Source organism: Sorex fumeus, unplaced genomic scaffold (assembly GCF_029834395.1).
Source record: "Sorex fumeus unplaced genomic scaffold, SorFum_2.1 ptg000044l, whole genome shotgun sequence".
NCBI classification, from domain to species: domain Eukaryota; kingdom Metazoa; phylum Chordata; class Mammalia; order Eulipotyphla; family Soricidae; genus Sorex; species Sorex fumeus.
Window position 1 is genome coordinate 14,233,206 of NW_026606101.1, and position 71,232 is coordinate 14,304,437.

At 48.1% G+C, this 71,232-nt stretch overlaps 1 protein-coding gene and 1 pseudogene across 1 annotated transcript; one reads left to right on the top strand and one right to left on the bottom strand.

Moving 5' to 3' along the window:
• The first annotated feature begins 10,907 nt into the window (after window positions 1–10,907).
• LOC130030306 (glyceraldehyde-3-phosphate dehydrogenase-like) lies at window positions 10,908–13,876 on the top strand (annotated as a pseudogene).
• Window positions 13,877–21,520: 7,644 nt separating this feature from the next.
• Window positions 21,521–32,380, bottom strand: LOC130030599 (GTP-binding protein REM 1). Its single transcript, XM_056121931.1, has 4 exons — window positions 32,041–32,380; window positions 31,017–31,099; window positions 24,053–24,254; window positions 21,521–21,792 (listed from the first exon to the last, which is right to left on the bottom strand). Exons 1-4 carry the CDS (start codon window positions 32,378–32,380, stop codon window positions 21,521–21,523), a joined length of 897 nt encoding a protein of 298 aa, XP_055977906.1.
• Between the last annotated feature and the right edge of the window lie 38,852 nt (window positions 32,381–71,232).

Sequence of the window (71,232 nt, forward strand, 5' to 3'; positions counted from 1 at the left end):
GGATGCTGGGAATTGAACCTGGGTCAGCCGTGTGCAAGGCCAATGCCCTACCTGTTGTGCTATCACTCCAGCCCCTAAAAATCCATTTTTATCTCCCCCTTCCCTTCCCTTTGTTGCACTGAGGTTGTGATGACCAAGGCTCTCTCTCTCTCTCTCTCTCTCTCTCTCTCTCTCTCACACACACACACACACACACACACTTGGTTGGGGTGCTTGGGGAGGGCTATGTCACACACTTTAGTTGTGGTAATGGATGTGTGCTCACCAGGCCCACACTACTCACTACAGTGCTCTATGACAACCTTTATTTATTTATATTTGGGCTATATCTGGTGGCACACTCAGGGTTCACTCTTTTTTTTTTTTTAATTTTTATTAGTGAAACACCATGAGGTACAGTTGTAGACTTACAAATTTTTGTGCTTGGGTTTCAGTTATACAATGATCGAGTGCCCATCCCTCCACCAGTGCCCATTCTCCACCACCACTAATCCCAGTATCCCTCCCACTCCCCATCCCCCCATCCTACCCTGCCTCTGTGGCAGGGCATTCTCAGGGTTCACTCTTGGCAGGCTTGGAGGACCATACAGGATGCTGAGGATGGAATCTGGGATGGCCGCATGCAAGGCAAATGCCCTACCACTGTGCTATCACTACTACCTCTAAAGAGTGATAGGTCTCTCTTTAGAGGTTTCTCTCTCTGTTAGAAGGGGATAGAGAGGAGATGAATATTAGGGATCATTCCTGGAGGGCTCAGGAAACCATAAGGGACACAGAGAATGGAACCCAAGTCAAATACATGCAAGGCAAGTGCCCTACCCACTGTACTATCTCTCTGACCCCCTGTAGCACATCTCTAATTGCTTACCTAAGACTCTGATTCAAGGCCAGGGAGCCAGCACAGGGTTAGGATGCATATGCATGGCCCAGGGTGACTCTCTGGTACCACACGGCCTCTTGAGCATCACATTGTGTGGCCCTGGAAGCCCTTGGACATTACTGGGATGAGCCTGGCAATCTCAGTCACTGTCAGGCCCAGGCAGGACTACATCTGGAGGCCCTGGCAATGAGCTATGGTTGGCCGACAATCTCTAGGAGTGGCCCCTGACGCCCTGAGGATCTGCTTGGGAGCACCCCCCAAACAGAATTTACTGAGGTATTTATTTATTTTGGGGGGTGCACACTTCTACTGGTGCTCAGGGTCTATTCCTGGTTCTGTGCTTAGGAATACTGGGGGACCCTATTTGGTGCTGGGGGATTTGAACCAGGGTGGGGGGGATGCAAGTGCCTTACCCTCTGTACTATCTCTCAGGCCCCTAACTCAGTAGTTAGAGGCTGTCATTTCAAAGCTTTTCTGGGGTCTTGGGTAGCTGAAGGTGACAGTCATTGAGAGGAATATTGCTCAATTAGCAAAGTTCAAAGTAAGCAGTGAGGAGCCGGAGTGATGGTGCAGTGGGTAGGATGCTTGCCTTGCACGTGGCTGACCTGGGTTCAATTCCCAGCATCCCATATGATCTCTCAAGCACTGCAAGGAGTAATTCCCAAGGAGTACAGAGCCAGGGGTAAACCCTGAGCATTTCTAAGTATGGCCCAAAATGCAAAGAAGCCAATTATTTAGGTTTGGGCTCTACACCCAGCAGTGCTCAGGGGCTATTCCCATTGAGGAGTTCAGGCATCACTCCTGCATACAAAGCGTCCCCTCCAGCCCTTTGAGGTATCATCCCCGCCCAAGAACTACCTTCTTTCCCGGAATTCCAGCAACCTTTTTCCCAAGACCATGTCAATGGCGAAAAGACCGGCAATTTCTAACAGAGTGAGGGAACTGGGTATGTATTGTGGTTCTGAATATATAAATAAAAATCAGTCATTTGGGAGGGCAATTTAGGAGTGTCTATCAAAATCGAATACGTACATGTTCTTTTTTCTCCCATGATGCTAAGCGTAGGGCTGGAATCTTCCACGTAGAAGGCAGGCGCACTACCACCAAGTTATAGCCCCATCCCAGGGCATTTTTTGACCTAGTAAACTTAAATCTGGTACTTTATATTCTATGTGCAAGAATGTCTACTGTCACCGGTTTGGTAAAGGACAACGATTATATCCTTCAGAACATCCCTTCAGGGGCAGGAGCGATAATACAGTGGGTAGGGTGTTTGCCTTGCACGTGGCCGAACTGGATTTGGTCCCTGGCTTCCTTTGTGGTCCCCGGAGCCCCACCAGGAGTGATGCCTGGGCACAGAGCCAGGAGTAGGCCCTTGAACACCATTGGTTGTGGCCAAAAAACAACCCAAAAGGTCTTTTCCTGGATAAAACATGTGTACCTGTATGATGGACTATTTTGCAGTTGTGTAGCAATGCAGTAATGGAAACTTGGACAGGACCCAGGGAGAGCTCAGTAGCAGAGAATCTGCCTCTGGGCATAAGGCTGGGAGTTCCACCCTGGGCACCGTGCCCAGGTCAAGTGCAATCCTGATGGCCTTGCCAGTGGGATTCTTGGAACCACAACCAAGTGTTCAATCTCCAGTTCAACCTAGCCAAGCACGTGCTACCCCCAGTCATAGAAACAACAACCAAGGGAGGGGAAACGGATAAAGAAAGAAATGCCATGGATTAAAATAAAGAAAAGGAAAACAGACAGACTCAAAGGAGCAATAAACACTTTAGAAGTAGGACCAGAGGGACCTGAGAGAGAGAGTATAACATGGAGGATACTTGCCTGTATGTAGCAAACCCAAGTTTTAACCCTGGGACCTCATATGGTTCCCCGAGCTCTGCCAGGCACGAACTCTGAGTGCAGAGCCAGGAGTAAGCCCTGAATACCACTAGGTACGATCCCCAATTTTCTTTTAAAAAAGAAATTTAAAGATGTCAATACTGGGGGTATGGTGCCACCAGCAGGTCACTCTACCTGTGAGGCGAGTGCATCAGCAGCCTGATGGCACCGTCAGGCCTTCAGATACCCCAAAATTGCTGCTGTGCCTTTGGCCAGACCCAAAAACTTGGGGCAAATTTTACCAAGAAAGTAAATGGCCAAAAGTTAGGTATGTGGGAAACACACCCACAAACAACCTCCGGCTCAGCTAATTGGAGGCATGGCCTCTCTGGTTCCTGATGGAACCGCTTAACAGCCATGATCTCAGAGTCTCAGAAACGAATCTTGGAACCCAAAAGCTTTTGGCAGAAATGCATCCTGTTCCTGCAGTTGGTTACTGGGGCTGGGCCACTCCACGTGGGAATAGGTTTTGTGCCATGGCCTGTTCCCCTTGGTGGCCTGGTGACCCTCATCCTCCAGAGACCACAAGACAGTCAGGTTTGGGCCTGCAGTGATGAGACACGAGGGGCCTCACCAGATGAGAGTGGAACCGGCCCTTTCCTCACCATCCCAGCGAGACCTCGAGTCGCTGCCTATAAACGGCCTCTCTGGCTCCTGATCAAGCTGATTAATGGCCACGATCCCAGAGAATCAGAAAAAAAATCTCGAAACCCAGCGGCTTTTGGCAGAAATGCATCTGGACCGCATACACAACCATGGCTCCAGAGGCAAAAGGACTTAATCCAGAGCCTGACAGCTTGCGGCAGAAAAGTGAATGGACCATGCATTAAATTACAGCACCATGCTTCCCCAGGAAGGAAAGGGTGTTGCTCCCTTCCGCCTTTCTCCCTCCGGCAGCAAGGTGTCCGCCACGTCAGAGCTTATTGGAAAGCCAGGTATGAGCCGGCGGTGACGGGGCAACTGTAGTCTCATGGGAAGGGGGCAGTACCGGCTCATCCTTCAAGCCCTACTGAGGTCCTGAGTTGCCCCCCACAAGCGGCTCTCCAGCACAGCCATAACACCAGACACACAGAAACCAATCTCTAAATTATCTTTGCAGAAATCCAAAATTGCGTGACCGCAATAGCTATTGAAAACAAAACACAGCTATAGAAAACACAAAGTATTTCACAATGCCTTTTCAGCAATTCTGATTGTTGGGTGGGGGGATTCTAAACAATAATGGCACATCTTTTGTCCAAATGATGAATGTAATCAACGTAGAGAAGAGTTAAGTAGAAATCATCTGCCTCACAGGCATTGGATGGGGTTGGAGGTGGGTATATTGGGGTTAATAAATAAAACTATGGGAAAAAAAAGTAAGGTGGAGTTCATGCCCAATTCAATCAGCTAACCAGTGGCTGAATAAATAGCAGTATATATAAAAAAAGATGTCAATACTCCATTCCCAGCAAGAGGGACATAAAATGCTAAATATTTGAAAGAGTTGAACTACATTTAACTTAAATGACATTCTTGGGACCTGAAACCCAATACTGGCAGAAGGCATATTATCTTCAAGCATACAAGTAACACGAATCATCATAGATTATCGGTTGAAGTATAAAAGGGTACCAAAATTTCTATTATATAAAATTAGAAACAAAAGACTTACTGGAATCCCTCTAAATATTTGAAAATTAAAGAATATACTCCCAGCTGATTTTCTAGTTACTGTCACTGTCACTGTCCTCTTGTTGTTCATCGATTTGCTCAAGCAAGCACCAGTAACATCTCACAACAAATTGTGAGACTTATTGTTACTGTGTTTGGCATATCGAATACATCACGGGTAGCTTGCCAGGCTTTGCCGTGTGGTGAGATACTCTTGGTAGCTTGCCGGGCTCTCCGTGAGGGGCAAAGGAATTGAACCTGGTTCGGCCGGGTCGGCCGCATGCAAGACAAATGCCTACCCACTGTGCTATCTATCGCTTCAGCTTAATTTTTTAAAAAGGTGGAAAAAAAAGTACTTTTATTGAAGTGATACTGGTTTATAACTTCACGTAAGTTTTAGGCATACATTTATTCTTCGGCATACTTAAAGGGCAACGTTTTGATCACCTCCAAAAATCCAGTTTCCACACATCATCTTGTGATTTATTCCCTCTACCTTTTGTGCTATCTCTCTATCTCTCTTCCCGCTCTGTTCTCATCATGTACGTTTGCTATGTTTTTTTCTTGGGGCAAGGGGTTGTTTTACAGCCACATCTGGCAATACTCAGGGATTACTCCTGGCTCTGGACCCAGGAATCACTTCTGGCTGTGCTTAGGAGACTTGAGGAGTTCTGGGGATTGAACCCGAGTTAACCGGGTACAAGGCAAATGCCTTACTCGCTCTACTAACCCTTCGGCCCCTAAGTTTGTTATGTTTTGCTGTCTTTGTTTGCTTAGTTTTATTATCCTTCACATCTGAGTGAAATTACAGTTGTCTTTCTTTTATTTTTCTTAGTATATTATCCTTCAGGTCCATTTATTTGTTGGAAATGTGAAGATTTCATCTTTTAATAACTGGGTAATATTTTATTATCATTCTATACATAGATAACATACTTTTTTTCTTTAACTTTTGGGTCACACCCGGCTGTGCACAGGGCTCACTTCTGGCTCTGTGCTCAGGGACCGCTTTTGGCAGTACTTGAATCCAACCTGGGTTGGCTGCATGCAAGGCACATGGATTATATCTCGGTTCCAGATCACAGACTTTTAATCCATTAATGTGTCAGTGAACACTTAGGTTGTTTAAAAGAACATATTTCTGAATCTCCTGTGGGAAAAAGAACGTGTGGGGAAATGAGATTTTAAATTGAATGGTAGTGAAAGCACAGCATAATAAATGTTACAGAATGCATCCAGAGCAGCATTTAGAGGAAAATGTGTAGCTTAATATATATAAAGTTATCGTTGTTCTAATATAGCTCTAAATGCTTATATTAGAAAAGAAGAAAGATCTCAGAAAAATCATGTAAAAAAATTGTGGATGGGTTGGATTGGCCTTTATCTGTCAGGGCTCAGGGGATGCTCCTGGTTCTGTGCTCAGGACTGAGCCCTGGAGGTGCTTAGGGGACCAAATTAGAGTCAGTTGCCTACAAAGTAAACACCTTTTTCTCTGTAGTATGCCGCTGGCACCCCGAATTATGTAATTTTTTATCTTTCGAAACTAATAAAATGACAAAGTAAATCTCAAAATAATAAGGTAAAGTTACATGTACTGGTGTGGTTAAAAAACCAGGATAAGTAGAATGAAAAAAAAAAAGCAAATTACACAAATGATATCAAACGTGTAGAGTATGAGATTTTTCATTCTCTCCTTTCTTAATTAAGCATAGTATACTTGATTTTGAGCTGGTAAATGGCTATTCAGAATAAAGCATATCTCCTAGTTTCCTTTGCAATGAAGTACAGCGATATGACTAAGAGCTGGCCAATGAGATAGAAGCAGAGAGGCATATATCTTTGAAAGATCATGCATTATTACTTCCCCCTACAACTTCCTGTTGACTGTAACGAAGTGGCTGCAGTTTGAACTTCAGACTGAACTTCAGTATGAAGATGGTGGGACCACAGAGCCAAGTCCCTGCTCTATAAAATGCCACACCAGCCTTGGCCTTTTGCACTTCTTTTACTGGACAGAAAAATATGCTACACTCTTGTTGCCATCACTGCTATTGTGTGTTTTATTTCTTGAAATTGCACTCAGTTCCAACACATACAGCTATAATTCCGTGTGTGTGTGTGTGTGTGTGTGTGTGTGTGTGTGTGTGTGGTGGGTGGGGAGAAGCAAGCAAACCTAAAGGTGTGTATCTGAAGAATGATCTTGACATTGGTAAGGAAATTCCCCACTGAAGACACATCAACTTATGTAACAGAAAGTCTAGAGATGGGGCAGCCCAGGCTTATTTGCTTCAGTGTCTCGACTTCATCTTTAAGGTCTTGGGTACGCCCCATCTTTCCACTTTCCATCTGTTGGCAAGAGCTCATATCAGAACAGCAAGATGGTGATGCTAGTTCCCAGGCATCATGGTCACATGCCTTGGTGACTAGAAGAAGATAAGGAACTGTCCGTTCCTGCTTCAGTTCTTTCTGTGTGTTTGTTTTTCATCTTTTCTCAGAGCAAAACATTTTTCTAGAATGCCCCAGCCAACTTTCCCTCATTCCTCATGGTCAGAGCTGGTTGCAGTTCCATCTTTATTTACTTTTCTTTGCTGGGGAGGGGGGAGCGGTGTGGACCACATGCAGCCGTGCTCAGAGACTACTCTGGGTTCTGGGCTCCAGGTTACCTCCTAGAGGTGAGTGCTTGGGAGACCATGTGGTGCCAGGGTTGGAATCGGGATTAGAGGCGTTCAAACCAGGTGTCTTACCTTCTGTACTATCTCTCCAGGCCCTGGAGTTCATCTTTAAGCTAATATCTGTTTTGAAGAAACCACAATTTCTTCTTCCATTTTCTTTTTCTGGTAATACTCAGCAATGTTAAAGGACTATTTCTGCCTCAGTACTTGGGGTGCTCAAGGGACTGTGTGGTGTTGCAGATTGAATCTGAGGCTCAAACCCAAGATTTCTGCATGCAGAGCATGTGTTTTAGACTGTTGAGTTATCTTTCTAGCCTAGGGTTTATTTTTTGGGGGGAGGTGAGGAGCCACATGGCTGTGCTCAGGTCAACACCTGCCTCTGTGCTCAGAGATCACTCCTGTTGGACTCGGGAAACCATGTGGGGTGCCAGGATCAATCCTAGGTCGATTGAGTGCAAGGCAAGCAACCTACCTGCTGTACTATCTCTCCAGTCCTGTGAATTATTCTTTATCAGATGGTAAAAAGAGTCACAGGCAAAAGATTCTCACAGTGTGGAAGAAAAGAAAAATGGCCAAATGTGTACCTAAGTGGGCTGAAGGATGGGGAAGGGAGGGGAGGAGGAAGAGCAAGAGCAAAGGGAATGTTACAATAGCGTTAAAGTTGCCTCTTCAAAGACCTTTACCCAACCCTTGACTGATAAATCATTTTGTTAGATACAAAGGAATAAATCATGATTGGTCCCAGCCAGGCATGGTGACTTTATTCTTTATTTTTCCAGCTATTTTTTTTTCAACTTCCCTTGTAGTCAGAGGTGGCTGTGAGAGTCACTTTAGCCAGTGAAAGAAAATTGTTGAGAGAACAGTTTTCTTCTGATAAAAAGAAACGCCTTCTGAGCTTTACTCTGCCAGTCTTGCGTGGGGCAGTGTTGTGAGGATGTGATGCCTGGTGCTTTTGCAGCCCCTTTGCAACCATGAAAACCCATGCCTGGAGACTTGTGGAGATGCAGATCCAGTGTCCTGGCACTTTACGGTGGAAGAATCAGTCTTCAAGTTGCCTGCTTCAGGACATCTTATTAGAAAATATTCTTTTTTTTTCTTTTTGGGTCACACCTGGCAATGCACAGGGATTACTCCTGGCTCTGTACTCAGGAATTACCCCTGGCGGTGCTCAGGGGAACATATGGGATGCTGAGAATCAAACCCAGGTCGGCTGCATGCAAGGCAAATGCCCTACCCACTGTGCTATTGCTCCAGCCCTAGAAAATATTCTTATAAGACTTTTTTATAAATCACATTAAGCTGGGGACAACTTAAGAGACAAATACATTTTTACTTTTTAACCACCCATTTTCTGTTGTTTGGTTAATTTTCATTTAAGTTTTTGGTTTTGGGGCCACATCTAGCTATGCTTAGGGGTTACTCCTGGCTCTGTGCTTGGGGATCATTCCTGGTGGGACTTGGGGGACCATATGTGGTGCCATGGATAAGACCCAAGTTGGGTGCATGCAAGGTAAACATGTACAACTGTACAACCTCTTTGACCGTACTTGATTTTGTTCGCTTGTTTGTTTGGTTTTTGGGACACACCCAGTGGTGCTCAGGGTTTACTCCTGGCTCTGCATTTAGCATCACTCCTGGTGGGCTCTGGGATGTTGGAGATCAAACTTGGGTCAGGTGCATGCAAGGCAGCCTTACCCTTATGCTGTCTTTCCTGATCCCCACTTGATTTCTTATAATTAAACTATTATTATTATTATTATTATTATTTGCTTTTTGGGTCACACCCAGCGATGCACAGGAGTTACTCCTGGTTCATGTACTCAGAAATTATTTCTGGCGGTGCTCAGGGGGACCATATGGGATGCTGGGAATCGAACCTAGGTCGGCTGCGTGCAAGGCAAACGCCTGACCCACTGTGCTATTGCTCCAGCCCTAAACTATTATTTTTGTAATTCAGAGTTTTTTCTTTTGGTTTTTTGGGTCACTCCCAGCAATACTCAGAGGTTACTCCTGGCTCTACACTCAGGAATTACTCCTGAAGGTGCTTGGGGGATCATATGGGATGCTGGAGATCGAACCCGAGTCAGCCACATGCAAGGCAAATGCCCTACCCACTGTACTATAACTCCGGCCCTTTCACAGTCAAATTTAAAGAATATATATCACTTGGCACTGGGTACTCTTGGAGTCCCTCCCACCAGGTCTGAAGAGGCAGTTTGATGAGCTGAGCTCTGGCGCCCCCTTTAGGTGGGGTATAGAATGTTGAGACTTCAAGTCTCTCATTCCCTCCCTGCCCCCCTCAATCCCAGTTTTGAGCCACAGTACTTAGGGCTTGCTCCTGACTGAGCTCAGGCATCACACCTGACGAGCGTGGAGGACCATATGGGATGCCAAGGATCGATCCTGGGATGGCTGTGTGCAAGACAAATGCCCTACCTTTGTAATATCACTCTGGCCTCTGAAGAGGAACTCTTGTGAAGGGGATAGAGAGGAGATGATTTAAAGGAACAAGATGTTCTTTATGATTTAGCACTAACTCCATGGTATGAGGGGTGACCTTGTAGACAGCGCACAGCTGAGAATATATTTATCTGTCACTATTTGGGTTTAGACCAGAGGTTACAAACTGTAAGCCTTTGGTCATAATTTGGCTGGAGGACTTGTTTTGCTTCTCTTGTCCTGAGTTTTTAACAAAATGAGCTCAGTGAAAACTGCAATGGTTAGATACCACAGGGAAAGGGAGGGCTGAGACCAGTTGAAAAATGAGTAGAGCAGTTGTTTTTAAAAATGATCTTATTTTATATTTCTTTGGGTTGGGACCACACCCAGCAATGCTCAGGGATTTCTCCCGGCTCAGGAATCACTCCTGGTGGGACTTGGGGAACCATATGGGAAGTCAGGCATTGAACTTGCATTGAAAGGTACCCTACTCACTATACTATCTCTCTACTCCCCACGAGGGGTAATTTTTTGTGGGGTGGGCCACATCCAGCAGTGCTCAGGGGTTTCTACCTGGATCTGTACTCTGGTAGTGCTGAGGGGACCATATGTGATGTTGGGGATAGAACTGGGCTCAGCTGCTTGTAAGGCAAGCGTCTTAACCCCTGTGCTATCTCTCCAGCCCCCAAGAGGATCTTTTAAGGTATGAAATGCTACTGGAACATTGGTGATGATTACAACGAACCCTAAAACTGTTGAGATATAAAGCTTTACCTCATATTCTACCGCACTATAAAAGCGAAGTGCTGTAGTATTGTAAACCAATGACAAATCAATAGGAACAGAAGAATTAATGGCTCTCTGCTCCTTGCCAGCTCTCTGTCTCACGCAGTGCCCAGTGCATTCCTGAGACAGGGCAGTGAAGATCAAAGTAAATGAATTTGACCTCACAGGGCACCTGGTCACCAGAGCTGCTTTCAGCTTTGGTGAACAGGATATTGCTGCCAAGAATGATTCTTACTTGACCTCAACTACTTGGTCTACGTGTTCCATTATGTTCCCCACCCACTCCCCATGTCAAGTTCAATGGCACCACCAAGGTGAAGAATAGGAAGCTTGTCTTCAGTGAAAAATACATCTTTTTTTTCTTTTTGGGTCATACCCGGCGATGCACAGGGGTTACTCCTGGCTCTGCACTGAGGAATTACCCCTGGCAATGCTCAGGGGACCATATGGGATGCTGGGAATCAAACCTGGGTTGGCTGCATGCAAGGTAAATGCCCTACCCGCTATGCTATCACTCCAGTCCCTGAAAAATACATCTTTCAGGTGTCCTGTCAACATCAAATGGGGTGATGCTGGTCCTCAATATGTTGTGTGATAGGGTCTTCAGTGTCTGGGGGAAGACTGGTGCTCATTTGGGAGAGCGGGCCCTTCAAGGTCATTATCTCTGTCTCTTCTGCTGCTGTTGCCCCATCTCTGTGATGGGTGTGATCCATAAGAAATATGGAAACTCCCTCAAGATTCTCAGCAATGTTTCCTGCACCACCAATGGCTTGACCCCTGGCCAAAGTTATCCATGATAATTTGTGATCACAGAGGGGCTCAGGACCATAGCTTTACCATCACTGCTCCCCAGAAGACAATGGATGGTCTCTTTGGGAATCTGTGATTTGGTGGCCTAGAGGTTGTCCAGGACATCATCCTCACCTCTATTGGCTCTGCCTAGATGGTGGGGGCAGTGTTATTGCTGAGCTGAATGGGAAGCTCACTGGCAAGGCCCTCCGAGTCCTCCCAAGTCCTCCGAATCCAACAAGTCAGTTGTGGATTGGACCTTCTGTTTGGCTAAAGCTTCCAAACACGGTGACTTCAAGAAGGTGGTGACTCAGACATCACAGGCTCTCCTCAAGGGCATCATGAGCTACACTGAGGACCTTAGTGTATCCTACAACTGTAATAATATTTTGGTGGGGGTACAGTTGACAGTGCTCAGGGGCTAACTCCTCGCTCTATGTATGGGGGTCATTCCTGGCGGGCTCAAGGGACTATGCAGAGCCTGGGACCTAACCTGGGGCTCCAGCAAGCAGAGCATGTGCTCAGCCCTCAAGCTATCTCTCTGGCTCAGCTTCCTGAAAGCCTAACTGTGACATTCGCTTCTCCATCCTTGATGCTGGCACGGGCATCGTCCTCAACCACTACTCCCTCAAGCTCATTTCCTTGTATCACAGTGAATTTGGATGCAGCAGCCGGATAGTTGACCTAGTGTTCCTCATGGCCTTCGAGAGGTAAGCACTCCCAGCATCACCAACATCAGTGAGATCATGAGGAGAACAGAGTTCCTCCATGACGGGGGCGGGGGTCTTCTCCCACTCTCCAAGACACCAAGAATCTCCTGACCTTGACTTAGTTTCCATCCTAGACTCCGAAAAGAAGGGAAGAGTTTAGGGATCATGTTGTGTCATTAATCAAGTACACTCTATTAGCAAAGGAAAAAAAAAGGATTAGCAATCCTCATTAAAGAGTTGGGGGACTTCATAAAAATACCTTTTACCCCCTGGTTTTCTGAGAAAATTTAAAATTTATGTCAATATAATTTTTGTTTTGTTTTCTTTTGGGGCCATCCCTGGTGGCGTACAGGGGTTACTCCTGGCTCTGCTTTCAGGAATTAGTCCTGGAAGTGCTTGGGGGAGCATATGGGATGTTGGGTTTTTTACCCAGATTGGCCACATGCAAGGCAAATGCCCAACTCTCTGTACCATCACTCCAGCCTCCAAATTTCTGCCAATAGTTATGGCAGCAATAGGCCCCTTAGTTCTGTGATTTCCTGTGGGTGTTTCTAGTTTGCCACATACCTTGATAGTCCATAATGTCTTTTACTCAGTTGACTTTGCTGCTTCCTATGCTCTATCTGATGCTGAGAATTAGTGTTAGTGACCTTAGCTGATTTTAGAATTTATCTAAAATCTGTGTGTATGCACGTGGAAGGGTCAACAATCACTTTCTAAAAAACTGAACATGTGAAAAGGCAGTGGGCAGAGCTGGAAGGGCTCAGATCCTCTCAGTAGCCCAGAGTGTCCAGGGCCTTAGAGTGTCAGTCCAGCTGTAAGGCAGAAAATAAATTTCTGAAGATGCGCTACTGGGGAAGAGAGTGGTATAAATACAATGAACCTCTTGTGGATCGTGTGGAGGGTTTTTTAAAATGAAAGTTAGATGGGGTTTTAACCCGGGGACGGTTTGAAGAATCTTACACTCCTGGCAAGAATGGACATGAGAAAGGGAGCCAAGGTCAGATTCTGGGGGTGACATCCAGGTAGGAGAGAAAGTTCTTGAATTTTGGGCCTTCTCTAGTTATCATTAGAACAAGACTTTGTCTCTCTCTTTCTATCTCTCTCTCACTCACTTGCTCTCTCTCTCTTTCTCTGTATGGTGATGACCTAGCCACTGCCTCCCACATTCTTCCCTCTTATCCTGTGATTGTAGGCAGAATAAGAGAACCTCAGTATCTACATCCAGATCCTGAGAACTTTTGACTATGTTATGTTTCATGGCAAAGGGGGATTACAGTTGAAGATGGAATTAAATTGGCTAGTCTGCTGACTCTAAAATAGGGAGGTTATCCTGGATTGTACTGGTGGGGTCATTGTGATCGTGAGGATGGAAGAGGCAGGCAGAAGAGGGAGAAGCAGAGAGATGGCAGCGTGAGATGGAGTTGGTCCAAAGTCATTGCCTCTGAATTTGGTCATTAGTCAGAGAAGGTCGTGGGTCTGGCCTCTAGAAACTGGGAAAGGCAAGATTGTAAACTCTCAGAAATAAATGGCAGCCCTGATGACACCTTGATTTGAGGCCAATAAGATCAATGTTTGATTTTTACTAAATTGTAATACAGTACATTCATGATACCCCCTCCCCCCAAATGAGGGCCATACATGACAATGCTTGCATTTGGCGCACAGTGCTGGGGATCAAATTTATGACCTGGTATATGCTAGGCATGTGCTCTACCACTTAAGCTATCTCCTGGTCCCCACTTATGCTGCCTTAAGACCTGAAGTGTGATCATTTGGTACAGCAGCAAGAGGTCCACATATAGGTGATGTCCCAGGCAGTGTCTACCTCTGGGCAATTAACCAACAACACCTCCCAATGATGAAGTCACTCTGATCTCTGAGTTTCACAGCCAACTCAACAGGGTGCTGTACCAACTTTGCCTAAATTCTCGACCCGTGAGCCCTCGGAGCGTACAATACTCCCATGTGCTCTGATCTACAGCCGTCACAGGAACAGCAGCTGTCCTCGCCCTGAACTGGAAGCAGATGGAGCCGAGGAAAACGTGCCATGAAGCAGCACCCAGAGCTCTTATCCCATCCTTCATCTTATTTTTAACTGAACCCTGAACCCAGCAGAGGGAAACACTGCTGACATTGAAACTAAGCTTGTATATTTTTTCAGGTTGTTGAACTAGAAGATTCCAGTACTCTTGAGGCAGAGACAGACGCTCTGGAGACTTCTGTACTAACCTCTTCACTTTGTGTATTTGGATTTGCTGAAGGCCACATGGTCCTGATAGAGCTGAGGGAGCCCATCTTTCAAAAGCTGCCCCTGTTATGGGTGGATTCAGATTTTTCCCTTTAAATTTTCTCCTCTCCCCCTTTAAATTTTCTTAATTCTCTTCACTCTTACTAAATTTACATTTGTAGGATTTACCTATTTTCCATAAACTTTAAAATGTATTAACACAGAATTATCCATAATATTAATTTTGTTTTTTGGGGGGGGGTCACACCCAGCGATGCTCAGGGGTTTCTCCTGGCTCTGCACTCAGGAATCACTCCTGGCAGTGCTGGGGGACCATATGAGATGTCGGGGATAGAACCTGGGTGGGCTGTATGCAAGGCAAACGCCCTACCCACTGTACTATTGCTCCGGCCCAATATTAATTCTTTTTTTTTAACCTTCATTTGCTACATACTATTTATTTATTTTTTAATTTTTATTAGTGAAACACCATGAGATACAGTAGTAGACTTACAAATTTTTGTGCTTAGGTTTCAGTTATACAATGATCGAGTACCCATCCTTCCACCAGTGCCCATTCTCCATCACCAATGATCCCAGTATCCCTCCCACCCCCTCTATCCCCCCATCCCACCCTGCCTCTGTGGCAGGGCACTCCCTTTTGTTCTCTCTCTCCTTTTGGGTGCTGTGGTTTGCAAAAGAGGCATTGAGTGGCAATCATGTTCGGTCTATAGTCTACTTTCAGCATGCATCTCCCATCCTGGGTGGATCTTTCCAACACCGTTTATTTGGTGCTCCCTTCTCTATCTGAGCTGCCTTTACCCCTAGAGTGTGCAGCTGGCTTCCAAGCCATGGAGTAAACCTCCTGGTACTTATCTCAGCTATTCTTGGGTGTTAGTCTCCTATTTTGTTACTTTATGTTCCCCAGATGAATGCAATCTTTCTATGTCTGTCCCTCTCTTTCTGACTCATTTCGCTTAGCATGATACTTTCCATGTAGTACCACTTGTATGCAAATTTCATGACTTCATCCTTTCTAACAGCTACATAGTACTCCATTGTGTGTGTAGATGTACCAAAGTTTCTTTAACCACTCATCTGTTCTCGGGCACTCAGGTTTTTTCCATATTCTAGCTCCAATATTAATTCTTTAGATTCACAAACCTCTTTTTAAAAAGGGAAAAATTTAGTTTTTGATAAAATACTTTATCAGGGCCAGAATGATAGTACAGCAGGTAGGGTGCTTGCCTTGCATGCAGCCCACCCAGGTTCGATCCCCATACCCTATAGGGTCCCTCGGTGTGGCCCAAAAACCTGTCACTGTCACTGTCCTCCCGTTGTTCATCAATTTGCTCGAGTGGGCCCAGTAACATCTCCATTGGAGACTTTGTTGTTGCTGTGTTTGGCATATCGAATACATCATGGGTCGCTTGCCAGGCTCCGCTATGTGGGCGAGATACTCTCGGTAGCTTGCCGGGATCTCCAAGAGGGGCGGAGGAATCGAACTCGGGTTGGCCATGTTGGCTGCGTGCAAGGCAAATGCCCTACCGCTGTACTATAGCTCCAGCCCGGCCCCAAAACCAAAAAAAAAAAAAATTTACTTTATCAAGCTATCATTGACAATTTGTGGAATTCCAGGAGATTCATTTATATATTATATGTGTAGGTGTTATCACACATACACACATACACACACACACACACACACACACATGCACAAAGAAAGAGAGTGGAGTGGAAAGGAAACACAGAACGAAACAACACATGGTTAAAGTCATCAGAACTAAAGATTTTGTCTACAGAACTGAGTTTATATGGGGGAGTCACATTGGGTGGAGGGCGCCCTTGGGACATGGGTGGAACGAAGCGGACTCCAGAGATGGGTGTGGTGTTGGCATGATGTACGCATGAAAAGTATGATTAACGTTATTGGAAATCCTGCTACCTCCATAAAAAAATGTTTTTATTAAAAAAAATGCTGCCAGAGACCAAGTTTCCACAATTCCTACCTCTCAGGGACCTTTCCCCTCCCTGCTCAGCCAGGGCTGAGAGCCCTCCTGCGCCTGCCTGCCGTGCTGCTCTCTGCCCTGCTCACCCGCCTCACAGCAAATATCCGGGTCAGCAGCGTTGGTTGGGCCAAGGAGGCGGGATTGAGTCGGGTCCTGGGAGATGGGAATTTCCCACCATCCAAGCACAGGGAATTCCAGCCTGACCCTGATTCCTTGGGGGCTCCTGGGGGCAAGCTGCATGACACTGAAGGGAAACTGGAACTTTCCATCAAGGCCAACAGCATTCAAGAAGCATTCAAGTATTCAAGCAGGCCAGCTAGGGCCAGCCGGGGTGTGTCGGGTTCCAGGTGGCCTTCATCTCATCAGGACCACAGTCTGCGGCCTGCCCCAACAGCCGGCGCTGAGGAAACTTAGGGCCCCCAGTGAGACATTCATCTTTCCAGCACTTTATCATTTTTTCCATAACAGCACCCTCCCTTCAAGGTGGAGGGGACCAGCTGGTGGCTGAGGAGTCTCAGTTTCTCCTCTCGGCCCTGCCCCCAGCTCAGGCAGTTCATGCTGGCTTCAACATCTTCCTTCTTTTTCCTGCAGTGCTGGGATCAAGTTCAGAGTCTTACACACTTGAGGCAAAGACATGTGCTCTACCACGGAGCCACATCCCTGGCTTCAAACACCTTTTTTCGGCTTGTTTGCTTTTTTTTTTTCCCCCAGCCATACTGGGTGGTGTTCAGGGCTTCCTCCTGGTTCTGCACTCAGGGATCATTCCTGGCAGAGCTCAGGAGACCATATTATATTGGGTCCCAGGGGTTGAATCCTGGTGGGTTGTGTGCAAAGTAAAGGACCTACATGCTGTGCTATTGCTTCAGCCTCTATTTGTTTTTTTGTTTTAGATTTTTGGGCCACACCTGGTGCTGCTGGGTACTACTCTTGAATTCGCTCATGAATCACTTCCTTGATGATCAAAGCAGGGAATCACACAGTTCTGGGAATCGAACCTGGGTTATCAGCAGGCAAACAAATGCCATAACCCCTGTTTTATCTCTCTGCAACAACCTTCCCCAGACATCTCTTTCGCACCTGCTCCAGACTTTCTGGACAAGCTGTGGGGCAACAGAGAACAGTCTCAGAATCTTGATATTAGACTTTCTTGGTGTGAATCCCCAGCAGGGCACTGCACCTCTCTGTGCTACCATTACCTCCAGGGATAACGGCACAGTGATAGCTGAACCAGTTTTGAGGATTTAATGCATTAAAAGCACTTTGCAAAGCACCCGGCATGTGGTAAGAGTAATGTAATGGTTTGTTGTTGAGCGATAGCACAGCGGTAGGGTGTTTGCCTTGTGTGCAGCCAGCCCATCCGAGCCGGGTTTGATTCCTCCGCCCCTCTCAGAGAGCCCAGCAAGCTACCGAGAGTATTTTGCCCGCAGAGCAAAGCCTGACAAGCTACCTGTGACATATTCAATATGCCAAACACAGTCACAAGTCTCACGATGGAGACATTACTGGGCCCGCTTGAGCAAATCGATGAATAACAGGAGGACCGTGATCGTGATCGTGATTATTATCATTATATAATATGGAGCGATAGCACATCGGTAGGGCGTTTGCCTTGCACGCAGCCAACATGGCCAACCCGAGTTCGATTCCTCTGCCCCTCTCAGAGAGCCCGGCAAGCTATCGAGAGTATCTCGCCCGCACGGCAGAGCCTGGCAAGCTCCCCGTGACGTATTTGATATGCCAGACACAGTAACAACAAAGTCTCCAATGGAGACGTTACTGGGCCCGCTCGAGCAAATCGATGAACAACGGGAGGGCCTTCACTTTTACCTTACCTTATATTATCTGGTATTCGGGCCACACCTGGCAGTGCTTAGGGTTTACTTCTGAATCTGTACTCAGAAATTACTTCTGGCAGTGCTTGGGATTCAACCTGGGTCTGCCAAGTGCAAGGCCAGCACCCTATCGGCTGTACTGTCTCTCCAGCCACCCCTTCCTCATTTACTATTATTACATTTGAGCAGCTTCTCTTCCTGCTTGTGGGAACCTGGACTTATTTCTTGGGTTCTCTTAGCCTGGAGCAATAGCACAATGGTTAGGGCGTTTGCCTTGCATGCGGCTGACCTGGGTTTGATTCCTCCGCCCCCCTCAGAGAGCCGGGTAAGCTACTGAGAGTATCCCGCCCACACAGCAAAGCCTGGCAAGCTACCTTTGACATATTCCATATGCCAAAAACAGTAACAACAAGTCTCACAACGGAGACGTTACTGATGCCTGCTCCAGCAAATCAATGAACAATGGAAGGACAGTGCGACAGTGCTACAGTGCCCTTAGCTTCAATGTTACTGCAAAACCATTACAGAGATAGCTTTAGGGATGCTACAAAAACAAAGTGTAGAATCTACCACAAAAGAAGAGCTAAGCAGAGGTGGCTTTATTTTTTTTTCCCCTTTGGTTTATTTTTTTGATGAGGGACTGGAGAGAGTACAGGGGCCAAGACACTTGCGTTGCGTGCCGCAGATACAGCTTCAAATTCCTGGCACCACATACGGTCCCCTGAATATCGCCCGGGGTCACTCCTGAGCAGAGAGCCAGGAGAGCCCCTGAGCAACACTGGGCGTAGGAAAAAAAAAAGATCCAAATCCAAAACAAACAGAAAAACAATTTATGGGTCAAAAAAAAAAAGTCTAAATCTTTCTAAATTTTAATGAGCTGTGTCCCTTGGAGGGGTGTTAGATTTCACACATGCTTTCCCAGTCATGCCTTCTTCACAGAACTTCCAGATTCAGAGAGGTTAGGACTGGAGGGCAGCTTACTTAATGAATGCACCCCAGGATCCACTGATCCGGTTATAGCCCGGCACTGTGGCAGTGCGGGAAGGGGGGACGAAGGGGTCAGGGGGGTGCTGGGGGGGGGCAGGAGCACTGTTGAGGGATCTGCCCTCCTGGTGCTTCTGCCTGTGGGAAAGGCAGACAGTGAACAGGGACTTAGACCATGAGGCTGTGAGACATATTCAGATTCGATCCCTTTATGCAATAGATTGGGAGGGAAAGTGAGGCCCAAGAAGGGAAGAGATTTCCTGAGCTGCTGCAGGCATAGTCCTGCCTGTTATACTGGATTCCCAGGCAGATCTCACCAGCTCAGGATATCTTACCTTGAGCAAAGCCTGGTTGGCTTCCGCAGCATCTTCAGCTATGATAGTAGGGACCAGTGTTTACTCACCCTTGTCAGACACAGGAGCTGTTCTAAAGTTTTTGACACATCTTAAGTGATTTCATCCCTCCATCAATCCTGGCGGAGGCAAACATCAGAGATCCTACTCTATTGGGAAGACTCACAGAGAGATGGAGGGGGCAGGATTTGACATCAAGATGACCCCCGCGCCCTTCATCTCTGCACCCTCCCAGTCCAGACTCAGGCTTTGTATACCGTGCTCTCCAACACTGCAGACCACTCATTCTCTTGCACTTCAGGTCTGTGCTCTTTCTGTCTCTTTTTCCCTCCCTCACACCCAGCCTTGGTCTCAGTGATGCTGAGACCATGCTCAGGGTAGCTTGCAGTAAGCCTTTTCACCCCCTTGGCCCTAGCCTTCCCTTTGGTTTATTTATTTATTTTTTTGTGAATCTGGATGGGGTTGGATCATCAATTGGGCCCTCCAGGTCTGCTCTGCTTTTCAACCCCCTACCTGCTCACAGTCAGTTTTATTCACAGGCTGTTTTTCTAATGCGTCCCTCCCCTCTCCGTCCTGACCCCCAGATGGCAAATTTCAAGGAGCAGGGCCTGACTATCTCCCCAGAACCCCATGGGGTGACCTGCACTCTCAAGATACATTCGTGAATTAAAAGAAAAGGAAAGCTGCCCTGACCCTCCGTTCCTCCAAACCAGCGCCTGCACTCTCTGCCTGGCCTCTCTTCCTTTCCCATCCTGTGGGCCCCCAGCCCCTCCCCGCCCCCTTCCTCTCCCTCTCACCTCCCAGGGCCGACTCCGGCCCTCCATCCGGCCTGCATTTTTCCGGGTTTGATATCATTTTTTCCACTCTCCCGGCTGCTGCCGGCTGCCTCTGCCAACTTTCCACAGCCCTCCCCCCTCCCCCATGACCACAGGCTGGAGACAGCTTGGGGTGGGGGGTGGGGGCGGGGAGACCCTCCTTGTTTTTCCTTCTCCAAGCTGAAGTCCGGGTGGGGAAACCAGGGCCATCAGGGGCCCCCCTCCGGCTGGCAGGATTAGAGGGGTGCATCTGGAGGACACGGCCCGCCCACCTAAGCTCCACTCCTTCTTTGGCACCGTGTCCCTGGCACCCTGGAAGTGGTCCACGTGGGGGGCTGAAGCATCTGGGCAGGCAGCTGGTCTGGGGCAGGCGTGTCAGTCATCAGGGACGCTGAGGTCCAAACGTTTGCATCTTGTTCTGCTCTCCCTGTAGTCACAACCCTTCCCCTCAGGCTGGAAACTCCTGACCCATCCCTAAGGCACAGCCCCAGCTCCAGCCGGCTGGAAGTTTCACTCTCTTGGAAGCTACCTCTCCTTCCCAGCACACAGAGGGGAGGAGGAGGCTGAGTCTGGGGTGGCCGAGTGACACTGGAACACTTACCACTCGCTCCCTGTGAGGGTTCATGAACACACCGGGAGCTTAGCCCAGTCAGGGGGCACCAACCCTCTGCTTTCCTACCCCCAGGGCAGAGGCCCTTTGTCAATCTGCAGAGCAGGTCAGCAGGTCAAGCTTCAGACCAGAGACTGGGCTCCATGTGTGTCCTGCAAAGACGCGAGGGGGGGAGGGGGGAGCGGGGCTGGGGGCTGGGAGGAGGTTAACACACAACTGGCCCAGCGATTTTACTGACCGGTGACCCCGTGACACCTAGGCCAAGGAGCTAAACCTGGACACAGCCAGGGTGGACAGGAGAGCCGGAGCTGGACATATCTGGAAGAATACAAAAGAAGAGGTCTGGGCTTTCAGGCGGGTCATCTTTCCTGTCTGATTTATTGGGGTGGGAGGTGGGGGCGGTTCTTGGCCAGAGTTCCAGAGACAAGAGTTTTTTGTTTGTTTGCTTGTTTGGGGGCCATACAGGGATTACTCCTGGCCCTGGCTCTGTACTCAGGAATTACTTCTAGCAGGTTTGGGGGGGCCATATGGGGTGCTGGTCGCGGCTGGCAGCATGCAAGGCAAACGCCCTACCCACTGTACTATCGCTGCGGCCCCGAGACAAGAAAGATTTTTACAGAAAGATACGAATCCCATGTTAAAAACCTAACAGAAGAAAACACGATTCTTAGGACCAGTCTGGGCCCGCGGGGCCGCAAGTCTGTCCACCGCTTCGCCAGGGCAGAAGGTGGTTCCCCAAAGCGGGGGGCTATGGGCAGTGCTCCAGCGCTTCGGCTGCAAGGCCAGCCAGGTTCACGACGACGCCTTTGCTTCTTGGAAATGTCCAGCCTGCACCCCAGGGTCCCGCCGTCCCCCGCAGGTGGCCTCAGAGCACAGCCAGGTTGTGGCAGGACTTGGAGCGCGCTTTGAGCGCCTGGCGCCGGGCGCTGCGGGCGGTCAGGCGGGCCAGGAAGCGGCGCGCGCGCTGGCCCAGGCTAGCGCGCCGGCGGGGCGTGGGCGGCTCCCGGGCCGCGCTGTCCCGGCGGCGCAGGCGCAGTTGGCGCACGACGCCCTCGAAGAGCTCAGACACGTTGTGCTGCAGCGCGGCCGACGTCTCGATGAACTTGCAGTCGAACACCACGGCACACGCGCGACCCTCTGGCCGAGGCGGAGGACCCATCAGGGAAGGCCGAAGAAGCATGAGAAAGAGAGGCGTGTTCAGTCTTTTTGGTTTTGGCTTTTGGGGGTCACACCCGGAGATGCCCAGGGGTTTTTTCTGGCTCTGCACTCAGGAATTACTGCTGGTGGTGCTGGGGTGGTGGTGGTGGGGGGGGGTGGGGAACCATGGGGGATGCTGGGGATCGAACCCCGGGTCAGCGGCATGCCCTACCCGCTGTACCATTGCTCCGCCCCCAAGGCCTGTTCAGTTTTCAAGGCCATTTTTCTTTGCACGTCCTTTGTCTGGCTGGGTACCAGGGGGCTCAAAGATGGATGCGATCTGGCGGTGAATAGCTAATGCACTGGCTAGTGACTGAAGCTGGTTGCAGAGGGGCCTGGGAAAATAGGGATTTGTGTATCAATGCAGCTCTAAGAAAGGATAAAAGCATGCAATTTGCAGCAACATTGATGGAACTGGAGATAATCATGCTGAGTGAAGTCAGTCAGAAGAGGGATAGATACAGATATCAGGAAAGGGATAGATGCAGAATGATCTCTCTCATCTGGGGATTGTAAAGATACACAGTGAGGGACTAGAGCTATCGAATAGTGGGTAGGGCTGTTGCCTTGCACGAAGCTCATCCAGGTTTGATCACCAGGAGTAATTCCTAAGTGCAGACTCAGGAATAACCTCTAAGCAGCATCACAGGGCATGACCGCAAAAGCCAATGTTCCTCCCGCCCCCCCCCCCCCCAAAGATACACAGTTAGGGAGCAACAAGGGGCCAAAGGCAACATAATGGGAGAATGGTCCACACAACTGAGTTGGGGAATATGGGAGGGAGGGTATTGGGGTTCCTTGGGAAAGGGTGGTGGGTACATTGGTGATGGGTGTGGTGTTGGAATTATGTGCATGAGAAACCATTATTCATAACATTGTTAACCACAGAATTTCAATAATTTTTTTTTAAAAATGCAGATTTCTAAGTCCACCTGTAGAGAGCATGATTCCTAGTAAATTTGAGATGGGTTTGAAAATCCGTATTTCACAAAATCTCCAGGGCAGTGGGTGACGAAACTGTCCTGCTGCAGACCTGTCACGGAACAGATGGTTCTCCCCTCTCTGGGATGACACAAGGCCTTCGGTCTAGTTGTCAGGGAACTGGCTCCTCCTCCCTGGGAGGTAATTATCTTATTTTAAAAAGATTCTGTCTGTGAGAAGGACTAAAGATCTTATGGACAGAGTGATAGTACAGCGGTTTGGGCACTTGCTTTGCATGAGGTCAACCGGGGTTTAATCCCCAACATCCCTTATGGTCCCCTGAGCACTGCCAGGAGTGATGCCTGAGTGTGAAGCCAGGCGTAACCCCTGAGCATCATCAGATGTGGTCCCCAAACAACAAAAAGATCTTTATGGGCATTACCTATAAAGATAGATCAAAAAGCACTTCTCATACTCTTTAAATGTAAGTCATCTAGGACTTAAAAAGTTTTGCTTTGCCCTTGTTGGCTGAACTGTGGTGTTCCGTTGTTGCTGTCTGGTTTTGGTGCTCGGAACCACATCCAGGGCAGAATACGTGCACAACAGGTGTTTGCCGGCTGAACTCCCTTCCCAGCACAGTGTCCCGTTTCCTGCACAATTCACACCTTGTGACACTTGAGTTCTTTCTTTGTTGATGTATGTGCCAGGAATGGAAACAGCACCTCCCCCAGATAGAAACAGTCCTTGAACTCCATCCCTGGCCTCAGCGGCATCATGAAATTTAAATTTCTACTACTCACAGTAGATTGGAGTCGATTTATCTTTCTGGAAACGCCTGGTGGCACAGGGCCTATCGTGCTGGGTGGATAAAGTGTCTCTGACTCAGGGCTTGGGGAGCCCCAGGGGAACGTGCAAATGAAGAAGTCACAAGGTCTGACGTGGTTCTGGGAAACTCCCAAGGCTGGTGAGCAGAACTGGTTGGGGGGGGGGGCCCTGACAGGCACAGGGCTGGCTGGCCAGGACAGGGCAGGACTGGACAGAGGCCATGCATATGGAGGGAAGGGATGGGGTGTAGGGAGGAGACCTGATAGGAAGTGAAGACTGGTTTGGGGAGTGCGAGCAGAGGCTAGAATGTCCCTCGCTCCCAGGTGCAGGCAAAGAGGGGCAGTTTTGGGGTACAGGAGAGAGGAGGACGGTCACCGAGATGCGGCTCACGGGAGGGGCAGTTGGAAGCGTGGCTGAGAGAAAGCGGGAAGAGGAGGTGGCACGAGGCGCTCACCTTCCACGGAAACTTCTCGGCAGCGTGCCAGGTCTGCCTTGTTGCCCACCAGGATGATTGGCACATGGTCCGCCTGGTGTGTGCGCCGGAGCTGAATGCGGAGCTCAGAGGCGCTCTCGAAACTGCCTCTGTCTGCAATGGAGTAGACGATGATGTAGGCGCTGCCCGTCTGCAGGCACGACTCCTGGCTCCAGCTCGCATCCTGCATGGGAGGGACCCCAGGCCCATCCTCAGAGCGTGCCTGGGTCGTGGCTGCGAAAGTGGGCAGTGGGAGAGGGGGGCTGGGATGATCTGATGAGTGGGGTGGGCCCAAGGATTATTCCTTTGGGTGGTGGGGTGGGGACAACTAGCTCTTCTCTTGACCCTAGTTCTGCTCCAAAAACAGGGCGACCTCACACACTGCTCTCACTCACACTGTCCAGGCTACACACTGGACACCATGGAGCCATCTGCTTCCTCTTCCTGCTACGGAGGGTCTGACTCTGTCTGGTCATCTGAAGAGGGTTCAAGCTAGTGAGTGCTTTTGGTCTTTCTACAGTCCTGACTTAGGAGAATAAAGGAAGAGAGCGGCGGAAAGGGAAACGAAGGAAGGAGGCAGACAGGAGGGGAAGAGTTTTTCAGGATAGTTTTGAAGATGGAGCAGCCGTGGAATGCAAGGGAAGAGGCAGGAAAGGCACCACATCCTCCACTTAACTCCCACGTAAGGCTGATAGAGAAAAGACAGTCACCAGTCACACTTGCTTTCTTTGAGAGGCCAAGCTACACATGCATACAGTCATCGCAGGAGTGAGGACATGCATGATTTAATGATAATCTCGAAGAGGATGAAGAGGGTGGCTCTTTCCTCAGTACCTCCCAGCAAGCACTCATTACTCAATTGCATCTTGGTATATTTTAATTAAAAAAATTTTTTTTTGGCTTTTTGGGTCACACCTGGAGATGCTCAGTGTTTACTCCTGGCTCTGCACTCATGAATTACGCCTGGCGGTGCTTGGAGTAATTGGGGCTTGGGGACCATATGGGATGCTGAGGATCAAACCTGGGTTGGGGCTGTGTGCAAGGTAAACGCTCTACCACTGTTCCATCGCTCCAGCCCCTCGATATATTTTTATCTGATGGCTTTCAGTTTCATCTGATTGAAGTTTATTTGTTATTTTTTTTTCTTTTATTTTGGTTTGGGGAGCTATATCTGGTAGTTCCCAGGGCTTACCCTTGTCTCTACACTCAGGGATCACTCCTGGCTGGGCTTGGGATGCCCAAAATCCAACCTATGTTGACCACAGCAAGGTAAACACCCTACACTGTTTATCACTGTATTATCACTTGTGTCTCTAAGATTCCCTTTAAAAAAAAAAAGAGATACCTTGTGATGTGACCCTTCCTATTCTGAAATTAAATTTATACATCCTACTATCTGGTAAAGAAATTAATTTGCTAGTACAGAGAGAATAATTCCAGTATCTTGGAAAGACTTCCTCACAGGCATGTGGTCACGAGTCCAAATCCCCAGTGTCTCACATGCACTGAGCGTGATCCTGAAAGCTCTGCTCTTTGAGAATGGCAATTCTGTTGTCTGTGATCCCTAGTGCCACAGTGAGTTGTGTTGCATCAAATCTAGCTGTCTGTAAAGACCACAAAGGTATGCAACACCCAGTGAGCACCACAGTGAAAATGTGTGAGCTCCATGGTCAGGAAGTGTGTCTCCTGAAAAGCATGTGTATGAACACTGCAGTGACCCTTGGCGAAGCACCACAAAAACTGGGCATCAACTAAAAAGTGCAACCCCAGGTAGAACAGCGATCGTACAGCATGGAGGGTGTTTGCCTTGCATGTGGCAGACCTGGGTTCAATTCCAGGCACCCCATATGGTCCCTCCACCCCATATGGAGCCTGCTAGGAGCGAGTGATCCCTGAGCGCAGAGCCAGGAGTAAGCCCTGAAGACTGTTGGGTGTGACCCCCAAACCAAAATCAAAACCAAAAACCTAAAAAGTACAATCCCTGCCAAGCAAGTATGCCGCATCTCAACTAAAGGAACTAAAGGAGCACCACACTTGGTGAGCACCATGGTGAGTATGCAAGCATGGTAACCTGGTGTGTGACTTCTGGTGAGCACAGGGCCAGGAATGATGACTCAGGCAATTGCCACCACCGTAAGAACAACCAAGGGAAGGGGAGGGATAGTAAAAACAAAGAATTAATTTGCTTTAATAAAGGCCCAATCTTTGCCCTCAGCTCCTGGGAGGTAATCCCTGAACCCCTGGAGTGTCCCTGCCTGATAAGAATGTCTTTACTTGGAAGTTTGAAGGTATATCCGATATTAACAGAACGATCTGTGTTGAGGGGACCACAGGTAGTCAGCCAAATCTATAAGGATCAAGTCCCCATAAAAGTATGCAAACATCAGAACTCTGCAGTCACCTTCCCTGGTTGGCAATATGATTATGTATGTCTTTCCCTCCCTCCTCACTCCCACTCCCCTTCAAGGTATGCATCTCTCTCTTATTTTGAGAGGGTTGGGGCCACACTCATGGTGCTCAGGGCTTCCTCCTGGCTCTGCACTCCTGGATCACTCTTGGAAGTGCTCTGGGGACCATATGGGGTGCTGGCGATCGAACCTAGGTCAGCTGCATTCATGGCAAGTGCCTTACCCATTGTACTCTTTCCATCTCCCCAAAGAACAACTCTTTTGCTTCTTGTTTTGGGGCCGTACCTGGTGGTGCTCAGAGTTTACTCCAGATTCTGTGCTCAGGAATCACGCCTAGTTTTGCTCAGGGAACAACATGTGGTCCCAGGGATTGAACCAGGGTCAGCACTTGAAAAACAAGTGCCTAACCCCTTGTACTTGCAAACATCAGAACTCTGCAGTCACCTTCCCTGATTGGCAATATGATTAAGTTGCCAACGTTTTAAGTGTTTCTAAGACATGGTTCCTGACCTCCAAAATCTCATGAGCCTGGGGGAGAAAGACTACGGAGATGGAGAGTTTTAATACATAGTGTAAGCACCGTGGGGAGAAGCATATGTAAGTGGCAGGCAGGTAGTGGAAGAGGATAGTGGAGGTCAGAAGAAACTGACCTGGCAAAGTATAGATAGTGGGGGGGGGGGCCTTCCCTGTGGACTGGTGAGTGGAGTTGGAAAGAAAGAACAAGCAAAGCAGGAAAGAAGAGAATGGGCCAGGAATGGGATCTCTCATGTGTGGGGAAGCACTTTGCTGAGAGCAGCCAGAAAAGCTTCCTGAAAACCAAGCAAGATATACAGTAGGGGAGCACGAGCTCAGTGGTGAGCAACGCTGTCAAATAATTTCTCAGCAGCCCATATCGATTCTTTCCCAGGCCACATAACCACGAAGACAACTGTGAGATCTCACCCTGGGTTGGGAGACAACTATGGAATCTCAAGCTGGGTTCTCAACCTTGACTATGAACACATTCCTTTTCCCTTCTGGATCTTTTTCACTAGCTGTAGAAAGAGGATAGTTCTTGACCATTCATTCAATGCAGAAATATTTGGGGGAGAATTTTGCTTATGTTTTAGGGTCATAAAAAAGTCTGGTGCATGGATTTGTGGGTAAGAACCCCTTGGGGATGTAATTTTTTTTGCCACATCGGCAATGCTCAGGGGTTACTCCTGGCTCTATGCTCAGGGGTCATTCCTGGCTGGCTCGGGGGACCATATGGGATGCTGGGAATCAAACCCAGATCAGCCAAGTGCAAGGCAAATGTCCTACCTGCTATACTATCTCTCTGGCCCCTGGGGATGTAATTAAAATAGAGTTAAGGAACCCCACTTGTATAAGCTCTATTTCATTGGGTCTTAGGGTAAGGACTGAGGTGTGTGTGTGTGTGTGTGTGTGTGTGTGTGTGTGTGTGTGTATGTATGTATGTGTGTATCTGGCATCAATTCCAAGACTTCACACTTTCAGGCAAGAACTTTACCACTGAGCTATATTCCAGGCCCCATGAATTTGATTTTTTTTTTGTATTCTGTGTAGGTGGTAAATAGTCAAACTTGGGCTCTAAGGCTCACACTATTCTCACATTCTACCTAACATCAGAGTACCATCTAGACCAAGGACGGAAATGATAGATACTGACTCAAAAAAAAGCTCTTGCCATATGAATTATCTTCGGGGGATGCCTTCATAGTCACCGACCAGTGAAACAAGTTCAGTTTCTTCAGTTGTAGGAAAACCAAGGGCCAGACAAGAGAACACACTCTTAAAACTACATAGCCAGCTGGGCACAGAATCTCAGTTCCTAGTTTTCTAGGACTAGGACTCTACCCCTGTAGGATTCTTACCTGATTTTAAAAAGTAGACCCTGTCTCACCTGTTTGTGAGTATCGTGAGGTGAGGGGACATGTCTGCCTTATTCACTTCTGGGTTTCCAGTGTTCTGGCCAAGTTGTATATTCAGAAATAGTCAGAAAATATTTCTTTCTTTTTCTTTCTTCCTTTTTTGGGGTCACACCTGGTGAGGTTGGGGGGGGTGATTCCTGACTCTGCACTCGTGAATTACTCCTGGCAATGCTTGGGGGACCATATGGGATGCCAGGGATCGAACCTGGGTCAGCTGCTTGCAAGAAAAGTGCCTACCTGCTGTACTATCACTCCAATCCCCTAGAAAATATTTCTTAACGAATGAATGAGTGAAGAAGAGAAACCTCAGTTTAAGGTTCAGAAGATGTTGTTTCTGGGTTGATAGGGGTTATAGAAAGCATCATTCTGAGGCGGGAGAGAATAGGCTCTGAAGTCTTCTAGATCTGGACTTGAATCTCACATGGCTATTCGAGAAGTCTGGCACATTATTGACCTCTCCGAACTTTAATTCAAGTAAAACAGGAATCAGAACACTCACTACATCGCTTAGCCTTAATAGAAAGTCCTAATGTATGTCTAGTGCTTAGTATAGGGACTGACACTCCATAAATGGCAAGTCTATTAAGGGAACCATCATCATTACTAGGTTCATTTTGGACCCGAGTCTCCTTTGAAGCTTATTTCAAAGGAATTGGCCACATTGCTCATCATCATGAGCTTCTGGGCCTATCACTAGTTAATCACCCAAAAGTGCTCACCTAAGCTCTGCCCAGGGACAGGGTCTCCCTGCATTTTAGAGGAGGGGTCTACCTCTTGGAGAGATCCTGAATTATAGTTCTTTAAAGTTCCACAGTGAGCGTGTATAGCAAGAAAAGGGGCTGGTGAGGGGAGGGCAGTTAGGATGGAGAAGGGACCAATATGACAATGATAGCTGGAAGTGATCACTTTGGACAAGAACTGAGTGTTGATAGTGGGTAAAGGAAAATATATGATAACCTTTCAGAACTGCATTGCATATTATAATACCCGGGGGGGGGGGAGAGAGAGAGAGAGAGAGAGAGAGAGAGAGAGTGTGTGATGGGACACTGACTGTCAGGGGAAATGCACACTGGTGAAGGGATGGGTATTGGAACATTGTAGGACTGAAGCCCAATCATGAACAACCGTGTGACTGTGTATCTCATGGTAATTCAATGAAAAAATATTAAAAAAAAAAAAGAAAGAAAAGGGGCTGGAGTGATAGCACAGCGGGTAGGGCGTTTACCTTGCACGCAGCCAACATGACCGACACAGGTTCGATTCCCAGCACCCCATATGGTCCCCTGAGCACCGCCAGGAGCAATTCCTGAGTGCATGAGCCAGGAGTAACCCCTGGGCATCGCCGGGTGTGACCCAAAAAGCAAAAAAAAAAAAAAAAAAAAAAAAGAAAGAAAGAAAAGAGGTCAAAGCAATTGTACAGTGGGCAGGGTATCTGCCTTGCACGCGGCTAACCTGGGCTCAATCTCTGGCACCCCATATGGTCGCCCCAGCCAGCCAGGAGTTATACCTGAACGTAGAGCCAGGAGTAAGCACTAAGCACTTCTGGGTGTGGCCCCCAAACAAAAACAAACAAACAAAAAGCAAGAAAAAAGAAAACTCAAGCAAGATAAAAGCATGAGAGGGCCAGATTCCCATCTGCTATTCTCTTCTGCTCTGAAAGGGGTCGGGGAGGACACCTTTTGGTTTCCTTTTTTCCCTAGCTCCCAAGTTATGATTAATAAGCGTGATCACAATGTACATATTTCATCTATGTTCACCATTATTGTTTGATTTGGAACCACATCTGGCAGTGCTCGGGGCTACTCCTGGTATGATGCTCAGAGGCACTCCCAAGCTTGGGGGACCATGAGGTACCAGCACGCACTCCAAGCTCCAGCCCCCATGGTCACCATTTTTGGGATGTGTTTAAGCAGTGCTCACCTCTGAGAAATTGCATAAGAGCTTCCAAAAGCTGGTGGGCTGGAGAGATAGCTGAGAAGGTGCTTGCCTTGCACACAGACTACCCAGGTTTGGAGACTGATCTCCAACCTCCCTTATGGTCCCCTGAGCTCACCAGGGGTGCTCCCTGAGTGCAGTGCCAGGAGTAAGCCCTGAGCACAGCCAGGTGTGTCCCCAAAGCCAAAACAAATAAAAACCAGCTGGTAAGGAAGATAGGAATGATTGACCCACTTATCAGATGTGAATACTGAAGTTCACGGTGAGTGGGCAGGTGACGTGGACAAAAATCACACAACTGGTAAGAAAAAGAAAGGAGAATTCCACCTCAGGTGTGTCGGTGCTCAGTCCCATGTTCCTGTCTCTGCAGAGCGTAGCTGGGTGGAGTAGGAAGAGGGTGCTAATAGCCAGTAGGAGGTTGATAGGCAGCAGAAGAAACAAACCCAGGCATGGCTGCAGCGGGGAATGTGGGGGAGAGGGAGGTGTCAGCAGAGAGGACAAGGGTGTCAGGCATGTGAGTGAGGCCTTTGTTTGGAGAGGTTGCTTAGGAGCGCTGGGATTTGGGATCTTAAGGATGCTCCCTGCCTAGTCCTTGTTCTTTGGTGCCTAACAGGGGACGGCACCTGTGATGAGGCCCAGTCTCCCCGCCCCCAGCCCCTTGCTGTTCCCTACCAGTTTCTCGGCCTCCCAGGCATCCACGACCACCAGCGTGGTGTCCTCTCCATCCACTGTGAGCGTCCTCTCGTACACTTCTTCTGCAAGTGAGGAAAAGAGCCGGAACTCAGGGAGGAGAGGTGGACCCGGGGACAGGGTGGACCCCAGACCCTCCTTTGCAGTCACAGTGTCCTCTACCCTTTCTCTTGAGGTACTCACCACACTGGGGCCTGTTTCTCTGAAATGTGAAGAAGCCTCGTCAAGAACCCTCATCTCCCCAGAAGTGAGCTCAGTACCTGGCAGGCAGTAGGTGTTAGAATGTGGCTCAGTTGACTGGCTGGGAGTGCGGTGTCGGTGGGGTTAATCTTGAGCTGGGAAATTCTCCTCAGCATATGCTTCCGGCACTCATGTATCTTCTGGGCCCCTGTCTTCCCCTCTGGTGCATCCAACCCTTTCCCCCTCACCCTGTGACCTTGCAGCCAGTGCTACAGGAACCCAGCTTCATTTTTCATTTTCTCATGCCCCGTTACCAGAAGCGCGGACAACTCTTAATTCTCCGAGTCTCTTGGGAATAAAGAAATTCAGGTTTCAGAACCTGGCATCTGCAAGTCTCCTTCTGGAGTAGGATCTTAGTTTTGCTGCAGGTCATGGTGGCCCTGGATGACTGACCAGGGGACTGGGGCGGGGGGACCCAGGAGCTGGGGAGAGCAGGGTCTGGACATTTCTGAACTGGATGAAAGTTATTTTCTTTACTCGTCAGACTCATGGAATTCAGAATTGCCCTCCTTCTGACAGGGAATAATCCTGCACCTTCCACCCCCAAGACATTGGCAGAATTCTCACTTATTATCTAAGGAATCTCCCTCCCATAGACCACTGTTTTGCTGTACCTCGCACAACTCTAGGGGGCGCCCTTCATTTTCCAGTTGAGGTGTATGGTGGAACTGCATATGCCTTGTAGCAGTACTTGGCAGCCTCGCAGCCCCTGCGTCCAAGGTTTCTGCTCCCTCGCCCACCTCCCAGCCAGCCCTGAGGGCCCTACCTCCCAGCTGTTCATGGAGCTCCCGTTCTTGCTTCCCTGCAAAGAGGCTGGCCAGGCTGGTCTTCCCGACTCCCGGGTCTCCAAGCAGCACCACCCGGTAAAGGGCTTCCCAGGAACCTTCCGAGTCGCTGGATTCTGAGGACCAGCTGTTGGGGGCTGGTGAGGGTTGCCGGGCAGGAGGGTTGAGAGAGGCTGATTGGCCCAGCCGGGGATGCTGGGCCTTCATGGACGGCGTGGCGCACAGGAGACCTGGCCGGTGACCCCGGGATGACAGAGGCAGTGGGGTGCTGGCTCTCCTCTGGAGGGAGGTCTTGGCTCCTTGCTGCGTGTTGAGTGTCATCCTCGGGAAGGGGGCTTGGCTTGTTCCCTCCTTCTTTCCTGCTTCGTTCCTTTCCTCCTGTGAAAAGAAGGGATGCAGAATTACTCTGAGACCCTTGGGGGCCCAGATCAGCTGCCTAGACGCCCCTCTGTGGGTGCCACCTCTATCAAATGGGAGGGGCCGGCTCCTTGGGGTTGAAGTTTCTGCTTCAGGTCCAGGGTGAACCGGCATCAGGCTGGGAGGGGCGAGAGCACCAAGTTGTGACCCCCCCCACACACACCCACACACACCCTGGCGTGCACCCTAGGGGACCCTTTCCCCTGCCTGGAGCGTGGCCAGGTGAGGACCACAGGGCAGGCCCCAACAGGAGCCGCATTCGCACCCCGAAAGGCACCTGAGTTGCCGGCACAAGCTGGGGGTTCTTGGAGGGGAACTGGGGGGTGGGTGTTCTTCGCGGGGGGGTGGGTTAATTCTACCTCCCGAGAGCGTTTTAGGCCGAGGAAGAGGCAGATCGGGGTGGGTGCGCCTCCCCAGGGCGAGGGGGTTCTGGGGGTGCTCCCTGGGCCGTAACCCGAGCGCCCCGCTGTCAGGGGAACGTGCGTCCGGCCCGCCCCCTACGTGAAAAATTCAGGAGCGGCCGGGCCGGCGCTGCGGCCTCGGCTGGGGCGGGGATGGGGGGGTGGGGGGATGCGCGACAGCCGGGCCCCAAGTTTGCGGTGACAGGACAGGGTCCTGGCAGCGGGCGTGGGGGGAGAAGCCCCAGGGCCCGGGAGCGCAAGTGTGGCAGCACCCGGGGACTGAGTTCGCGCTCCCCGGCCCGGGACCCCAGGCGCCGAGCGCCCCCAGCCCCCCACCGGGCCCTGAGAGTGTCCCGCTCCGAGGCTTGCCAGTCCTCCCAGAGCCCGAGATCCCCTGCCCGGGGACGCGGGGGTCCAGGGCCCCCTTGCCCGGCTGGCGCTGCAGGGGACACTCCCCACCCCCACCCCCCCTTCCAGCTCGACTCTGCAGGCGCCCGGCGAACTCCGTCCCAACTCGGCCAAGTCCCGGCCTTTACCTGGGCGTGGGGAGGGGTCCCGAGTCCCCGCCGCCGCCGCCGCCCGGGTGCTTCAGGGTGTCCCGCCGCCTGGGCTGCAGCCCCTCGGGCCGGTCCCGCCCCGCCGCCCCGCCGGGGGAGGAGCCGCGACCCCCGCCGCGTCCAGCCGGGTCCAGCCCGGTGCAGCCCCGCCCCGTTAGGGCAGCCCCGGGGTCCCCGCCCAGAGGCCCGGTCCGCTGGACTCACTCTGCTGACCGCCGCCGACCCGCCGCCTCTCTCGGCTCCTCCGGCCGGCTGGGGGCGGCGGTCAGAGATGGGGGACGAGAGAGGAAGGATTAGGTACAGAATTTCTGCCTCCGAACCCAGCAATGGGGCTCACCGACTTCTGCCCTTCTTCGATAAGCCACTGGTGGGGAGCAAAATGTCCAGATTCCCTTGTAGGGCCCCCCTACAGGAGAAGCGATTCTGCCGTCGTGGGAGCGCAGTTCAAGATATTTGCGCTCCCACCGTGCCCAAGGGGGTCCGTGCCCAAGAGGGTCCTGAGTTGGTTGAGAAACTGGTTTGCGAGGAGATTCAATGTAGAGAGAGGACTGGGGGGAGGTAGGTAGGAGCTCAGGAAGTCGCACTGAAAAGGGTGTTGTCTCGACATCACTGACCCATTCATGCATTCATGCATTCACCAAGTTCTAGGTCCCGCACCTTTGTCGCAGTGAGGGTGATCCTGTGCCTGCCCGAATGACTGTCTCCACTGTGTTCTTGTGTCCTACCTGGGATGGTCTGGGCACTTTGTCTGAATCCCTTCCTTCCTTCCTTCCTTCCTTCCTTCCTTCCTCCCTTCCTTCCTTCCTTCCTTCCTCCCTCCCTTTCTTCCTTCCTTCCTCCCTCCCTCCCTCCCTCCCTCCCTTCCTTCCTTCCTTCCTTCCTTCCTTCCTTCCTTCCTTCCTCTCTCCCTCTCTTCCTTCCTTCCTTCCTTCCCTTTTTCCCTCCCTCCCTTCCTTCCTTTCTTCCTTCTTTCCTTCCATCCTCCCTGCCTCTTCCTTTTTTCTCACCCTCCCTCCCCTCCTCTTCCTTTTTCTCCCTTTTTTCCTCCCTCCCTCCCTCCCTCCTTCCTTTCTTTCTTTCTTTCTTTCTTTCTTTCTTTCTTTCTTTCTTCTGTTCTTTCGTTCTTTCCTTCTTTACAGTGCTTAGGGAACTATTTGCAGGTAAGAACCTGCTGCACCACCTCTCCTCCTCTCTGCACCTTGAGTGCAGATGCAACACTGAGAGGTCGGGCAGACCCAGTTCTCTCGTAGACTCAGGTCTCTGGCTGTGAGCTTCAGGTCCCTTTCCCTCGCAGAGACGATCTTACAGCAGTGGCAACAACAGGTGTGTAGGTAGGAGGAGACACTTTGTGATCTTGGCAGAGGGACCTGGGGATTTAATTTATTTTTAATGTTTTGTTTATTTTGGGTTTTGGGATCCACTTGGCTGTATTCAGGGCTTACTCCTGGCTTTGTTCTCAGGGGTCACTCCTGGGACATTTCAGGGACCATATGTAATGCTGAAGACTGAACCCAGATCAGCCACACGCAAGGCAAGTGCCCTACCTGCTTGTATTATCTCTCCTGTTCCTGAAGTGGTGGCTTTAGCCATCCACAGGTCAGGATCTCTTTTAGGAGGGTCCCTACTTTTTGATCCTGGTTAGTGGTGCTGTGTTTGTGGGGGCCCCAGACACCAGGCTGTACCTGTGAGTGGGCTCATTGTTGTGGCTGACGGGTTCCAGGTGTCCAGCTCAAAGCAATTCCCACAGCAACCGGGTCGATTAGCTGAGCCCACGCAGAATCTGGGTATGAAGCTGAACCCCCTCATGCCTGGCTTCCTGCCACGCCTTGGCCCTCTGAGCGTCTCTTTCCCACCCACAGGATGGGCTGTGTGGTATGCGCGGCATCATACATTGTCTGGGAGGGAGGCAACTGTGGCTTCAGTCCCAGTGCTGCAACTTAATTGCGGTGGGATTTTAGTCAAGTCACTTTCCTTCTTTGGATTTCAGTTTCTTCATTTGAAACTGAAATCTGCCCAGCTTACATCTTTGCTAAAAACTTGGTTGTCTAAGGTGCAGAAGTTAAAAAGCTTTGCAAATCTTAGTTGTCTACGGTACAGAAGCCTAGATTTGACATGCAGGGCCTGTCCAGGCTTGGCTCCTGTCCTCTTTGGGCTCACTGCTAATCTCTGCCCAGCACACCCCTCACTGTGGCCGGACCCGCGCTCCCAGGTACATTTTATTCCTGGAACTGCCTCACCCCTGCTCATCTTTCAGGATTCTGCTCAGATGCTTGCATACCTCCAGGGCTCTCAAAACTTCAAAGTGCATTAAAATTCCTTGCAGGGGCTAAACAAGCAAGTACTGTAGCTGCTTTCTAAAACCCACCCTCAGCTTTTTCTTCGTTGGGTTTGGGGAGAACTTGAGAACGTGCATTTTGGACAGTCCTCACAAACTGCTACTGGTTGCTGGTCCGGATACCTGTGGCACTGTGGGAATCAATGAGCGATTTCAGTTCATTTTCTGTGGACTAGGTAGCCACGGCCCTTGGTGCAGTAGGTCCTATCCATCGTCTAGTTTTCAGAGTCCATCGAACGACCTACTATCTGTTTGAAAGGGTCTGTGGGTTCCGTCTCCATGCCTGAGCTTAAGGAAGGGAAAGACCAAGGTATTTGGACTTAGAGCCATTTCCTGGAGAATAGTTTTGGCCCCGAGAGACCAATAACTTTGGTGTTGAACCAGGTCCCCCTGGAGCAAAGGCCATCTCCTCCATCTCTGGTGGGGGAAGGGACCCTTTCAGGCCCCCGGACATTGTTTCCTGCCTCCCAGCTCAGGTATAGATGACCAGTTCCCCTCAGAGCTGGCAGAGCTCCAGCCTCATCCTTGGGAGCGCGAGGCACACACTGCCCCTTAGCTCACCCGCTGCCCACACTGCTGCCTTGGTCTGCAGCCCCGTAGAGTCTGTGGCCCAGGCGGGACTCAGCCTGCGTGATTCCTGTGCTCTCCTGTTTTCCCAGAAGCCCCGTGGTCATGATCAGCTGTTTCTGCTCCTTATGATTTTCCTGACCCTGGATCTTGTGCTTCCAGGTAGGAGTCCATGCGTGAGCGAGTGTCTGTGTGTGTGTGTGTGTGTGAATGAGTGTGTGCACGTGAGTGAGTTTATGTGGTGTGTGATGTATGTACAGTGTGCATATGTGTGTAAATGTGTGTGTGGTATGTGTAAGTGTATGTGGCGTGTGTCTGTGTAAATGGTATTGTGTGTTTATGTGTATGCATGAGTGTGTGTATGTAGCTATATATGTGGCATGTGTATGTATATGTGTGGTATATGAATGTAGTGTGTGTATGTGTTGAGTGAGTGTAATGTGTGTATATGTGTGGGTGAGTGTGCGTACATGTGTTTAAGTGTGTATGTGGTATGTGATTATATGTGGTTTGTGTATACATATATGTGCGTACATATCTGTATGTGGTTATTAATGTGATGTGTGTATAATATGTGTATGTATGAGTGTGTGTACATGTGTTTAAGTGTGTGTATGTGGTATGTTGTATGAGTGAATGCATATATATGTGTGTGTATTTGTGTATGTCTCTGAGTTTCAAAATAAGGTGTGAGTGTGTGAGTATGTATATGAATGTGTGAGAAAGTGAATGTGTGAGAGTGAGTATCTGTGTGTGAGTGCAAGATGTGTGTAAGTGTGTGTGAGTGCTGTGTGAGTGTGTATGAGCATGTGAGGATGTGTGTGAGTGTGTGTGAGTGAGTGTGTGAGGATATGTTTGTGAGTGTGTGTGAGTGCTGTGTGAGTGTGAGAGTGTGTGAGTGTAAGTGCTGTGTAGGTGCTGTGTGAGTGTGTGTGAAGATGTGTAAGGACGTATGTGTAAGTGTGTGTTAGTGCTGTGTGAGTGTGTGTGAGTGTGTGAGTATGTGTGAGTGTTGTGTGAGTGAGTGTGTGCGTGTGTGAGGGCATAGGAATGAGTCGTGACTGCATCTGATTTGTTGAGCAGCTTTACAGCGAGTTGTTCAGTGGGCCTGTCCCTCAGTTTCCTAAGCTTTACAGTAGGATTCCCTCAACTACTCTTCACCCGAAAAGCGTTTCTGGCGCATCAGGGCTCTATGACAATGACTAGGGACTCAGCAGTGGAAGAAAATAAGGTCCTGGTTCTCATGGGGCTGATATTTCAGGAAATAACCAAACACACACAGACTGAGGTGGGAGTGTTGTGTGCTGAGAAGGAAAGCAGGACAAGGAGCTCGGGTGCCGGGTGTGTGGGGGCTGAGGAGAGCCTGGGGGCTCAGGAAACCTCTGCTCTGGTTTGTCTTTTCAGCTTTTAATTCGGGAAATTTCAGATGAACTTCAAAGCGGAGAGATTAAGAAGAAGGCAAATTAAAAATTTATTATAGAAAAACGTAAAATTTGGCCAACTAGGAAAAGTGTAATGCTGCATGTTCTTAAAAGCAATCCTTTTATTTTAGAAAAATTTAGAACATAAGTGAAAAATAGTATAATTCCACCCCCCTCGTCCACGTATTCATCACCTCATGCCAGCAATTGTCACCTGTCCCTTCCTTCCCCAGGGAAATGTATATATTTGTTTTGTTTTGTTTTGGCTTTTTTCTGGGTCACACCCGGCAATGCACAGGGGTTACTCCTGGCTCATGTACTCAGGAATTACTCCTAGCAGTGCTCAGGGGACCACATGGGATGCTGGGAATTGAACCCAGGTCGGCCGCATGCAAGGCAAACACCCTACCCGCTGTGCTATTGCTCCAGCCCTGTATGTCATTTTTGTTCTCTTGTTTTGGGGTCACACCCAGTGGTGCTCAGAATCACTCCAGGTGATCACAGGGCACCATTCAGTAACAGGCCTGCGCCTGGGCCTCAAACATGCAAAGTCTGCCCTCAGCTCATTGACTGCCTCCCTGGCCTTGCAGCTACTAGGCTTGTATAAAGTGGGTTCGTGCAGAGACCTGCACCCTGTCCTAAGACAAGGTAGATCTTTCCAGGCCGGGGCAGCGCTGCGGACGGAGAAGGCAGGAGGGTGATGAGGACTCTGAGGAGAAGCAGGGTGCTGGTGTCACAGGGGTGGGGAGCACAAGAGAAGAGGAGGAGAGATGAAATCAGATAAGTGGGCATGACAGAGAGGCCAGTGGTTCCCGAGTGGACAAGACCAGGCTTTCCCAGGGTCTGGGGTGATTGGGGGTTGCAGATGATTGGTGCAGTTGGGGGGTGCTTTGTTTCTTCTCTAAAGAAGATTGCCTTTTAGGGTTGGAGAGATAGTACAGTGGGCAGAGCAATTGCCTTGCATGTGGCTACCCAGGTTTGAGTGCCAGCATCACATGTGGTCCCTCGAACACTGCCAGGAGTGACCACTGAGGACAGAGCCAGGAGTAAGCCTTGAGTACCCCCAGATAGGGTCAAATCACCTTCAAAAGAAAAATAAGGTATGTTCCAGAGAGATAGTACAGCAGGTAGGACGCTTGCCTTGCATGCGGCCAATCTGGTTTGATCCTCAGCACACTGTATGATCCTCTGGGCTCCGCCAGGAGTGATCACTGAGATCAGAGCCATCATAGCCATTAATGTAACTTGCCAGGTGTGGCCCCCCAAAAAAACAAAACAAAATGGGTAGATTTCCAGGTAGTTTTGGTGGTCAGGGGGTTCTGAGCAAATTTTTCCCCCCTAAAAATAGATTAGTAGGGTAAGTTTGGGACCCTGTGTACTGCAGGCAAAAGTAACAATTTTTGTGTCCTGACTTTGGGGCAGTTATAAGTGCCGATGTATTAAGAGGAGCTCTAGGAACTGCCCTCACTGAATCCCACCCAGGAGCTTGGATCTGTCACTGCCCCCCAAGTCTCCACTGTGGTCAGAAGTGGGATAAATCCCCCGTCGTCTTCATCTGTGAAATTGAGAGGGCTTGGCCTAGAACCTGCACTGCTCCTTCCAGCTCCCTGTCCTTTTTGATAACCGTACTTGCCATTTGCTGAATGTTTGTTTACTGCATGCCCAGTGCTAATGTGGTTAAAGCCACAGCCATTGGCCTCTGGTAGAAGCTGTCCAGAGGAAGGCGCCATGACCTGGAGACTCGGGAGTGGTCGAGGGGGGATCTGGGGATCTGAGCACAGGCAGTGGGAGTTGGGTGGAAAACACACTTTAATTTTTAATTTTTTGAGATTCAGTCATACAATGACTGAACGCCCATCCCTCCACCAGTGTACATTTCCCAGCCCCAATTTCCCCAGTTTTTTCCCTTCCACCCTTCCAGCATCCTCCAACTCCCTCGCCTCTAGCCCACCAGCCTGCCTCTGTGGCAAGCACTTCTCTCTCTCTCTCTCTCTCTCTCTCTCTCTCTCTCTCTCTCTCTCTCTTTCTCTCTCTTTCCTTTTGGGCATTGTGGTTGGCAATACAGATACTTCAGTATAACCTTTCAAGGTTATCATGTACCCTTTACCAACTTTCAATACTCAGTTCTTTTCCAACACAATCATTTCCAACTATTGTCATACTGGTAACGCCTACCTACTGGAAGATGGGGGATCTGGGTGGAGAAGGCCCAGTCCCGATCTGAGCAGGCTTGGAGATCTCAGCCCCAGGACCTGCATGCCTTTGTTCCTCTGCCGGTACCTTCATGCGTGTGGAGAGTAGTCTCAGCATGGCCGTGGCTGGTTCTGGAGGTCTTTGGCTGCCGGGGCTCTGCTCGGGGTAGGAAGGGAAACTCAACCTGCCCCCCACCAAGGGGCCCCAGTGAGGACAGCCAGGCACAGGGGCAGGGGATTCTGTGCTGTTCTCTTCTGGGAGCTGGGTTTTATAGTCTCTGGGTCTTGGCTGTTGATGGGACCACCTGGCACCGGCAGCAGCTGGTGGGGCAGAGTCTAGTGGGGCATTTGTGGCCGCGTGACATCTTATTATCTCTTTTTTACTTTGTAGAACCCGGCAGGCTACCAAAAGTATCCTGCCCGCACGGCAGAGTCTGGCAAACTTCCCGTGTCGTACTCAATATGCCAAATACCAGTAACAATGATAGGTCTTATTTTCCTAGCCCTGAAAGAGCCTTGACTATGGCTCTTTTAAAATCTAAGGGCTAGGAAGAAGGAGACGTTACTGGTGCCTGCTCAAGGCAATTGACGAACAACAGGATGATTGTGATCGTGATTGTCATACTGGTCCCTTCTCTCTTACCTACCCTCCTCCCTACACACAGTTGTGGTAGATTCCAGACATTGACCAGCTGGAGAATACACTTTAAACCTGTATACTCCTCACCCTCTTCAGAGTTTGGGCTCAGGGTCACTTCTGGAGGTACTCAGTCAACCCAGCGGGTGTGTCAATGATCGGGTCCAATGATATGATGCTACTCTGGGACAGAGGCACCTCCAGGGCCATGACTGGTGCGAGGGGCCTCCAGAGCTATTTCTGGTGGTGCTTAGGGGGGCTTTGTGGTGCCAGGAATTCAACTTGGGGCTTCTTATATACAAGGCATGCACTCCACTTGAGTTCCCACGTGGAGACCTTGAGACCAGCTGGGCATCATCCTAAGGTTATCTGGCTGGTGAACAGGACCGGGTAGCATGCAAGTTGGACCAAGTGTCGTGTGAGGTTTCTGGGATCTTTTTTTCCCCCAATTTTTTAATTTTAGGGGTTGGAGCGATAGCACAGTGGGTAGGGCTTTGCCTTGCACACAGCCAACCCGGGCCAACCTGAGTTCAATTCCTCTGCCTTTAATTCCTCTGCCTCTCTCGGAGAGCCCACCAAGCTACCGAGAGTATCTAGCCTGCACAGCAAAGCCTGGCAAGCTACCTGTGATGTATTTGATATGCCAAACACAGTAACAAGTCTTACAATGTTACTGGGCCTGCTCGAACAAATCGATGAACAATGGGAGGACAGTGACAGTGACAGTGACAGTGACAGTTGGGGTCCAGAGACATCTCTGCAGTGAACTGCTCTGTTCTGAGATTCTTTTGTGAGTCTCTGGATCATGGCCATTAATGCATTAAATGGCGCCCAAGGCAGTTCATGGGTTGACAGCCAGGATCCCAAAGGGACGGAGAGACAGGAAGGAGTGGCCTGTCCCCAATTCTATGAGGCCTGGAGTTTTTAGTCACTGGTCCCACGTACCGTATCTGAGCTTTTCATTGGGCTCTGGAGGTTTGCAGCTACCGGGGTTCATTTGAGGAAGGTGGAGGATGATGCCTGCTCCCATGCGAGGCACCCTGGTGAAATCAGCCTGGCACAAGGTCCAGAGACATCTCTGGGCGAGCTGGTTGGCTCCAAAATTCATTAGCATGGGATCTTTTTAAATGTAGGTCCAGTCAGGGAAGTCTTTACCTTTGGTCCCCCACACCCCTACTCCCTGGTCTTGGTTCTTCTGAGTCATGGGTCATGTTCTAGAAGCATCTAATGAACAGATCTGTCTAAGTGGTGATCCTCTCCTTTTCTTCCAGATGCCCTGGTTGGCCCCACAACCCCCTGATATTTGCATTTCTTTTTTTTTTTATGTAGGAGTACTGCTATTTATTCAGCCACAGATGAGCTGATTGAATTGGGCATGAACTCCACCTTACTTTTTTTTCATAATTTTATTTATTTTTCTTCTTATATTTATTTATTGAAACACTGTGGGAAAAGTTACAAAGCTTTCAGGTCTAAGTCTCGGTCATATAATGATCAAGCACCTTTCCCTTCGCCAGTACTCATTTTTCACCACCAAGAACCCCAAAATACCCCTCCTCCCACCCCTCCCAATGCCTGTGAGGCAGATGATTTCTACTTAACTTTTCTCTACATTGATTACATTCATTATTTCGACAAAAGATGCACCATTATTGTTTAGAATCCCCCCCCAACAATCAGAATTGCTGAAAAGGCATTGTGAAATACTTTCTATAGCTGGTTATGAGAATCATATAATGATTTTGGATTTCTGCAAAGGGCCAGATAATTACGAGACTGGTTTCTGTGTGTCTGGTATTATGGCTGTGCTGGAGAGCCACTCATGGGGGGCAACTCATGACCTAGGTAGGGCGTGAAGGACGAGCCAGTACGGCCCCCCTTCCCATGAGACTGCAGTTGCCCCCTCACCGCCGGCTCATACCTGGCTTTCCTATAAGCTCTGAGGCAGCGGCCACCTTGCTGCTGGGGAGGATAAAGGTGGAAGGGAGCAACACCCTTTCCCTCCTGGGGAGGCATGGCGCCGTAGTTTAATGCATGGTCCATTCACTTTTCTGCCGCAAGCTGCCGGTCTTTGTGATATTTGCATTTCTACCTACCACATCTATTCGCTCATGTTATCAAGGATCTCTCCTGCTGGGAGATGCTTGTGGGAGCAGACCATCTTGGTTGTTGTGGTTCCTGAGTAATCCCAGGTCTGTTGAATGAATATAAGAGAAAGATACCCCATCCCATGCTGTAAGCAAGAAAACTTGAGGACAGGGAAGGACTTCCTCTCCCATGGCACCTGGCTTGAAATTCCCTCACCAAATCCTAGTATTCTCTAAGTGCAGTAGTTTGCATAATGGTGGGGTGTATCTCGAGCTAACATAAGTCTGAATTGAAATCCTGTCTCTGTTCCTTAGTGACTGTGTTACCTGGTCAAATGTGTTAACCTTTGTGTGCCTCAGTTTCCTATTCTGTATAACAGGGATTGTCATGTGTTCAACTCTAATGCTAATGTTATTATTTTTAAAAAGCACTTAGAGTTTTCCCAAGGTGTGGATTAAACTCTGCAAGAAATGAGTCTAATTTGTGAGTGTCTATCTGGTGATCCATGGGTTAACCTGGACAGAGCCTAAACCCTGGACAGGGTTTAGGTAGCCACCTCATAGGTGATTAGTGGTCTGTCCCATAACCCTATTATCACGCTGGAGCTCTGCTCAGAGCCTGTGTCCTGTGGCCTGGCATATGACTTGGGACTTTAAGACTCTTCATCTAACCAGTGACTTGATATCAACTTGGGCTCTGTGGTCTAACTTGTCCTGAGTGATCTGACCCTTGACTCATGACTTCACTTTAATCTGTGCTTAAATCAGTGACAAGGGGTCGCACCTGGGATCTCAGGTCTGTTTTGGGTCTGACAGTCCAACAAAAGACCTGAGAGCTAAGTGGGCCCACTGAACTAACTTCACTTGTGGCCTAGCCATTGGTCTGGGCTCAGACCTGTGGACACTGGTCCCAGCTGTAACTCCAGGACTCTTCTGTGATCTGTAATCTTCCTTTGCACAGGGAGAAATGAATTCAAACGATGCTGGAGGGACCAAGGGAACTGCCGGATTTACTGCTTGAAGCAAGAAACCTATATGCATCTGTGCCCAGATGCTACCTTGAGCTGCGTCTCCTAGAGAAGCAAGCCTCAGCTGCGCCCCAGTCTTCAGCAGGTGTAGCTGATGGGGGTGCTGGCACATTGGCTCTTCAATAAAACACACACCGACCACTGTCTTCCCTGGTTGCTTATTCACTATGCCCCAGCCCCAAAGGAAGGTGTGGGATGCATAGTTAGTGGAAGGGAGTGGAAGTGCCTGGGAAGATGGGGCTTTGTGACCAATGGTTCCTGTTCTCTCATTTAGTTTTCTCTGTCTAACTCTGCAAAAATTACTCGATCTCTAGAACAGTGGGGAAGGTGCTTATCTTGTATGCAGCTGACCCAAGTTCAATTCTTTCAGTCTCTCTCTCTCTCTCTCTCTCTCTCTCTCTCTCTCTCTCTCTCTCTCTCACACACACACACACACACACACAAATGGCCCGCCAAACCCCTCTAGGCATGATCCCCAAGCTCAGAGCTAGGATTGAGCCCTGATCACCACTGGCTGTGGTCCCCAAACAAAACAAACAAAATTTAACTTAACCTCTGCAAACCTCCTTGGCCATTAAATGGCATAATTATAATTACAGGAGATGAGGACTTTGTAGAAGGAATATGAGAAGAAAAGGTAGAGTTAATTTTGCGCTAGTAAAATACTTTTTCATTAGTAGTCCGTCAATTATAATAAGGTGAATAATGGTGGAGTCACTAGATTCTGGTGAATGAGATGCTGTCTTGCCTTGGTAAGAGGTTCATCTGTATAGGGTCTTTTGTCATCTATTTTAGCATTTTGTGGGTGGAGCATGGAAACATGGAAACATTGGTTTGGTGGATTTTTTTGTGTGCATGACCCGGCAGACCCAGGTTCGATTCCTCCGCCCCTCTCGGAGAGCCCGGCAAGCTACCAAGAGTATCTCGCCCGTACGGCAGAGCCTGGCAAGCTACCCGTGGCGTATTTGATATGCCCAAAACAGTAACAACAAAGTCTCCAATGGAGACGTTACTGGGCCCGCTCAAGCAAATCGATGAACAACAGGAGGACTGTGCTACAGTGCTACAGTGTGTGTTGATACGCCCTCTGTCCTTCCCCTCCTGCCTTGCTGTGGATGTTGGGGTGTGTTGGGCTCACACACACAGGTGCTTGCAGGTGGCTCTGCAATTGTGTTGGTTGAGCACTGGGCGTGGCGTTCACTGAACTCTGCTGTTTCTTTACTTGTGCCCACCCAGGGTCTTGAGGGGGCTCCCACACTCTTAGTTGAGACCCATGTAATGCTGCTTGCTGGGGGCAGTGCTCACACATGCTTTCAGGGGTCATATTTTTTGACATGGGGCTCATGTGTCTTCTTGGCTGTAGTGCTTGTGAGGGGTGCAACACACACCACTGGATGTGGACCACTGCGAGTGGCTGTGGGCCTGGGGGCAACATCCAGTAGTAGAGCTTCAGCAGTAGAGCTACTAAACTCTTGCTTAGCACATGTGGGGCACCAGGGATTTTAACTCGTGACTGCTGACTTGCAAGGCAAATGCTCTAAGTCTGGTCTTCTTCAGACCCATAAAAGGTTGTTTAAAGCAGGAAGGGGGAGTGGGGGTTGTTTGGACTTTTATCAGGTTCTTAGTAACCCTCAGCAGATTTTTCATAGGCCAGAACTGTCATATAGGCGCTCTCTCCCCCTCCCTCCCTCCCTCCCTTTCTCCCTCTTTCTGTCTCTTTCTCCCTCTCCCTCCCTCCCTCTCTCCCTCTCCATCCCTCCCTCTCCCTCCTTCCCTCCCTCCCTCCCTCTCTCTCCCTCTCACTCTCTCCCCCTCCCGCCCTCCCTCCTTCCTTCCCTCCCTCCCTCCCTCCCTCTCTCTGTCTCGGTCTCTCCCTCTCCCTCCCTCTCTCTCTCCCTCTCTCTGTCTCTCTCTCCCTCCCTTCTCCCTTCCTTCCTCTCTGTCTCCCTCCCTCCCTCCCTCTCTCTCTGTCTCTGTCTCTCCCTCTTCCTTCTCTCTCTCTCTCTCTCTCTCTCTCTCTCTCTCTCTCTCTCTCTCTCTCTGTACCATGGATGAAAACCAGACCTCATCCATGGCAGGTAGAGGCAAATCCCTTGCCAGCACATGGTTGTTCTTGATGTAAGGGAAGCTGGGAATGAAGTATTTGTCTGGTCTCACCCCCCATTTAGGAGCTGAGTTTAAGAGAAATGAAGATGGGAAAGACCCTCTTTGTCTGCCAACTTCTTCCTGGGGATGAGCCCAGAGTAGAGCAGACATGTTGGATAAGTCGAGGAAATGCCAACAGCACAAGGTTTCTTGTCCCCTGTCCTTTGAGACATTCAGAGAACTCAGATCTCTCTTGGAGTTAGAGAATGAACCCAGCCTTGCCAGGCCAACAAAGAGTGTTGACCTTGGAAATACTTCATAGCTGAAGGGATGCTGAGCAGGGGACAGTCTCGGGTGAGGGAGGGCTACTTGCTGCACCAGGTGTTAACGCTTTGGTTTCTGGTTGGAGTGCGTCCTGGGGATATATCTAAGGCAGCAGAACGGGCTTGGCTCATAACTCTTTTTTTTTTGCTTTTTGGATCACACCCGGCAATGCACAGGGGTTACACTCCTGGCTCTGCGCTCAGGAATTACCCCTGGCGGTGCTCAGGGGAACATAAGGGATGCTGGGAATCGAACTCGGGTCGGCCGCGTGCAAGGCAAACGCCGTACCTGCTGTGCTATTGCTCCAGCCCCATTGGCTCATAACTCTTTACCCACCAGCATGGAAGCATTTCAATAACAAAGCACGACACCTGAGTATCACTCAGGATTTGGCACTATGTTAAATCTAGGTTGTCTAGACATTGACTGGAGAGCTGGCAGGCCCGTTTTTTTGGTATCCATTGTAGTGGGGGTAGAGCAGCAACAAAACTGCAGAGAACTTGAGAACTGGTATGAGATGCTGATATTATCATGAAACCTCAACAGATCTTGGGAGACCAGGTCAGTTAAGTGGCAACTAGACAGAGTGGGAAATTAGCGGGTGTTTGGGGAGGACAAACCCCAGTCATTTGAATTTCTAGCAGATGCCAGCCAACTAGCTGACCTCCTCATCTTTGGCCCGGTTGGTGTATTGGGAGAGGCAAGGGGAGAAGAAGAGAAATCCGAAGACTGAGCGAAGCTGCCAAAAAGATCAAGTCTCTTGGAACTCGAGAAATTGCAAGAGCGTATCGAAGTTGTCAAATTAGACCAGGTTGTAAACTGGATTGAACCAGGCCAGAGACCTAGTAGAGGGGGTCAGATACTTGCTTTGCCTGCAGCTGACCCAGTTTGATCTTGAGCACCTCCTGGAGTCCCCGGAGCACCGCCAGCAGTGATCCTTATCATGGAGCGAGGAGCTAAGTCCTGAGCACAGCCAGGTGTGGCTCAGAAACAAAGACAAGAAACAAACAGGGCCCAGAGAGATAGTGCAGCAGGTCAGGTGCTTGCCTTGCTGGTGCCCAACCCAGGTTTGGTCCCCAACATTTCATATGCCCCCCCCCGAATCCCTCTCGGAGCGATCCCTGAGCACAGAGCCAGGAGTAAACCCAGACCACTGCTAGGTGTGTTCCCCCCAAGCAAACTCCTCCCCTAAACCTGGATGGAATTAAATTTACTCATATGTTTTTTCCCACCGTGTCCACCTCCTTGCTGTCTTAGCCAGACAGAACCTTTCCTCTCCAATGTGGTGTGAGACAATTGTGACCTTGTTCAGGGAAGATGGCAAAGATTTGATTGAGGACTCAGACAGGCCCGAATCCACAGCTCTGTCACGCATAGGCCACAGGCTCTGGGAGCCAGGAAGGTCACTTCCTGTGTCTGCATCTGCACACTCCCTTGCCAAAAAAAAAAAAGCCTAAATATAGTCTTCATTAGGGGTATAGTGCCTCCAACAGGTCAACCTGTACCTGAGGGGCAAGTGCATCAGCAGCCTGGCTTCCTGACACCCCAAAATTGCCACTGTGCCTTTGGCCGGACCCCAAAACTTGGCACCAAGTTTACCAAGAAATTAAATGGCCAAAAGTTAGGTACATGGGAGCCATGCCCACAAACCACCTCTGGCTCAGCTATACAAGCTCATTTATTGGTCTTATTTCAGAGACCCATAGATAAATCTTGAAAAAGATAAAAAAGAAAAAAACACAGTTAATCTCAGACCCATGCTTGGTTGAACAGACTGGGGTGCAGGTTGGCCTGTGCATGCCCAGGCAGAGCCCCCAGCAGCCACTTGCTTCCACAATCCAAAATCGCCTCCAACCCCCCGCTTGACTCCATGGTCTCAGGATGTACCTCACCAAGATATAATCTGTTGAAAATTCGTGTATGCAGGTTTTGTGATTGAAACCTCCAGGCTTTCACGGAGTTGGGGGCGGGCTACCTCCCTCCATATCCCAATACACATGGAAGCACTGGCCGTTATGCCCATGAACCAATTCCAGTGCCACCCTGTAAACTCTATTACTGGCCTTGCTTCAGAGAATAAGTCTCAAAAGAGGTCAAAACTCAGAGACCCAGCAGTGAGTCCCGAAGACATCACAGAGCTGGAGATCTCTCCGTGCCCCATACTGAGCCAATTTCACTGGGGCACCCCAGATGGAGCAGGTACAGTCTCCCCGCCTACCCCAGATAGAATCCCGGTGACCAAGAGCTTCCACAAGCAAGGCCCAGTTATGCAGATTCCAGGACTGGGTCTCCATGTCACATGTCACAGAGGTGCCGGGCTGTCCTTCCCTGGCTTCCCTCCCACTTGTCGGCCTGGCTGTCACACCACAATGTGCCTCCAGGCACCATCTTAGCGCACCAATAGTCCTGGTTCAGAAACGCTCAATTGAATCCCAAAATGGATTAGTGCCCTACAGAGATATCTCTGGAACCCAATCATTTACAATCTAGGATTCTAGTAGCGCGCGGCCACGGCACCCACGATATTAAAAGTGAGCAATGGACAATAAATGATCTAGCATCTGCCCCTGGCAGGCAGGCTTGAATGGTGGTGGGAAAATTCGAGCAAAACATAATGCCCAAAAGTAGAGAGAGAGAGTACTAGGGAAATTGCCTGCCATGGAGGCAGGGTGAGGACTAGGATGGGGGATCAGTATATACTGGGGACACTGGTGGTGGGAAGTGTGCACTGGGGGAGGGATGGGTGTTCGATCATTGTATGGCTGAATCTCAAACATGAAAGCTTTGTAACAGTATCTCATGGTGATTCAATTAAAAAAAAAGTAATGTGGAGCTCATTTTAATTCAGTCAGCTTAATCAATGGCTGAATAAACAGCAATACTCCTACATTAAACAAATAGTCTTTGTTTTCTGTTCTCTCTCTCTCTCTCTCTCTCTCTCTCTCTCTCTCTCTCTCCTCAGTGGTGCTCAGGGCTTACTCCTGGCTCTGTGCTCAGGGGTCACTCCTGGCAGGGCTTGGGGACCATACGGGGTGCCAGAGATGGAACCTGGGTCAGCTGCTATCCATCACTCTGACCCCAACTTAAGCAGTTTGGGTGGGAACATGACCAAAGCAACGCTGCGAGTCTCTCAGTGCGGTCAGTGTGTCAGAGGCAGCCCTGGGACTCAGAGGACAGAAGAAAGCCTCGCGAGACCTGTGTTCTGAAGTCTCAGCCTCACACACGGAGCAGTTTCCTGCTTCTGTCCTCAGGGACCCCGTCCAAGCCTCTGACCAATTCCAGCCAAACAACCCTAGGGGACGAGGTAGTTCTAGAAAGTAAGGCTCTTTAAGAGACGCAGACACAGTGCCCCAAGTCAGAGCAGGAAGGTGGGGGTGTTGTCAGGGGCAGATGCAAGCCACCCAAATTCAGAGTGGGCAAGTGACTGATCCAATGCCACAGAGCTCCAAAGGCTCAGAGCCAGAACTTGGGTTTAATATTATGAAACTCCAAAGTGATTGCTGAGTGCAATAGCCAGGAGGATTCCCGGAGCATTGTGTGGCCCCCAACTCACCCATCTCCCCTCCCCCCGCCCCAAATTTTCTTCTGAATGACTTTATTTATATGAAATTTCAGGACAGCAAATGAAGCTGATTTTAAAACCAGATTTAAAAGAAAAAAGACCCTTCCTCACCAAAGTTCTTTTTTCCTCCTTTTTCTAAGCAGCTGTAATTGAGTGAGAGAAAGTTACTAATGTTGAGGATATGATCCATTGGTTATTCTTGGACCATCCAGGCAGAGATTAAGGGCCAGATCAGTTCTCCAAGGGGAGATACTGCCGTCTAGTGGTTACCTTGGGAATTTCCTAAGAGCATATTTGGTATTGGAAATAAACGTGTCTCCTACTAGAATTTGTAGCATGAGGACCCAGAGTGCAAGGGTGTGTGGACCAAAAGAAGAAAAACTTGCATTTCATACCACTTTTTACCTTCTCTGTTCCTGATAACTAGCCAGCCCTACTGTTTGAATGTCAGAAACCAGCCACCAAGGAAGTGAGACAATTGCAGAAATGTAACTCAGGCTGGAAGTTTGTGGCTGGGGCTTTGTGGCTGCCTTTTTCTGCACTTCAAGACGCAGATTGCTTTATTACATTATACCTATGTCTTGACCCACTGAACTCCTGATAGGATGGTGGCTTGAGGAAAACTCTCCGTGGTCCTTTCCTTGCAAAGCTTGGAGTGGGGAGTGAGATATACCAGGGCCACACTGGGAACCACGACATGCCGGGGTTGACACAAGCCCACAAGTCCTGTTCTAGAGAGAACAAGCCCTGGAAAACCTTTTAGCACAGCATGGCAGGTTGTCATCCGAGGTTCTAATCTCAAGTGCAAATGTCCACCTTCAAGTGAATAGGTTTCACTCTGTGACTTCAGTCAATGTCACAGAGTTGCATTATGCGATAAACGCAAGTCCAATCAGGACCAAAGGAGGGAGGGAGAGCTAGGGATAATCAGGGGAGGAGCTGAACTGACACCCAGGGGTGTAGGAGTCTGTTGGTGGGTTTTTTTTTTTTTTTGGATCACACCCAGTGATGCACAGGGGTTACTCCTGGCTCTGCACTCAGGAATTACTCTTAGCGGTGCTCACGGGACCATATGGGATGCTGGGAATCGAACCCGGGTCTGCCGCGTGCAAGGCAAATGCCCCACCCGCTGTGCTATTTCTCCAGCCCCAGGAGTCTATGTTGGAAGATTCCCGGAGGTAACCCCACACAGGGAGAAAAGGACCCCTTTTCCCCAATGTGTAAATTTCACTGGGGCTGACCAGAAGGCTAGTGTCTCAACTCAGCCTGATTTAATTCCAAGGTTGATGCCATGTTTCAGAGATGTGATATCAGGATGATCAGTTGGTCTGAGTTTCACACAACTGGGCTTTAAACCTGTTCTGGATTTTTGTTTCCATGTTGGCTAATCAGCGTTTCAGAAACCAACTCAAGAACTAGTTTCCCTCCCCTTGTCTTTGGGGGTTACTTTTGGCTCAGTGCTTGGGGGATCATGCAGTGATGATCCTAGGGCTGCAACCCTCAGAGCGTATGCTCCAGCCTTCCACCCCAAGTGAACCATCTCTCCGCTCCACAAGGGGGTGCTTTGGATTGACAAATCACTCTCTTGGGCTCCAGTTAGATCAGTGGGGTGCTGCAGTGTCTCAAGGCCCCTGCTTTAGTTGATCTAATGACAATGTCAGCACATTGAACATTTAAATCTGTTGGATTATTGCTATATCAATAACCTAGAACAATCCATCCCCAATCCTGACAGATCAGGAAATCAAGTTACTATGAAGGAATGATTGTTAGTTGACCTTTTGGGAATTAGAGTAAAGAATCACCCATTATTATTTTGGCTTGGAGCACCCCTTTTTATTTTAAATTATCTGAGTTCAGAATTGAAGACTATTTTGCAAATATTTTTCACATGAATTTTTTTTTTCTTTTTGGCTGGAGCGATAGCACAGCGGTAGGGCATTTGCCTTGCTCGCAGCCAGCCCGGCTGAGCCGGGTTCGATTCCTCCACCCCTCTCTGAGAGCCCGGCAAACTACCAAGAGTATCTTGCCCGCACAGCAAAGCCTGGCAAGCTACCCATGACGTATTCAATATACCAAACACAGTAACAACAAGTATCAAAATGGACTGGGCCCGCTTGAGCAAATCAATGAACAACGGGAGGACAGTGTGTGTTTGTTTGCTTTCTGGACTTTTTTTTTTTAATTTTTATTAGTGAAACACCATGAAGCACAGTTGTAGACTTACAAATTTTTGTGCTTGGGTTTCAGTTATGCAATGATCGAGTACCCATCACTCCACCAGTGCCCATTCTCCACCACCGATGATCCCAGTATCCCTCCCACCTTCCCATCCACCCCCATCCCACCCTGCCTCTGTGGCAGGGCATTCCCTTTTGTTCTCTCCCTCCTTTTGGGTGCTGTGGTTTGCAAAAGAGGCATTGAGTGGCAATCATCACATGAATTTTTCTGAGATGTGAAGCTGCTGGGGAAGACAAGGGATGAATATGCTTTCTTTTGGTTAGCACTTTCTTTGGTAAACTTTTGTTTACCATTTTGTAAAGTTAGGATGTGATAGCAAATATTTTGGGTAGTATTTGAAGCATGCACATAGCACACCCTTTTGTTTGTTCTGTTTTGGGGTCACACCCATCAGTGCTCAAGGCTTATTCCTGGTTCTGTGCTCAGGGATCACACCTGATGGTGCTTGGGGGCCAAATGGGGTACCAGAGATTCAACCTGGGTTGACTGGCGTGCAAGGCAAGTGCCTTACCCACTGTACTTTTTCTCCAGCTCCTAGCACACACTTTTGAGTCTACATTTGTAGATTTTCTACTCATTCTAAGCTTAGATCCAAAATTTATGCCTTAAGACTTTACTTGTGTTTATATGTTGAAATGTATGTTGTTATGAAAGAATTCATTCTCCTTTCCTTTCTGCTATAGCTAGGGCTTAGTTTAATTTTTCTTGAAAAATTATGTGACTAGATAGGTTACAATATTTGAGAAATTTATTTTAGGAAACAAAGGGAACATTTAAAAATATTTATTATTGCTAATTTGGGGAATGTGGGGGCCATACCCAGAGGTGTGGGCTTTCTCCTGACTCTGCACTCAGAAATAACTCCTGACAGTACTTGGATGATCATATGGAATGCCAGGGATTAATCTCAAGTCAGCTGCATGCAAGGCAAGCATCCTACCCTTGTACAATTTCTCCGGCCCCATGCATCCTAGTTTGTAAAATGTTTCCCCCTCTTCTAAAAACTTTGGTAAGATCATTTAATTTATTTTCATCTTTTTGTCCATTGAAGATAATTTCTCCCTTTTTATGGAATCACCATGAGATATGCACTTACAAAGTTATCCATGATTGTGTTACAGTCATAGGATGTTCCAACACCTCTCCCTTCACCAGTGTACATTTCTCACCACCAGTGCCCCCAGTTTCCCTCCTGCCAGCCCCCAAAGCCTGCCTCAATGGAAGACACTTTTCCTCCCTTGCTCTCTTTCACTCTTTCTCTTTTGCATTTTAGGCACTGTGATTTGCAATACAGGCACTGAGAGGGTATCATGTATATTCCTTTACCTTCTTTCAGCCCTCAGTTCTAGTTCAGAGTGATTATTTCTGATCATTGTCATAGTGGTTCCTTCTCTTGTTTGAACTACTCTCCCTGACAGCTCCTCAGCCCCTGCCACCTGTGGCAAGCTTCCAATCATGGGCCATGTTTCTACTGTTCTTAGGTATTAATCTTGTGCTATTGTGAGATTTATTTTTACATCCTGAAAATGGGTGCAATTATTCTATGTCTTTCCCTCTCTCTCAGACTAATTTCACTCAACATGGTGCTCTCCATATCCGTTCATATATAAGAAAATTTCATGACTTTCATGCCGGAGCGATAGCACAGTGGTAGGGCATTTGCCTTGCATGCAGCCAACATGGCCGACCCGAGTTCGATTCCTCCGTCCCTCTTGGAGAGCCCGGCAAGCTACCGAGAGTATCTCGCCCGCACAGCAGAGCCTGGCAAGCTCCCTGTGACGTATTCGATATGCCAAACACAGTAACAACAAAGTCTCCAATGGAGACGTTACTGGGCCCGCTCGAGCAAATCGATGATCAACGGGAGGGCCTTTACCTTTACCATTTTCCCTAATGACTGCATAGTATTCCACTTTGTAGATGTACCATAATTTCTTTAACCAGTTGTCTGTTCTTGGGCACTTGGGTTGTTTGCAGATTGCTCCTTTATCAAAGATTAAGTTATATATTTGAGGGTCTGTATCAGAATATTCAACTCTCTTTATTCCATTGGTCTGAGGGTTCGTCTTTATTCCAAGACCATGCTATCCTAATTACTACCACTTTGTAGTACAGTTTGTAGTTGGAAAAAGTGATGCCTCCCACCATCTTTTCTCCAAGGATTGCTTTAGCTATTCATGGGGATCACTTAATTTCTTGAACTCAGCTGGGGTCAGAATCTAGAGATGCTACAGACGTTGTCCTTCCTGGGTCAGACAGCAGCTGGGCCAGCAGAGTACCAGAGGAACAGGGGGAGCCAAGGGAAATTTTTTCAACCTCAAGGATGATAGCTACTTCTATAGTTACCAAAGTCTGGATTATTCATTTTGGGGCTGAAGTGATAGCACAGCAGTAGGGCGTTTGTCTTACATGTGGCTGGCTGGGCTGACCCGCATTCGATTCCTCCGCCCCTCTCGGAGAGCCCAGCAAGCGACCGATAGTATCCCGCCCTCACAGCAAAGCCTGCCAAGCTACCCGTGACATATTTGCTATGCCAAACACAGTAACAACAAGCTTCACAATGGAGATGTTACTGGGCCCGCTTGAGCAAATTGATAAACAACGGGAGGACAGTGCAGTGCTACAGTGGTCTTTAAAAAATAATCACTGTGACTGTCCTTCCATTGTTCATTCATATGCTCGAGTGGGCACCAGTAATGTCTCTATTGTGAGACTTGTGTTACTGTGTTTGGCATATTGAATATGTCACGGGTAGCTTGCCAGGCTTTGCTGTGCAGGCAAGGTACTCTTGGTAGCTTGCCGGGCTTTCAGAGAGGGGCAGAAGAATCGAACCTGGGTTGGCCCGGGTCAGCTGCATGCAAGACAAATGCCCTACCCGCTGTGCTATCGCTCCAGCCCCTAAAAAATAATAATTCTAACAAATGTGTAGCCTGTACTAAATTTCTTTCATGAATTACCTGTTATGTTTTGTATTTTCCTGGATGATCCTTTCCTTTGTCAAATAGTAATTTTATTCCTCAGCTCTTTGACAAATTGACAGAATATTTAGTGTATCTTCATAACATTTGAATTGGGGAGGGGAGAAACAAACACAAAATTAAGAAAAAATTTAGTAGATGTTTATAAATATTATGGAGAAATTCAAGCAGAAAAAGAAGTGTATAAAAACTTTTTGTTAAGGGGCCAGAGCGATAGCATAGCGGGTAGGGCGTTTGCCTTGCACGCGGCCGACCTGGGTTCCATCCCTGGCATCCCATATGGTCCCCCAAGCACCGCCAGGAGTGATTCCGGAGTGCAGAGTCAGGAATGACCGCTGACCCAAAAAGCAAACAAAAAACAAAAAAACCTTTTTGTTAAGTTTTTCTTTTCCTTTTTCTTTAATTGAATCATGGTGAGATACAGTTACAAAGCTTTCATGTTTGAGTTTCAGTCATACAATGATCAAACATTCATCCCTTCACCAGTGCACATTTTCCACCACCAATATCTCCAGTATCCCAACTCCACTCCTCTCCCTGCCTCTGTGGCAGGCAATTTCCCTCATACTCGCTCTCTATTTTGGGGCATTATGGTTTGCAATACAGATAATGAGAAGCTATCATGTTTCGTCTTTTCTCTAATTTCAGCATATATCTTCCACCCCGAACAATTCCTCCAACCATCATTGACTTAGTGATCCCATCTCTATTCCAACTGTTTTCTCTCCTAGCTCATGCATGAGGAAGGTTTCCAAGCATGGAGCAATATTCCTGGCCCTGTGTCTACTGTCCTTGGGTGTCAGTCTCATATTATGTTATTTTATATTGCACAACTGAGTCCAGTCATTCCATGTCTGTCCCTCTCTTTCTGACTCATTTCACTTAGCATAATACTCTCCATGACCATCCACTTATAAGCAAATTTCGTGACTTCATCTTTCCTAACAGCTGCATAGTATTCTATTGTGTAGATGTACCAAAGTTTCTTTATCCAGTCTTCTGTTCTCAGGGTTGTTTCCAGAATCTGGCTATTGTGAACAGTGCTGCAATGAACATACAGTTGCAGATGTCATTTCTATTGTGTTTTTTTGCACCCTTGGGATATATTTCCACCCTTGGGCTGAGCGATAGCACAGCGGTAAGGTGTTTGCTTTGCGTGCACTAGCCCAGCCGAGCCGGGTTCGATTCCTCTGCCCCTATCAGAGAACCCAGCAAGCTACCGAGAGTATCTCGCCCACACAGCAAAGTCTGGCAAGCTCCCCGTGACGTATTCAATATGCCAAACACAGTAACAAGAAGTCTCAAAATGGAGATGTTACTGGGCCCGCTCGAGCAAAATCGATGAACAACGGGAGAACAGTGACAGTGTGACAGGGACATATTTTCAGAAGTGGTATTGCTGGGTCACATGGAAGCTCAATTTCTAGTTTTTAAGGAATGCCCATGTTGTTTTCCAAAAAGGCTGAACCAGCGGGCATTCCCACCAACAATGAAAGAGAGTCTTTTTCTTTCCACATCCACACCAGCACTAATTATTCTTGTTCTTTTTGGCATGTGCTAGTCTCTGTGGTGTGAGGTGATAGTTCATTGTTGATTTGATTTGTATCTCCCTGATGATTAGAGACATAGAGCATTTTTTCATGCGCCTTTTGTCCATTTGTATTTCTTTTTTTTTTTTTTTTTTTTCCTTCTTTTTTTTTTTCTTTTTTTTATTAGTGAAAAACCATGAGGTACAGTTATAGGCTTACAAATTTTGTGCTTGGGTTTCAGTTATACAATGATCAAGTCCCCATACCTCCACCAGTGCCCGTCATCCATCCCAATGGGTCCCAGCATCCCCCCCACCCTCACCCCCCCCCCCGTTCCATCCTGCCTCTGTGGCAGGGTATTCCCCCTTGTTCTCTCTCTCTTCTTTTGGGTACTGTGTTTTGCAAGAGAGGCTTTGAGTGGCAATCATGTTTGGTCTATCGACTACTTTTAGCATGCTTCTCCCACCCTGGGAGGGCCCTCACAACACCCTTCATTTGGTACTCTCTTCTCTATCTGAGCTTCCTTTTCACCTAGAGCCTGTGGCTGGCCTTCCATTCATGGAGCAAAATTCCTGGTACTAATCTCAGCCATTCCTGTGTGTCACTCTCCCTTTTTGTTGCTTTATGTTCCCCAGATGAATGCAATCTTTCTGTGTCTATCCCGCTCTTTCTGACTCATTTCGCTTAACATGATACTTTCCATGTAGTACCACTTGTATGTAAATTTCATAACTTCATCTTTTCTAACAGCTACATAGTACTCCATTGTGTAAATGTACCAAAGTTTCTTTAACCAGTCATCTGTTCTTGGGCACTCAGGTTTTTTCCAGATTCTGGCTATTGTAAAGAGTGCTGCAATGAACAAACAATTGCAGATGTCACTTCGACTATACCTTTTTGCCTCTCTGGGATATATTCCCAAGAGTGCTATAGCTGGGTCAAATGGGAGATCAAATTCTAATTTTTTGAGAGTCGTCCATACTGTTTTCCAAAAGGGTTGGACCAGCCGGCATTCCCACCAGCAGTGAAGGAGGGTCCCTTTCTCGCCACATCCGCGCCAGCACCGGTTGCTTTTGTTCTTGTGGATGTGGGCCAGTCTCTGTGGTGTGAAATGATATCTCATTGTTGTTTTGATCTGCATCTCTCTGATGATTAGTGATGTAGAGCATTTTCTCATGTGCCTTTTTGCCATTCGAATTTCTTCTTTGCGAAAGTTTCTGTTCATTTCCTCACCCCATTTTTTGATGGGGTTGGGAGATTTCTTCTTGTGGAGTTTAACCAGTACCTTGTATATCCTTGATATCAACCCCTTGTCGGATGTGTACTTGGTGAATATCCTTTCCCATTCTGTAGGCTGTCTTTGTATTTTGGTCACTGTTTCTTTGGAGGCGCAGAAGCTTCTTAGTTTAAGATAGTCCCATTTGTCTATCTCTGTTTTCACTTGCTCGGCCAGTGGCGTGACATCTTTGAAGATACCATTAGCTTCAATATCATGGAGAGTTTTGCCGACTTTGTCTTCAATAAACATTATGGATTCTGGTCTGATGTTGAGGTCATAAATCCATTTTGATCTTACTTTTGTGCATGGTGTTAGGCAGAGATCTGAGCCCACTTTTTTGCATGTAGCCGTCCAATTTTGCCAGCACAGTTTGTTGAAGAGGCTTTCCCTGCTCCATTTCACTTTTCTTGCCCCCTTATCAAAAATTAGATGATTATATGTTTGGGAGGAAATGTCAGTATATTCAACTCTGTTCCATTGGTCTGCAGCTCTGCTTTTGTTCCAGTACCATGCTGTTTTAATTATTACTGCCTTGTAGTAGAGTTTGAAGTTAGGGAGGTTGATTCCTCCCATTTTCTTTTTCCCAAGAATTGCTTTAGCTATTCGTGGGGGCTTATTGTTCCATATAAATTTCAGGAGTGTTTGCTCCATTTCTTTGAAGAATGTCATGGGTATCCTTATAGGGATTGCATTGAATTTGTATAGTGCTTTGGGAAGTATTGCCATTTTGATGATGTTGATTCTCCCCATCCATGAACAGGGGATATTTTTCCATTTCCTCGTGTCCTCTTTTATTTCCTGAAGTAGCATTTTGTAGTTTTCCTTGTACAGGTCCTTTACTTCCTTAGTTAAGCTGATTCCTAGATACTTGATTTTCTGGGGCACAATTGTGAATGGGATTGTTTTCTTGATGTCACTTGCTTCTCTTTCACTATTTGCGTATAGGAATGCCATGGATTTTTGGGTATTGATTTTATAGCCTGCCACTTTACTATACAAGCCTATTGTTTCTAGGAGTTTCTTGGTAGAGGTTTTAGGGTTCTCTAAGTATAGTATCATGTCATCTGCGAATAGTGAGAGCTTAATTTCTTCTTTCCCTATCTGGATGCCCTTAATATCTTTTTCTTGCCTAATCGCTATTGCAAGTACTTCCAGTACTATATTGAACAGTAGTGGAGAGAGTGGGCATCCTTGTCTCGTCCCTGACCTTAGGGGGAAGGGTCTCAGTTTTTCCCCATTGAGGATGATGTTTGCTGTAGGTTTGTGGTAGATGGCTTTAACTATATTGAGGAAAGTCCCCTCTATCCCCATTTTGGCAAGGGTTTTCATCATGAATGGGTGCTGGATCTTGTCAAAAGCTTTCTCTGCGTCTATTGATATGATCATATGATTTTTATCTTTTCTTTTGTTGATATGATGGATTATGTTGATTGATTTCCGAATGTTGAACCATCCTTGCATCCCTGGGATGAATCCTACTTGGTCATGATGTATGATCTTTTTGATGAGTTGTTGTATTCTATTGGCTAGTATTTTGTTGAGAATCTTCGCATCCGTGTTCATCAGGGATATTGGCCTGTAGTTTTCTTTTCTTGTGGTGTCTTTGTTTCCTTTTGGTATTAGAGAGATATGGGCTTCATAGAAGCTGTTTGGGAGAGTTTCTGTTTTTTCAATTTCCTGGAAAAGCTTGAGAAGAATTGGCAATAGGTCCTCTTTAAATGTTTGGAAAAATTCGCTAGTAAATCCGTCTGGGCCTGGGCTTTTGTTTTTGGGAAGACTTTTGATTACAGTTTCAATTTCCTTGATGTGAATGGGTCTATTCAGGTACTCTATATCTTCTTGATTCAGCTTTGGGAGATGGTAGAGATCCAGGAATTTATCCATTTCTTCTAGGTTCTCGTGTTTCGTGGCATACAGACTTTCAAAGTAGTCTCTGATGATCTCTTGAATTTCTTTAGTTTCTGTTATGATATCCCCATTCTTATTTCTGATTCGATTTATTAGGGTTCTCTCTCTCTGTTTCTTTGTGAGTGTTGCTAGTGGTTTATCTATCTTATTTATTTTCTCGAAGAACCAGCTCTTGGTTTCATTGATCTTTCGGATTGTTTTTTTGTTTTCCATGTCGTTGATTTCTGCTCTAAGTTTTATGATCTCTTTCCTTCTGCCTGATTTAGGCTCTTTCTGTTGATCCTTTTCTAAGGTCTTGAGCTGTGAGGTCAAATTGTTTATGTGCATCGTTTCTATCGACTTAAGATAGGCTTGCAGAGCTATAAATTTTCCCCTTAATACAGCTTTCGCTGCATCCCATAAGTTCTGGTAGTTTGTGTCTTCATTCTCATTTGTTTCCAGGTATCTTTTGATTTCATCCTTGACTTCGTTCCTGACCCACTCATTGTTCAGCATCGAGTTGTTTAATTTCCAGGTGTTTGATTTGGTTCTCCGTGTCTGTGTGTGATTCACTTCTATCCTCAGTGCATCATGGTCTGAAAAGATGGCTGATACTATTTCTATCTTCTTGATTCTGTTGAGGTATGTTTTGTGTCCTAGCACATGGTCTATTTTGGAAAATGTTCCGTGCGCACTGGAGAAGAATGTGTATTCTTTCTTTTTGGGGTGTAAAGCCCTGTATAAGTCCATAAGCCCTTTCTCTTCTATTACTTCTTTCAAAGCCAATAATTCCTTGCTGGGTTTTGTTCGTGCTGATCTATCCAGAGGTGATAAGGCGATGTTGAAGTCTCCAAGTACTATTGTGTTGGTAGTGATGTCCTCCTTAAAATCTGTTAGCAGTTGTTTTAAATATTTAGCTGTTCCCTCATTAGGTGCGTATACATTTAAGAGTGTGATTTCTTCCTGTTGTACGTATCCCTTGATGAAGAGAAAATAGCCTTCACTGTCCCTTCTAATCTTTTTCAAGGTGAAATTAATGTTGTCAGATACTAGTATGGCCACCCCAGCTTTTTTGAGGGAGTTGTTTGCTTGCAGGATTGTATTCGATCCTTTGACTTTGAGTCTGTGTTTGCTCTGGCTGTTGAGGTGAGTTTCTTGTAGGCAGCAGAATGTTGGGTTCTGTCTCTGTATCCATTTTGCCACTCTGTGTCTCTTAACTGGTGAATTTAGACCGTTGACATTGAGAGAGAGAATGGTTATGGGGTTTTGTGTCATGTTTCTGTGCAGGTGTGTTGTGGTTGTAGGGTTTGTCTTTTCTTATAGTAGCCCCTTTAGGCCTTGCTTTAGGTTTGGTTTTGAGTCTATGAAGTTCCTGAGCTGCTGTTTATCTATAAAATAATGTACTGTTCCTTCGATTTTGAGGGAGAGTTTAGCCGGGTAGAGTATTCTTGGGGAAGCATTCATTTCCATGAGTTTTTTGACTATATCTCGCCACTGCCTTCGGGCTTGTAGGGTTTCCTCTGATAGGTCTGCTGTGAATCTAAGGGATGCTCCTTTGTATGTGACTTCCTTCTTTGCTCTTGCTGCTTGCAGTATTGTGTCTCTATCGGCAGTATCAATCATTCTAAGTATGATATGTCTTGGAGTGTTTTTGTTGGGGTCTCTTTTAGCTGGCACCCTTCGGGCTCCTTGAACCTGAATGTCTGCATTGTGCAGCTCTGGGAAGTTTTCAGCAATGATTTGTTTGATGGTGTTTTTTTCATTGGGATTGTTTCCCTGAGGTTCAGGTAGTCCCATGATTCTAATATTGTTCCTCTTGGAGTCATCTGCTAGGACTCTGATTCTCTGTAGAGCCATTTTGAGGTCCCTTGCCAGTGTTTGTTGTTGCGTGTTGGCTTGTTGCAGCTGATCTTCCAGGTCACTGATTCTCTCTTCAGCTGCGGTCATTCTATTTTTAAGAGAAGAAACTGAATTTCTCATTTCATCTATGGAATCTTTTAATCGTGACATTTCTGCCCTCATTTGTTCTCGTAATTTGTCGATTTTTTCTGTGGTGTTACTGGCTGTCTGTCTGACTGTTTCATTGAGTTGATTGAACATCTTGATGACTTCGTACCTGAATTCTATGTCAGAGAGGTCCCTTAGGTGAGCTGTATTGACAGAATGGTCTAGATTGTTTTCGTTGTTCTCCCCTTGTGTTGGAGATTTTCTTTGTTTCTTCATATTGCTGAGTAGATTGGGTTACTAGATTCCTTGGGTAGTAGGTTCCTTAGTGTGGGAAAACAACCTGCGGCCGCCCGCTGGAAATTAAGCCACGCCCACTTTTGAGGCCACGCCCACTTTGAGGAGGCCACGCCTCTACAGAACCCTGGGTTTGGGATGAGATGGGCGCCGCCGTCAGGTCAGGAGTGAAGAGGGCAGGGCAGACGCTCAAAACTGCTTCTCTTCAGGCATCACGGGGGACACCTGGGGTCCTGCAGGGAAAGATGGAGGTCCCAGGGTCGCGAGCCGGCAGCTGTTCTGACCTGGAATTAAGATGAGATGGGCGCCGCCGTCAGGTCAGGAGTGAAGAGGGCAGGGCAGACGCTCAAAACTGCTTCTCTTCAGGCATCACGGGGGACACCTGGGGTCCTGCAGGGAAAGATGGAGGTCCCAGGGTCGCGAGCCGGCAGCTGTTCTGTTGTATTTCTTTTTTGAGGAAGCTTCTGTTCATTTATTCTCCCCATTTTTTTTGATGGGGTTGTAGATTTTTTCTTTTACAATTCTACTAATGTCTTGTATATTCTGGTTATTAACCCCTTCTCTGATGGGTATTGGGTTAACAATCTTTCCCATTCCACAGGCTCTCTCTGCATTTTGGTCACTATTTCATTTGAGGTGCAGAAGTTTCTTAGTTGAATGTAGTCCCATTTGTGTATGTTTGTTTCCACTTGCTTGGCCAGTGGTGTTTCATCCTTAAAGATGCCTTTAGCTTCAATGTCATGGAGGGTTCTGCCTACATTTTTCTCCATGAACCTTATGGATTCAGGTCCGATACTGAGGTCTTCAATTCACTTTGATCTAACTTTTGTGCCTGGCACTAGAGAGAGGTCTGAGTTTATTTGTTTTCAGGTAGCAGTCCAGTGTTCCCAGCACCACTTGCTGAAGAGGCTTTTGTTGTTCCAAGAAAAGCTTTTTTAAGAGAGAAATTTGGGGCTGGAGCAATAGTACAGTGGGTAGGGCATTTGCCTTGCATGCAGACGACCTGGGTTTGATTCCTAGTGTCCCATATGGTTCCCTGAGCACCATCAGGAGTTAATTCCTGAGTGCAAAGCCAGGAGTAACCCCTGTGCATCATCGGGTGTGACCCAAAAAGCCGAGAGAGAGAGAGAGAGAGAGAGAGAGAGAGAGAGAGAGAGAGAGAGGAGAAATTTAACATAAGGCATTCAGAGCTCAGTGATGGAGCTGTGAGTTGGATCTCAATGCCACCCCACATATTGCTGGGGGTCATGAAGTGTGATTCCAGTGGCAAAGCCATTTGGAACTCCCAGAGCCCCAATTAAATGTACCACTGTCAGTGCCTCACATCGTGTATACAAGCAAGAAAACTTAGGTGCACAACCCCCCGAGATATCACAGTGAAGTACATGAGCCCTGATGGCCATAACAAGAGTAACAAAAGGAAAGGGAGGAGGAAAAAGAAAAATTGGAAACCAGGCACTGGAGTGATATCACAGCAGGTATGTCTGCCTTGCATGCAGCCAAACTGGGTTCAATTTCCAGCATCCAATATGGCCCCCCAAGCACCACCAGGAGTGTTTCGTGAGTGCATGAGCCAGGAGTAACCCCTGTGCATCGCCGGGTGTGACCCAGAAATCCAAAAAAATATTGGAACCCATAAAATACATTAAGGAAAACATATGCAGAATCTCTAAGATATTGACCTCAAAGGAGTTTTTATTGACAAAACCCCCCTGGCAAAGAAGCAAAATCAAATAAACAAATGGGACTAAGCTAAAAAGTTTAGTTTTTAGTTCTTAGGAAAAGAAGACCCAAAATGAAAACGAACACTACTAAATGAGAGAAAATTTAGCTTGCCACACATCTGACAAAGGGTTAATATCTGTGATGTCTAAAGCACTCACAAAACTCAACAAAAAATAAACAACCCCGTCAAGAAATGGGGAAGAGGATATGCAGAAACACTTTCTCAAAGAAGACATGCAGATGACCAAGAGGCACATGAAAAAGTGCTCATCACCACGGACTATCAGGGAAATGCAAATCAAAGTGACAATGAGATTCCACCGCACACTAGTGAGAATGATCTATATTAAGAAATTTGGGAAGCGTTCAGCATAAGAGAAAAAACACATGGAGGGTGCGGGAGCCCGGAGGAAAAAGAAAAAAGAAAAAACAGGTTCCAAAAAGATCACCCGCAAGTTCCAGATGGAGTAGGTGCCGCATCCCACCTCCCCCAGATGGAACCCCGGTGACCAGAAGCCTCTACAAACACAGCTCGAGTATGCGGGAACGAGGACTTTTTCTCAAATCTGCCGGACTACACCTCCCAGGTAACCTCTGATTCCGGAAGTCATGCCCACAGCCCGCCCCCCAGTGCCATCTTTGAAGCGTTCAGCATAAGAGAAAAAACACATGGAGGGTGCGGGATCCCGGAGGAAAAAGAAAAAAGAAAAAACAGGTTCCAAAAAGATCACCCGCAAGTTCCAGATGGAGTAGGTGCCGCATCCCACCTCCCCCAGATGGAACCCCGGTGACCAGAAGCCTCTACAAACACAGCTCGAGTATGCGGGAACGAGGACTTTTTCTCAAATCTGCCGGACTACACCTCCCAGGTAACCTCTGATTCCGGAAGTCATGCCCACAGCCCGCCCCCCAGCGCCATCTTTGAAGCGTTCAGCATAAGAGAAAAAACACATGGAGGGTGCGGGAGCCCGGAGGAAAAAGAAAAAAGAAAAAACAGGTTCCAAAAAGATCACCCGCAAGTTCCAGATGGAGTAGGTGCCGCATCCCACCTCCCCCAGATGGAACCCCGGTGACCAGAAGCCTCTACAAACACAGCTCGAGTATGCGGGAACGAGGACTTTTTCTCAAAACCGCGCGGCCGCTTACGCGGCCGCGCGACATCTATATACAAAGTGATCAATAAGAAGTAAACCACCCAATCTTTCTCCCTGAAAGTCAGAGTTAAGTTTGGAGCACGGCCACAGCCCCAGAAACACAAGGACTTAATGCAGAACCCAGCAGCTTAGAGCAGAAAAGTGAAAGGACTATGCGTTAATCCAGGCCATCAAGTCTGCCGGAGGGGAAAGGGTGTTGCCCCATTCGCCCTCTCTTCTCTGGAAAGAAGGATGGCGGCCACATGGGAGCCTTGTGGACAGCAGGTATGAGCCGGGGGTGTGGGGGCGACTAAAACCTCATGGGAAGGGGGGCGTTCTGGTCCGTCCTTCACGCCCTACCGAGGTCACCAGCTGCCCCCCACGAGCGGCTCTCCAGCACGGCCACAGCCCCAGAAGCACAAGGGCTTAATGCAGAACCCAGCAGCTTGGAGCAGAAAAGTGAAAGGACTATGCGTTAATCCAGGCCATCAAGTCTGCCCAGAGGGGAAAGGGTGTTGCTCCCTTCCGCCCTCCTCCCTCTGGAAAGAAAGATGGCGGCCACATGGGAGCCTTGCGGACAGCAGGTATGAGCCGGGGATGTGGGGGCGACTAAAACCTCATGGGAAGGGGGGCGTTCCGGTCCGTCCTTCACGCCCTACCGAGGTCACCAGTCACCCCCCACAAGCGGCTCTTCAGCTCAGCCACGGCCCCAGAAGCACAAGGACTTAATGCAGAACCCAGCAGCTTGGAGCAGAAAAGTGAAAGGACTATGCGTTGACCCAGGCCATCAAGTCTGCCGGAGGGGAAAGGGTGTTGCCCCATTCGCCCTCTCCTCTCTGGAAAGAAAGATGGCGGCCACATGGGAGCCTTGTGGACAGCAGGTATGAGCCGGGGGTGTGGGGGCGACTAAAACCTCATGGGAAGGGGGGCGTTCTGGTCCGTCCTTCACGCCCTACCGAGGTCACCAGCTGCCCCCCACGAGCGGCTCTCCAGCACGGCCACAGCCCCAGAAGCACAAGGGCTTAATGCAGAACCCAGCAGCTTGGAGCAGAAAAGTGAAAGGACTATGCGTTAATCCAGGCCATCAAGTCTGCCCAGAGGGGAAAGGGTGTTGCTCCCTTCCGCCCTCCTCCCTCTGGAAAGAAAGATGGCGGCCACATGGGAGCCTTGCGGACAGCAGGTATGAGCCGGGGATGTGGGGGCGACTAAAACCTCATGGGAAGGGGGGCGTTCCGGTCCGTCCTTCACGCCCTACCGAGGTCACCAGTCACCCCCCACAAGCGGCTCTTCAGCTCAGCCACGGCCCCAGAAGCACAAGGACTTAATGCAGAACCCAGCAGCTTGGAGCAGAAAAGTGAACGGACTATGCGTTGACCCAGGCCATCAAGTCTGCCGGAGGGGGAAGGGTGTTGCCCCATTCGCCCTCTCCTCTCTGGAAAGAAAGATGGCGGCCACATGGGAGCCTTGTGGACAGCAGGTATGAGCCGGGGGAGTGGGGGTGACTAAAACCTCATGGGTCGGGGGGCGTTCTGGTCCGTCCTTCACGCCCTACCGAGGCCACAAGTCGCCCCCCGCGAGCGGCTCTCCAGCATGGCCATGGCCCCAGAAGCACAAGGACTTAATGCAGAACCCAGCAGCTTGGAGCAGAAAAGTGAACGGACTATGCGTTGATCCAGCCCATCAAGTCTGCCGGAGGGGAAAGGGTGTTGCCCCATTCGCCCTCTCCTCTCTGGAAAGAAAGATGGCGGCCACATGGGTGCCTTGTGGACAGCAGGTATGAGCCGGGAGTGTGGGGGCGACTAAAACCTCATGGGAAGGGGGGCGTTTCGCTCCGCCCTTCACGCCCTACCGAGGCCACCGGTTGCCCCCCGCGAGCGGCTCTCCAGCACGGCCAAGACTCCAGAACACAGAAACCAGTTTCTTAACTATCTGACTTTCAGTAGAAATACTTCCAGGGTCAATAGGTAAAATAGCAGAAATCCAAAACCAACATTTAATTCTTTAACCCAGCTCTAGAAAGCAAATCACTTCACAATGCTTTTTCAGCATGTCTGATCTGGGGGGGGGGGGGTAAACTCTAAATAATAGTGGTGAATCTTTTATTGAAACAATGAATCTAATCAAAGCAGATAGAGTGTTAACTAGAATTCATCTGCCTCACAGGGACGGGGAGGGGTGGGGGGTGGGGTTTTATTGGGGTTCTTCATGGTAAAAAATAAGTATTGGTAAAGGGAAATGTGTTTGATATTTGCATGACTGAAACATAAACCTGAAAGCTTTGTAACCTTTCCCACAGTGATTAAATAAATAAAAAAAAAAAAAAAAAAAAAAAAAAAGAAATTTGGAAATAGGAGCTGGAGCGATAGTACAGTGTCTAGGTGCTTCCCTTGTATGCGGCCAACCCAGGTTCGATTCCTGGCATCCCATATAGGTTCTCTGAGCTTGTCAGCAGAGTTCCCTGCGCAAAGAAGCCAGGAGTAACCCCTAAGCGCTGGTGGGTGTGTTCCAAATCCCAAAATCAATTAATTAATTATAAATCTGGAAATAGTGCTAATGGTGATTGGTTGAAAAAGGAAAACTCATTCACGGTTAGTGGAACTGTTGTCTGGCTTAGACCTTATAGAGAACGGGATGGAAACTTTCAAAATGTTAAAAATAGAACATCTATCCAGTGATTCTACTCTTGGACACCTATCCCACGAATACACACATAAAAAATTAATTCTTGGGCTGGGGAGGTAGTACAGTTGGTAGGAAACTTGCCTTGTGTGCAGCCAAAGTGTGAGTTCCAGCCCAGGCATCCATGTTGTTCCCTGAGCACCTCCAGGAGTAGTTCCTGAGTGCAGAACTAGGAGTAAACCTTGAGCATCATCGTATGTGGCCCCAAACAAAACCCAAGAAATGAATCCTTAAAAATATATGCACACCTACATTCATTTCAGTGCTATTTACAATAGCCAAGATTTGGAAACAATCCAAGTGCCCAAGAACACAACAGTGAATAAATAAATTCCAGCACATAAACACAATGAATACTGCTCAGCTCTGAGAAAACATGAAACCTGGCTGTTTGCTTCAACTTGGATGGAACTGGAAGGTGTCCTGCTAAGTTAAGTGAGTCAGCAGGAAAAAGACAAATATCACTTTTAGGTAGACAGAGTTTAAAGAAACAAAGTCAGGCAATACACACTGACTAATGAAAACAAACCCTGAGATACTGTCAATAGAACTGAGAACTGGGGCCGCCAGATGGGGTGGGAGCAAAAGGCTTCTTGAGATAATGGTGGAGGAAGATAGACTCTCTCGTGGGGGCGGGAGGGTTTGGTGCACTATCATTATAACATAAAACAATAATATCAATACTATTGTAAACCCTAATGCTTCAAAAATCATTGAATAACAAAATTTCAGAAACCCAATGCTATGACCCCCCTGAGCACCACCAGGAGTAATTCCTGAGTACCCAACCGGGAGTAACCCCTGAACTTGGCCTGGTGGACCTAAAACAAAACAAAACAAGCTGGCCGTCCAGCTAGAGAAACTTCTATACATTTTCCATTGATAAGCAGAGCGATCATTGGCTGCTAGAACAATGATGCCATCACCTGTACTGTAGACACCCTCACCCCAATTCCACCACACACATTTGTGAGTGAGATTGAAAAAGGTAAATCATGTCTGCTTATTATGAAGAGGATTATTTGGATTTCAGCAATCCTGAGATTTAATTTTTTTTTTTAAGATTTAAAAATAAGAAAATAAAAGAACAGCTGTGGTGGACTCCAAGGCAAACACAGGCAGTCAGGAAGAGACGTTTATTGAACGAGCGCAGGAACCCATGGGAGCAGACTCAGGGTAGTGGTCTGCATTTCCAGGCTTTCGGCTTCTAAGAACTCAATGTAGCCAAGGCCTATCTCTGGGTATGTTCTTGTCCTTCACACAGCAGGGCTTGTTATTCAAGCAGTAAACAAAGAACTTTTCTTTCCCGAAGCATTTCTGGCGGCATTTGCCCAGAAGGTTCCAGCATTTTTCAGTGCCACCTGACAGAGGAAAAAAAGAACAAAGACTATGAGTTGCAGAAGAGATAAGGTAAAGGTAAAGGCCCTCCCGTTGATCGTCGATTTGCTCGAGCGGGCCCAGTAACGTCTCCATTGGAGACTTTGTTGTTACTGTGTCTGGCATATCGAATACTCTCGGTAGCTTGCCGGGCTCTCCGAGAGGGGCGGAGGAATCGAACTCGGGTCGGCCATGTTGGCCGCTTGTAAGGCGAACGCCCTACCCGCTGTGCTATCGCTCCAGCACTGCAGAAGAGATATGTTTGGGATTTAAAAGTCCTGTGAGGGGGGCTGGAGCGGCAGCATAGCAGGTAGGGCGTTTGCCTGGCACATGGTTGACCCAGGTTTGGTCTCCTGAGCACCGCCTGGAGTAATTCCTGAGTACAGAGTCAGGAGTAACCCCTGAGCATTGCTGGGTGTGACCCAAAAAGGAAAAAAAAAAAGGCCTGTCAGCTCAGATAAAGAAGGGAGAACAAAATAAAGGGTGTTTGGAGGATCCTCCCAGGAGGGAAGATGCAGGTTGAAAGTAGACTATGGACTGACCATGATTGCCACTCAATGCGTCTTTTGCAGACCACAACACCCAAAAGGAGAGAGAGAACAAAAGGGAATGCCCTGCCACAGAACAGGGTGGGATGGGGGGGATGGGGGTGGGAGGGATATTATCCATGGTGGTGGAAAATAGGCACTGGTGGAGGGATGGGTATTTGATCATTGTATAATCGAAACCCAAGCACAAACATTTGTAAATCTACAACTGTACCTCATGGTGTTTCACTAACAAAAATTTTTAAAAAAAAAGGCCTGTGAAAAAGGGTTCCCCATTTCTTTTGCTTCTGACCTTCTCCTTTCTCTTTTCCTCTTCCCTCCCTTTTATAAGTGACAGGAGAACATCAATGACATTAAACATTAAAATTTCTCAATGAATTTTAAAAGTATAAACATTTTAAAATTCAGGGGCATTACATACATTTACATGGCTCTGCCACCATTACCACCATCTTTTCCCATCACTCTTTCCATCTTGTAAAACTAAATCTCTGACCTGATTACATCATAGTAACCCCATTCTCCCCTCCTCTCAGGTTTCTGGCAATAACTCTCCATACTGTTTTTTGTTTGTTGTTTTTGTTTTTGGACCACACCTGGCTATGTTCAGGGCTTACTCTTGGCTCTTCATTCAGGGATCAATTCTGGCTGACTCAGGGGACCATACAAAGTGCTGGAGATTGGGTCATCCATGTGCAAGACAAGCACCCTGCCCACTGTACTATCACTCTGGCCCATCTTTTCAGTTTTATTATGAGATTCTTCAGATAACAAGAAGCAGAACTGGTCAGAGTTTCTGGTCTTTGCGGGGAATGGTTAACAAGAATACAAGGTGATTGCTCAGTTTAAATGAGATGAGGTTTTTTGGGGTGGTTTTTCTTTTATTAAGACAATACTTTTAAGAATAAAAGCTTTTCAAGAAAGGCCAGGGATCTTCATATTTCAAAGAGCTCTTTTATTTGTTTTTGTAAACGTGTGGATTCAAATAACACCACCTCACTCTAAGCCACAGGAGGCAAAAGCTGATGGTCTGGGCTGGAGCAACAGTACAGCAGGTAAGGCATTTGCCTTCCACGCAGATCACCCAGGCTGAATCCCCGGCATCCGATATGACCCCTTGAGCACCACCAAGAGTAATTCCTGAGTGCAGAGCCAGGAGTAACCCCTGAGCATAGCCTGGTAGACCCAAAATAAAAGAAAACAAGCTGATGGTCCAGCTAGAGAAACTGCCATACATTTTCCAATACCGCCACATCTAACAGAAAAGCACAAGAAGAGCATATGCTCTTCTGAGAGTAAACTGGACTTAAATCCATTTCTTGCAGCAACAGCAACAGCAGGCCAGAAAGATCTACCAGAAGCCACACGCTTCACCCCCATCAAGGAGGCTGACTGAGGCCTCTGTTCCCTTCCCAAGCTCTGAAAGAGACAAAGGCCCTACTAGTGACCAGCTGATCAGCCTAAAAGCCTAGGTAGCAGAAATAAATAATGTAAGAAGGGGCTGGAGCCATAGTACAGCAGGTAGGGTGTTCACCTTGCACGCAGCCGACCCGAGTTCGATTACCAGCATCCCATATGGTCCCCTGAGGACCACCAGGAGTGATTCCTAAGTGCATGAGTGCATGAGTCAGAAGTAACCCCTGTGCATCATCCGGTGTGACCCAAAAAGAAAAAAAAAAGTAAGAAAGGCAGAGACTTTCTTCCAAGTCTTTCTTCCAAAGATTTCTTCCAAGATCATTGCTTGGAGACTGCTAGCTAGCACAGGGAACATTTACTTTTTGCGCCTCAGATTATAGCTCAGAGAAATTGCTAGCTCTTTGGGGAGAATTCTTATCTCTTTGTTTTGTTTTTGGGTCACACCAGCAATGCTCAAAACATCTGGTGCAGTTTGAGAACTCTATGGGGTGCCAGGGATTGGACCCGAGTTGGCCCCATGCAGGGCA

Coding starts and splice junctions, on each gene's coding strand:
- LOC130030599 (XM_056121931.1), bottom strand. CDS start 32,380: ATGACACTCAACACGCAGCAAGGAGCCAAGACCTCCCTCCAGAGGAGA. Junction 31,100..32,040: donor GCTCCATGAACAGCTGGGAG/GTAGGGCCCTCA, acceptor CCTCACTTGCAG/AAGAAGTGTACGAGAGGACG. Junction 21,793..24,052: donor CCGAGAAGTTTCCGTGGAAG/GTGAGCGCCTCG, acceptor CGCCTCGGCCAG/AGGGTCGCGCGTGTGCCGTG.